The following is a 69877-nucleotide window of genomic DNA, read 5'->3' as shown; positions in this document are numbered from 1 at the left end:
ATAAACTGGTTACCATGATGGAAAAAAAGTGTGATACTTCAATGGCTATTTCCATTATAGCCCCTCCATGTAACTATGCAGAGGGGAAAATAACTGTGTACAAAGAATCACCCAGGAGCCCAGGTGAAAGTGCCACCACCTTAGCAGAAAGTGTCCTACAGAAAGGAGAGAAGAGTTCTCTCTTCAACTGCACCTTGTTTGAGATTGGGAAAAACAAATATTGCTTCGAGTTTTTCATGTCTTCAAGTGGCACTCCAAGTCACTCCACTCCCCGAGCCAAACAGTGCGTGGAGATCCGGAGAGAAATAGGTGAGTAATTGTGTTGTCTTTGCAAGGTCACACTTGAGTACAATGGTATATCAATTTTGATATCCAATTAAGGTTGATTTTGTTTGTTACTTAAAAAATTACAACTATGGAGTAAAAAATTACTCTATAGAGTAATTTTTATACATTGCTTTAATAAACTTGTTGTAATTGTTTTGGCTACTCAACTGTGTAGGGGCTTATTTTTTTCCACCGTCTGTCATTTTTATTTGGACCGGTATCTGTATTTTGGGGTAGATGGAACTCTTTGCTTACTTTTTATGAAATTTTTATTTACCTGGTATATGAGGTGACCACTTTATGGTACCCTAACAGTGTCATCCTGCTGGTAGCCCTAATACCATGCCTGCTATGCTGCCCAGGGCATCCATGATGATTGCCATATATCTGCAGGTATCCAGCATTTTATTGGCTAAATTACAGGTCCCAATATTTTGTAGCTTATGAGCCACTAAGTACTGAACCAAGTCCACCGCACAAATAATTCCACAGGGAATATTACAATATACTCCTACAACACCACACGCCTGCCCAGGCTACTACCAGATATCCTACCAAAAAAGAGGGCTATAACACTCATATAATTCAAAAATCCAATGTTTATTTATGTAATAAAAAAAAACTATATAGATTAAAATTATGCACAGAACAAAGTAAAAAATTCTTCACACAGGATACATCACAGCCACATAGTTATATTTACAGGAGGATATATATACACGAGGCAGGCAAAAAAATCACAAACCCCAGTGGGTATCAACATCTAAAAGACCATAATGTCTATTGCACTTGTAGATACACAGTGTGACAGGTAATATCGCTAGCCATTACTCTGGTATCCTTGCTTATGTTTTGTATTTCGGGCACTTGCACTTTGGATTCTAGGATATAGAGGAGGTAGTTTTTGCACTTTAACTGGGGGCAGTGCAATAGACATTATGGTGTTTTAGACGTTGATACCCACTGGGGTTTGTGATTTTTTGCCTGCCTCGTGTATATATATCCTCCTGTAAATATAACTATGTGGCTGTGATGTATCCTGTGTGAAGAATTTTTTACTTTGTTCTGTGCATAATTTTAATCTATATATTTTTTTTAATTACATAAATAAACATTGGATTTTTGAATTATATGAGTGTTATAGCCCTCTTTTTTGGTAGGATATCAGGGAATATTACAAGTAAAACACACTTACAGGAGAAGATGTTATACAAATCCCAATATACACTTTTTACAGGAAATTAACATAAAGTGCTTTTTTCCCTACATTTACTACTACATCAAGGCTTCTTTTCCTGGATAAAATGGTGATGTCATGACCCGACTCCCAGAGCTGTGCAGGCTTTGGCTGCTGGAGAGGATGATGGCAGGGGGACACTGATGGACACAGGACACTGGAGGGACACTGAGCATCCCTCTGCCATCATCCTCTCCAGCAGCCACAGCCAGCACAGCTATGGGAGTTGGGTCGTGACATCACCCTGTTATCCAGGAAGTGACATTACCAGGTTATCCAGGAAATGACATCACCATGTTATCCAGGTAGTGACATCACCATGTTATCCAGGAAGTGACATCACCATGTTATCCAGGAAGTGAAGCCTTGATTCAGTAGTAAGTGCAGGGAAAAAAGCATTTCCCATAATAAGTGTATATTGGTAATTTGTATAACTTTTGGGGGGCAATACAATACTTTATTAAAAATTTTCGCCGGAGTTCTCCTTTAAATATATGGTTTTCAGTAAAGTTTTTACTCTAGTGTAAACTTCTGTTGTTTGGGAAACCTGGTATAAGTTTATGTAAAAACTTTGCATCCAAGTATCACTTAATAAACTGACTGACTTTCTATATGTCTGTGAATCTTTGTTCTTTTTTCTTTTTAAATCAGAAACTTGGAGCATGTGGCAGTCATGGAGCTCCTGCAGTGTCACTTGTGGAGACGGCCACAGAGAACGGTACAGAAGTTGCCTTTCATCATCACCTGTAAATGCTCAGTGCAATGGAAAAACCAAGGAGACGTCCCCCTGTTCTCTAGAGGACTGCTTAAGTATGTCAGATGTTCTCTACTTCATTTTGATTTTTAATAGGTGATATGTTGAATATGGGTGCAACTAGAATCTCCCACTTCTCAGTTGGGGGTCTCAGTTAGGATCACACTGCTGAGTCCCCCACCAATCAGAAAAACCAGCCAGGTGCAGCACACACTAGCCAATTTCACTTTCCATCCAGCAGCTCCAGTATAAAGGCCCTATTACACCAAGTGATTATCAGCTGTATTTGGCTGATTTTCGGTTGTTACAGCTGATAATCTCTTGGTGGAATAGCTAGTGCTCGATCCTTGTTTTCAACATGTTGAAAAAAATGTCAATGATAACAGACCGCTGCTCCCCATGTCCACCCTGCTCTTATCTGCTCGCTGTTGGCGCACGTAATAGCACCAGCAGGGAACAGGGAGCAAGCGAGCACTAATCTGGGAGGTCGGCGCTCACTTGCTCTTCCAGATCGGCCTGTTTAATAGGGCCTATAAGTCTATGGGGCCAAGGGACAATTAAAGAGAAATGATTGACAGTGGGGAAGTGAAGTACACTGCTCCCCGCTCCTCTTGATCGGTGGGGGTCTTGGTAGTAAAACCCTGACCAATCAAAACTTTTGACATGACCTTGTGATGTTTTTAAAAATAACAGGTATGCTTATATTAAAGCTTGCTATACACATAAGATAGACACATTTTTGGCCAAAACTTTATCGCTCTTGACCGTATAAACATAATCAACCACCAATATTTGCCATCAGGACACCCCCATGTGCATTAGTGTCAGCAAATCCTACCAATCACATCTCATAATATAGTGTGTATACACATCTTACATATTTTGTACATTGAACAGTTGTGTGCAGGAATATCTTATACACAATAAATATTTTTTGGTGGATTTATAACGATTTATATTGGTCTACTTACAAGTTTCACATCTACACTATGTTTGTGAATAAAAAATACAATCTTGCTTATATAACACATTCTGCATTGTGTCTGATGTGTTGTCTTTTCCCTTTTTTGATACAGCTGTGAAACCTTCAAGCAAATCCACCACAAATACCAAAGACAACCTAAAAGCAAGTAATACAGTCACCATCACTGGTATTTCTCTTTGTCTCTTTATCATATTCGTCACCATTGTGATCACCGTATGGAGAAGGTTGACCAAGGTGGGCAAGTGTACATCAACATCCAGACACGGCTCTTCCCATTCGGCCAGCTGCCGTAAAAACTCTGATGAGGAGAACATCTACCAAGTGAGAGAGAGCTTCTCAGATGCAGGAGATGGCCCGCAAGAGAGTATGGAGGAAGAGGTCCATATACCATTAAACTCCTGGCAAAGTCCACGTGTGAATGAGGAGCAAACAGCAGAGAATGACGGCCCACAAGCAAATAGTCACAAGTTAATACCACCCATTTTCAGCTATCGTCTAGCACAACAACAGCTGAAAGAAATGAAACAAAAAGGTCTCAAAGAGACCACAAAAGTTTATCATGTCTCCCAGAACCCAATGGCAGATACTGCAGTAGATGTTTCACTGGCTCCTCCTTTGGTTCCGGAAAACTTAGAAGAAACTGCAGCCAATAAGTTCAGGATACAGTCTCCATTCTTAGAAACAAAGAACAGTCATGTCCGAAATGTCAATGAGAGGCGTAGCTCAAGGTCTCTTTTTCAACCAACACACGGGCCAAGTCAAACACTGCCAAAAATTTCCCATGTTAAGAACAGTGATGCGAAAGGAAAGTATGACAGAAGCCATCAAAAAAATAACTTTCGACGAACTTCTAGTTTTCATGAAACCAAACACAATAAACCTTATAGAGAAAGGAGTATGACATCCCTATCTCCAAGACATGCAATCATATATAACTCGAGGACCAAGATGTGGGAGAATTCTACAGTTGAGAAACATAACCATAAACTAACAAGATTTGAGAAGAGTCCACAAAATCTTACTAGAGGTATGTCTTTCCCTCTCGATGAACAGTCACCAAAAAGTCAATATCTACAACCCGGGGAAAGACCTGATTTACTATGTAGCCGCTTTACTGCTGGTAAATCCAAACCAGAACAAAACCGAACAAGAAAAGGTCCTTCACCGGTGGAGAAGTCATGGAAACGGGGTCAGGATGTCTCCCCTTCCCTAAAGGACAATAACCATCAACGCGGCCATGCCCACAGTCCACCACATTACCGCAGAGAGAAATGTCAGAGCTTTCCATGGGGCGCTGATGATTCCTTCTATGATAATTCCACATTTGGACTCACAGAAGCTGAGCAACAGATGCTTGACTTACCCGGGTATTTTGCCTCTAATGAAGAGGACGAGACAAGTACTCTAAGCGTTGAAAGACTGGTCCTATGATTGTACTCTCATAGCTTAGATATCTGTGTATATTTTGCACATTGACAGGGTTGTTGTATGTCACATTGAACTGTGGTGAACGTAATAAGAATATGAATACAACACATTCAAACGTAATAAATGTTTTTGAATTAATAACTGCACAAACAGTATTCTTCAAAAATCCTTTAGGCTGGGTTCAGATTGCCTTTTTAAATGGTTACTTTGAGCGCACACAAAAACACAGTGAACCCCGTTTTTGTAATCGCTAAAAAAAATAATAAAAAAAAACATCCGTTTTGATACTTTTTTTTTTTTTTTATAATGGTAGCCAGAGGAGGAAAAATGGATCCAAATGGATTGCACACATTTGCATCCATTTTTGTATAAATTTTTTTAATCTTTTTTTTTTTCCATAAAACGTGTACGATAAACAAACTGTAAAAACACAGTGTGAACCCAGCCTTAAAGTTTCTCTGCCATAAAAACATGTCCAAGTTTTGACCAGGTCGAGACCCTCACTGATCACTAGGATAAGCAGGGTGAAGTGCTCTGTTAAAGGGGTTATCCAGTGCTACAAAAACATGGCCACTTTCTTCCAGAGACACCACCACTTCTGTCTCCAGTGATATGTAGGAAAGAAAGCAGCGAGGTGCACTCACCATTTTGCAGTTGTGTAGCTTTTATTTAGGATTAAAGTTCAATCCATGCGGGTAATGTGGACGCCAACACCCTCCACTTCTGTCTCCAGCTTGGGCGGTGTTTTGCTGCTCATTTCCATTGAAGTAAATGGAGCTTAATTGCAAACCACACCTGAACTGGAGACTAGAGTCGTGTTGTCTCTGGAAGAAAGTGGCCATGTTTTTGGTGCACTGGATAACTCCTTTAAGCAATTCTCTCCCTCCTCACTGCAGGAATAGACTTTCTATAGCGTCTCCTGCAGGGAGGGGACAGCCAGGGAGACAAGTTCTTAACTGAGCTCTTCTCCTTGCTTGTTTTGGATTCGCTAGAGATTCTATCTGTCTGTCTGTCTGTCTATCTATCTATCTATCTATCTATCTATCTATCTATCTATCTATCTATCTATCTATCTATCATGGCAGGGGCACTTTAATTTATCCACAGGGAACTGGGGTGCAAGTGTTAATCTTTCCTGCAGTGCCACCACTGGACATATTAAGTATTGCGCTATGTTGCACTGTAATCAATCAGATGCATGGACATGCTATAAGTTCTTCCAAGCAGGATTTCTCACAATTTTATTAGATGAAGATCCTAAATTCTCTTCTGTTAATGTTAAACCAAACAACCCTTTGTCGTGTGATCTAATAAGCAAATCTCCTGAAAACAAACATTTTTAAGCTTCTTTTTTATTTTGCTAGTTTTGATTATTTATCAGTAAATATATTTATTGGTACAATGACTCTTATTAGGAACAGTCTTTTCAGTGCATTTTATGTTATTATTATTTTTTGTTTTAGAATAACTTGTTCTAGTTACCATCAAGTGGTAACTAAACATAAATCAATGACAGTGACGTCAATGTAAGTCCTGTGCAATGTGTTACAGGATGTGAATATATGTACAGGTCCTTGTAGCGGTGGGTATTTTGTATATCTCAGAAGATATGGAGTGAAATATGGGAGGCAGTAAGATCATCTAAGAGCACCGCATGATATTAGCGATCATTCCCAGGATTCGAAAACTGGCAGTTACTTTTCAAAAAGGGTTAGGTTAGATTAGAACAAAGTATCTATGTTCCATCAAAAACAGTGCCACTCTTGTCCACAGGCTATGTCCAGTATTGCAGCCAAGCCTCATTTAAGTGAGTGCTGCAATACTAACACAACCCATGAACAAGAGTGACACTATTTTCTAATCTCATACCCCCTAACCCATAACCCCTCTAAACACTAAGACAGGGCTAGGTAACCTTGGCTCTCCAGCTATTACAAAACTACAACTCCCATTATGCCTGGACAGCCAAAGCGCTAAAGCTTTGGCTGTCCAGGCATGATGGGAGTTGTAGTTTTGCGACAGCCGGGGAGCCAAGGTTACCTAACCCTGCACTATATACACATATAAGTTTTTTCCCGACTTTGGTTACATTGATTTATATAATATAGACTTTATATCATGGAGTGACTCGAATAGTCTTACCCAGCATATTTTTTTACATATTCTTTTAAATGTCAAGGAGAAATTTATACATTCATCCCATCCCCACTCCCAGCATTGAGAAATGATGGCCGTCTGATCTTCATGGTAGTGAACTTTAGAGAGTACCAGAGCCCATGCCAGGTGGACCACACAATGCCATTGTCATATTGTCCTGTGTAATTGCCATTTTTATAATACAATCCATTTAAGTTTCCTGTATGACACCTGAAAAGATAAGATATGTATGATTATTTCACAAACATATGCGGTTAGTATGGCTATCTATTGGTAACACCATAACTAGAGGTGAAGCATAAAACAAGATATTTTTTACTTTTTTCCATGCCCATTTTTTAGCATTAATTTTAGAGGCACCCTAACCCCTTCCTTGTTGTGTCTGGCTCAAGGATCCTAGGCCTTGCATCCTCGGCAAATCGGTCATGCGTATGAGGAGGACGGGAGATAGAACTGTCAGCTGAATGATTGTTCGCCAACAGTTATTGAAGGTGTATGGCCACCTTGCAGCGATCTCAACCCAGGCAGCTCCATTATAAGTCTATGAGGTCACTGGATGGAGAGGAGTGACAGTACGGAAGTAACCACACTCCTCTCCCCGCTTGTTCTTATTGTCATGGGTCACTTTGAAAGTATGTCTGTGCTGGTACACTTTAAGGGTAGCTTCACACATACCGTATCACAGCAGATTTGACTAAATGAATGAACACATCATTAAATCCGCACTGCAAAATCTGCTGTAGATCCGCAGCAGGTTTGATGGTTCAGATTTGATGCGGTGTTCATTCATTTAGTCAAATCTGCTGCGGGTCCGCAGCAGAAAATCAGCTGTGATACGGTACATGTAAAGCTACCCTAAGGGGGAGATTTATCAAACTGGTGTAAAGTAGAATTGTCTTAGTTGCCCCTAGCAACCAATCAGATTCCACCTTTTAGTTTTCAAAGAATCTATGAGAAATGAAAAGTGGAATCTGATTGGTTGCTAGGGGCAACTAAGACAATTCTACTTTACACCATGTTTGAAAAATCTCCCCCTAAATGTTAACTCTTATACACAATAGAGGAGCAGCGCAGATACCGGCCCCCTTGAAAACCCAATGTACCCCTTATGATTTTACACTTCCTATAGTCTCTTAGGATATGGTCACACACTGCAGCAACCACATGAGTATGAAATCCTACCCACATGTGATTAACAGTGCCGGGACAATCTTGCCTAAACATTGTGGTATTACTGTCAAAATCGTACAACCATTGGCCACTGCAGCGGGCTCTGTTTCATTCACATGTGGCATCTGCAATGTGAGACCAACCCATAGAAAGGAAAGGGATTAAAGTCACAATTTGTGGTACTCTAGGGCAGTGGAAAAGTTATTTTTGCATACCAGGGGTCCAGTACAGAGAGGAGATAGAGAGAACTGTGCAGCTGTAACTGTATAGCCTCACAGGTGTCTGTATGACCAGGAGTACTCTGTCCCTCTGTCTGATCATTTAAGGGAGAGTCAGCAAATTCAATGAGGGGAGCCTATGGGCATAGGAGCCCAGTTACCAAGTCTATCTATCTCCTATCTATCTATCTATCTATCTATCTATCTATCTATCTATCTATCTATCTATCTATCTATCTATCTATCTATCTCTTTAATGGTAATAAAAACTAATCTGATAGGTGTTACATCTACCTGTTAAACCACCAGCCACATTTATTCTCCTTTGCACAGTTGCCCTTGATGTATCTGTCATTGTCATTGTCCGCTGTGCTGAAAGGCATCCCCTTGAGTGACGCGGACCACTGTTCTGCAAAGTTATTTCCTCCATCCAGAGCGTCTCCAGCATTGCCAGAGTAGAAGCCCAGCCACAGCTTGTACTTGTCCTGTAGAACAGCGCAGAGTACGTATGGAACAAACAGCATGAGTAAAAGGGTAATTGAGGCCCAACACTATGGCTAGCATTATAACATGGCATCCTATTATATTATGGCTAGCATTACATCATGGCATACTATTGCACTATGGCTAGCATTATATCATGGCATCCAATTACCCTATGGCTAGCATCATCACACAGCATCCTTTTACACTATGGCTAGCATTATGACATGGCATCCTATTATATTATGGCTAGCATTACATCATGGCATACTATTGCACTATGGCTAGCATCATTACACGGCATCCTTTTACACTATGGCTAGCATTACATCATGGCATCCTTTTACACTATGGCTAGCATTATAACATGGTATCCTATTACACTATGGCTAGCATTATAACATGGTATCCTATTACACTATGGCTAGCATTATAACATGGTATCCTATTATACTATGGCTAGCATTATGATATGGCTTCCCATTAAATTATGGCTAGCATTTTAACATGGTGTCCTATTACACGATTGCTAGCATTATAACATGGCGTCCTATTACACGATAGCTAGCATTATAACTTGGCGTCCTATTACACTATAGCTCGCATTATAACATGGCGTCCTATTACACTATAGCTAGCATTATAACATGGCGTCCTATTACACGATAGCTAGCATTATAACTTTGCGTCCTATTACACTATAGCTCGCATTATAACATGGCGTCCTATTACACGATAGCTGGCATTATAACATTGCGTCCTATTACACGATAGCTAGCATTATAACTTGGCGTCCTATTACACTATAGCTCGCATTATAACATGGCGTCCTATTACACTATAGCTAGCATTATAACATGGCGTCCTATTACACTATAGCTAGCATTATAACATGGCGTCCTATTACACTATAGCTCGCATTATAACATGGCGTCCTATTACACTATAGCTAGCATTATAACATGGCGTCCTATTACACGATAGCTAGCATTATAACATGGTGTCCTATTACACGATTGCTAGCATTATAACATGGCGTCCTATTACACGATAGCTAGCATTATAACTTGGCGTCCTATTACACTATAGCTCGCATTATAACATGGCGTCCTATTACACTATAGCTAGCATTATAACATGGCGTCCTATTACACTATTGCTAGCATTATAACATGGCGTCCTATTACACTATAGCTCGCATTATAACATGGCGTCCTATTACACTATAGCTAGCATTATAACATGGCGTCCTATTACACGATAGCTAGCATTATAACATGGTGTCCTATTACACGATTGCTAGCATTATAACATGGCGTCCTATTACACGATAGCTAGCATTATAACTTGGCGTCCTATTACACTATAGCTCGCATTATAACATGGTGTCCTATTACACTATAGCTCGCATTATAACATGGCGTCCTATTACACTATAGCTAGCATTTTAACATGGTGTCCTATTACACTATAGCTCGCATTATAACATGACGTTCTATTACCACCTGAATATTGCTAATCTATATGATTATGATGGAAAAGTAGTCTGAAATTTAGAGCACACAGCCTGTGTCTAAAAAATCCTGTCTAACCCAAGTAAATGACTAAATTACCTTAATTCAGGTCGTATTACTGCAGAATAGTATCTGCACAATGTTGCCCAAGCACATTTTTGTAATCACTTACTATTAGATATACCAACAGTGTCAGACTGGGGTGCCTTGGGCTCCTCTCCATCTATACAGATTATGCCACATCTACATGTAATAACATATTATTATCATTATCCACTGGACAGATTAGAAATAAAAATCTTCATTCCCCAAATTACAGTAATATAAGTTTGGAGCATGACTAGACTTTTCTAACTTTTCCATATCAACTATTGGTTTGCTTACCCAGTTTTGGCACACTGTCACCTGTAAGTCATGCTTCTTCCCGCTCTCCCTCTGATATATACCCTTAGTTGAGCGAGATGTTGCTCCCAAACTGGAAAATGTATGGCCCATCTAACCACAAGATCACGGCACAAGAACATTTTTAAACCCCCGGTCTCTTCTTACCTCTTCGTTGGTAATTCTGAAGGTGTCATAGATTGCATATCTTGTATTGCCATTCCAATCCATGAGATCTATCTTTAGAGACATCTCTCCTGCACATTGATAGACATAGCGGATAGTCAGACACTCACTAATCATCAGCCACATAGTCCAGTGGCTAAAGGATTATCTTCACAATAATGTCAGTTGTTGGTAGATGAAATACCTATAGTATACCAGACCAGGCTCTCATATAGGTATTTATAACTATATTTCTTTTTACATTGTGTGAGGATCAAAAAACATTCAGCATGGATAATATACAATAATAGAGGGGGACACTTACGGCTGTTCAGGAGGTGATAAATGTGATCATTGCCCAACCAGTGTTCATCATTTGTCTTCTTAAAGAGGCCAAAGCCTTCCTTATACTCCTTCCAATTCCTATATGTCAGTAGGAGACATAGATCACATAATTTAGTAAGTATGGCTTCTATAAGTGAACCACATAGTGACCATTTTTTGATACATTTATACATTATTATTTACAGTCACAGCTATTGATGGTATGTGCATGTACAGTTGAAAGTAGTGCCCACTCACCTGGGTATCCAAGGCAGGTGTCCTGGATTTTCTGGTCAACAAGTGAATGCCAAAAGGAAAAATACAGTGGGCAGATTGGTTAGATATGGGACCCCCAGATGGGCACTCAAACAGCCTACATTATGAACAGTCATTGCTGGCAGGTCAAGTGTCAGGGTCATTTGGTCCCTGACCGGGCCTCCTTGTCCGCCAAGCATCATAGCAATATGTGGCCTGCTCCTATAGTAGGCATGCTATGTAGATACATTATACATACATATAGGCTGTAGTCCAACATTTGTGATTTTGCCACAAATTTTAATTTACACAATTGGAACCCAAATTGTTGGTGTAGCCAGGGTTGTTAGATGCCCTGTGAGCATCCAAAATCATGTTTTGCCAGATTCTACACATAAAGCACAATCTAACGTGATCACATAAAATACAAAGCCGTCATAAATGCAGCATTTACCATAGAAATGACTTTTCACCTGTTAAAACTAACTTTCCCATTGCTGCGACGCTGGATTACCGTCCATCCTCCGCCATCAGACATGTCACAGTACACCGTGAATGGCTCGGTCTGGGGGGATGGCTGTACACGATAGTAGCCGCTTTGCTTCTTACCGCTTTCAAAGACTGCTGAGCAATCTGTAGAAATGTTAACCATATGGTCAGTAATACCATAATGCCTTGTCATATGATGCAAGCAAGGACAAAAAGACATTACATTAATATAGTACAGTTTTTCATTAGACTGAGCCACAATAGGAGAACAAAAATTTGCAAGAAAGTACCATTTGTCCAAACATTGGAATCCAACGTTGATCCCTAGATGATCAATGGAGGTCTGACAAATCAGGCAAATTAACTAATCGCTACAAAGCTAAATCAATGCCCGATTTGCAGCGGATCGGAATTCGTCAGATTCGCTTTGCTCATCTCTAATATTGATCTATACACAAAGTTGTATATTGCTCCAAATGAATGCAAATGCACCTCTGGGTCTGAGCATGTACAATTGGACAATATATAGCTATATACACACCTTCATCATGAACAATGAGATTCCCACTAGTGGGAGGAATTTGGACATTTTTGAAACTTTTAGCCAAGTTGCTTTGGTAATATTTGCTCTTGACGTTGTGATAGTTGTTCTCCCTGAGATCCTTCAGCTGCAGTCTTCCCAGCTCCAGCAGGTTTTCCAAGACTTGGATCCGGTGGAGAAGTTTTGCATTGTCCATACGGCAGATATCTAAGTCCTAAGTCCAAAGAAAGAGAAGTGATAAAACAGTAAAATATGTATTAAAAACATGTCAGTTCTCCTACCATGCCTGTCCTAAGGTTCTGTGTTGCTTTCTTCTGGTATTCCTCTTAGAATGTATGAAATGCAGAATACAGTAGGTTGAATGTCAGTAGGTTATTGACCTCTGGAGGGTGGTGCGGCGGCCCAGAGGAATCGCTGCAGGGGGCAGAGCTGGTGAGATGGCTAGACACAGCTTCACAATATGTTATGACTGACAGCGAGGGACTGAGAAAAAATGTTTTAGCAATAAAGTCACAGTCGCTTGTAGACTAACAGATAAAGTGATGTCTGGAGTGAATACTGGAGAAAAAGAGGTAGTATATGTGAAGTCCCTGAATCAGTCTATACTCCCATGTAGACCGATTTATGTAAATGCATAAGCAACTGCCCCTAATATTTCCCTCAACTCTAAACTTCTACCAGAGGTAATAAACCTTATCGCTCCAGCAACAGCCCTAGACTAGAAGTGACAAGCAAGCACTTTATGACCCAGAAAAACAAAACAAAGCAAAACAGTCAAACTTGCAACCAGACAAACTAAGAGTGCAGCAAGTTTCAAATATAAATCTCAGAATAACACAGACAGGACTGAGGGATCACCCAAGGAACTAGAAACAAACTTTTCCAAACTTTTGGAAAGACTAACATGGCATATGCTGCAATCTGTAGAGAGGGCACAGACCATGAATGAGGCTTATTAATAAAACTCCACCCCAAATGATCCATATTCAAGGAATTACTTTTACCTGATCTATTCCTCTGGATCAGGTTATAACATATTTGCATACAATCTGCCTCAAACAGATAAATTTTCCTACAATTTTAAGGTAAAGGGGCTGCTTGGTTACATATATAGTTACATAGTTACATAGTTAATACGGTTGAAAAAAGACACATGTCCATCAAGTTCAACCAAGGAGGGGTTACAATCTGCTCCATATGGACAAATTAGAAAACCAAACTACAAAATAAGTGATCTGTTTGTATAGCTCAGTATTTTCAGGGCCACATATGGTCCACAATTTCAGGCAGTGTAGGACCCATTCATTTCTATATCCCCATGCACACACATAATTGTGGATCTGTTGCCTGGCAAACCCTGGCCAGGCTCCTCCCAGTGGACACCTTGTACAGCACTTTTTTTGTAGATCCGTAAATATGGGTGACATACAGATGTCATGTTGATGCAATTCGGAAATTTTGCAACTCCAGATTTCTGGTTTTGTAGTGTGCAAGCACATTAAAGGAGAAGTCCGGCCATCTGGAAAAATGGGCAGCCGGCAGGGAGGAATGTAATACTGAGTTCTAACTTACCTCTCCCCGTGCCCGCGAGGAGCGACGCGACCGGCTTCGGGACCCCCCACCGGAAGGCATTCCCCCCCCCAGTTGTGATGATGTCACGACTCGTGGGAAATTGCCTATCTCGGCTGATGGACAGCCTGCTCAGCCAGTCAGTGACTGGAGTACCCAATGACTGCCTGGCTGAGCAGCCAGTGTATCAGCGGGTTGTGACGTGTGCAGCAAACGGAGATCCCGGGGCCTGGAGGTGGTCCCAGAGCGGTAAGGGGAGTTAATACTCTTTGTTACTTTACTCCGTGCCCCTGCCATTTAAAAAAAAAAAAAAAAAGCCGGACTTCACCTTTAAGGACTTATTTATGACTGTCCATATTGTGAATACTCACAAGAATCACACAAAAAGTCTAACACACACCAATGTCTCAGAGACAGTGGCAAATCTGTGATTTTTGTATGTAATAAAGTGTTGCAAAATTGTTGCTTTCCTTTAATTTCCTCTTTTTTTAAATGACTGTATCAGTGAAGATCAAATATTAATACGTCAACATGTAAAAAGATTTTTTTAAAATCAGATGCGTCTAAACCTATATTTGCAGTTAGGCATGTGAAATTAGAGCCCAGTCCACTAGATGTCACTTTGTCTCCAGACTTTATTTGTTGCTGTAGCTGATTTCTTGCCTAAGCATTTCATGCACAGCGTTAGGCTGTGTTCAGACGTGGCAGGATTTGTGGCAATTTATAGTACAATATATGTGGATGGGAGTTTTAAAATCTGATTCACACATCATGGGAAAAATCTTTATAATGTGTAATTTCCTGGTGGAAAAAGATGACATTAGCATTGTCAATCCCAGCCTTGTGTTTTTAGGTTTTTGTTGCCCCATATTCCTCACAGTGTAAACACTATATTAGCTGTGCAGAGTGCGGCTGTGACAGACTCCCTTATGACAACTCTCTGTAATATCCTCGGATATGCTGCAGTTTCAGAGAAAGCATAGCTGAAAGGGAATCTGGCATCATTTGTTTGAGTCTGAAACCACAGGTTTTTGGGGTTGTCCCCTGTGTCTTCTCTCCACCCCCCTGACCTCGATTGATAAATCTCTTTCTCTGCCTGGGTATAGGGAAGATTCTATCAATCAATCAGGACAAAGTTTTAGGGGACCACCCCAATGACTTGTGGTTATCCAGGCACACAGCGCTGGTCTATTCCGGAGTACTGGAGGCGGGCAAGTGGGGCCTCAATGTGACAAAACCCCCTCCCCTCTGGGACACGGCTCTATTAGAATGAATGGAGCTGCATTACAGAAAGAAGGGGAGATCGTCACACTGGGGTGCTCGGGAATAGATCGGTGTTGTGCGCAGGAACCGTCGGCAGTTTAAAAAAAAAGCTGCGACACCAACATCCCTGCTCTGGCACCGATCCATTCATGTAAAAAAATAAAGCGGTGTACCTAGTGGAACATTCGCTTTGAGGCAGCATGAAAGTGGTAATAGGTTCCCTTTAAAACTTTATGGGAATCAGGCTTCGAGTCATCTCAGTGGCACCAGGAGACATTGCTACTATATGGGGGACATAGGGAAAATTATTACTACAGGTAGTAACAGGACTATTATTACTATGGGGGCACAGGGGGTATTATAAAATGGAAAAGAGAAAGGGAACAACTTAAAGAGGTACTCCGGGCTGGGGTTATTTTTATTGTATGGCCGGGGAAGGGGTGGAAATAGAGGCCGCCGGTCACTTACCTCCCCGGTTCCAGCGCCGGGTCCTGGATCGTGCCACCCCGTTATCCCGTCCCGCTTCCTGGTCTGAGCCGCAGCTCAGACCAGGAAGCGACAGCCAGGCGGGAGAACGGAGTGCGGCGCGATCCGGGACACAACGCTATTTCCAACCCTTCCCCGGCAATACAATAAAAATAATCCCAGCCCGGAGTACCCCTTTAAATCAAAGAAGATGAGTCTTGGAAAGTAACTGTAATCAATTATACAGGCTGCAGCGCTCCTATGTAACACTGGTATATGCTGTTCTATGGACACTGTGTGTAAGTTGTTTTATAGTCATGTTGGTCTCTGAAATTTTTTAAATAAATCAGGGATTTCTGAAGTCCTCCAGTTTGGCGGAACAAGCAACCATTGTGTACTCCACCATGGCTTCTGTTTTTCACTTCTCTACATATGTGTCTACATAGGAATCACTGTGGCATATTCCAAGGTCAATTGACATCTGGATTTTGCTGGATTAATTCCTTTCTTCTTGGCAAACACGGTCATAGTTGAACAGGCCAATAAAACGTGACAGGGCCCCGCCATGATGTCAGTGTTGTTTGCAGAGGCTTGTCTTATTATGGCGTGCTGCATTACAAACATCCATGGTCATAGTATTGACATATGTCTGTCGGGACAGGGAGCATATGGCTCTTTATCTTCAGTGCTTGTACTATAGTTTACCAAAGGATCAAATAGATAGAAAATCAAAGAATGAATGAAAATTCCCCTTACCTTGAGCCTTGGTGAACATAGACCATAGTGTGGGAGGAGGAGAACAAAAACTAGCCACATTGTCGGCATATTCTATTAAGAGACAGCTGGAGGTTCTGTGTGGTCCCTGGTAAAGGACAATGTAAGAGTGATAAGAAGGTGATAAGAAGTTCATGTACAATAGGGATTTAGGTAAATAGTTGATTCTGATTAAGTATCATAAAAAGCTCATATCAGTATCCAATCTAATAAAGTGGTCATATTGCTAGCATTAGCCATCAGGTTATGACGTCTGGGACCCCCACTGCTCCTAAGAATGAAGAGGACACAGCAATGATTCAACAGTAAAAACAAAATACAATTATTATGGGGGCATACTATGGTAATCTATTTCCAATGGTAATAAATTTTCTGCTGATTATTTCTATATCTAGACTGGAAAATATATGTCAAAGGCAGAGATGGTCTCCGAATAACTTCTAATTTAATCAGCAGACAGATACTCTATATATTATGGTGCTATACCGATCACTAAAATAGTCCCGCTTTGTAACATCCTATCTGTATATACTTGTGCCACTGTATCTTGCTGTATCAGTGATCATAGTGCTGCATAGTGTGATGTAATGCCTGGCTATAAACTGTAATGCTGGATCCTGTTGCAGGAGACAAGTTTTGCTGCCATGATATAGATACATGTAATGGCGTCAATTCATAAACCCTACTGTGCCTGCAGTTTTACATAATCCCATAGTGGGCTAATGATCATGTCTATGGCCACCAGTGTATATAAAACTAATACAAATTCAAATAAATCCTGGAAAAAGTACATTGAAATCTGGTAAATTCTTACCATAGGATAAACAGTTTCAAACTTGTAAGCCTACAGGGACTATCACACCCTGTAAAAGGAGAAATGTGTGGACTGGGTCCCATATATTACACATCTGTAATAGGAGAATAACTGGGACACAACAGTTACGGACTAAAACAGGGACTACAGATAAACATGACCACACTGTATACAGATAAAACTTAAGGGGCCACTTACCTTGTGTATTCTAAGATCCTGCAGCGTAAGAACCTAGAAAATGGATAAAATCCATAAAAACAGCAACGCTTGCAACACATCAGTGCTAATAGCAGCCAGATTGCATCAGTATGCGCTCACATGGTTTCTATTACAGGGAATCTGGAGCCAGAGGACTGAACCGTAGAAACAATCTTCCAAGGAATTTTATATACTGAATGACTACATTTCCTGATATCATTTATCACATACTCGTGAATGAGAGTATTATTGCTGCCATGACAGGAAATGACAGGATACAAGGTGGTGAGGGTATCTAGTTATATAGAACATCTGTATGATCTCGGACAATGGTGTAACATACTCCAACATGACCCCTTATCTTCACGAATAACCGTGCAATTCTGATAACGAAATGAGGGGTTTCAGTGACAAAAAACTGAGCGCTACCTTATTGCCTTATGCTCTATTGGAGGAAAGAAATTGAAAATATAGCTCCCCCCCCCCCCCCCCCCCCACACAAAAACTTTAAAGTGTGTGAAACCATCTCAGCATTTACCTTGGATAAGTTTTGCATAGAGCATCTGTGGTGTCCAACCACAGGTGTTACAGTTAGATGCACTACTCGCAAAAGTCTGTACTTATTGTACTATTGTGGTGATGAAAGCAGTACTAAGTTTTGCCACTAGATGTCACTGTATTATGTATGTGTATTTGGAAGCCGCATAGCTGAAGGATGTAAAGGGTTATTGTTTCTTCATGTGTCACCTGAATCTGTAGACCAGTAGGAGTCTTGTTTTCTTCTGTCCTATCCACCTCTCTCCTTATTTCTTGTGTTGCACTCTTCACCCACTCACAGCGCACCTTACATGCTGGGAGGAAGTAAGTCACGCGGGAGACAGGAAGAGTAGCTCAGCCTTAGTCAGAACCCCGCATGGTAAGGACGCAAGACAGTACACCTCTAACAACTTTCCTATAAGTAACGCTACACAGCACTATGCACTGTTAAACCCCTCTTAGGAGAGAACAAGCCAGAGACAACCCCAAACCATGCAGAGGATAAGGAGACGTAACAGAGCAGGACAGTATCCACGAAAGCCAAAGAGCTAGGAACTGATCTACATAGAGCAAAGTTGCAGTAAGGTGGTGTGAAGACTAATTTAAAGTCAATACACGGGCACAGGTGTTCTTCTTCTTCTAAGTATTCTACCACCTCCTCCAACATCCCGGCAGAGCACAGTACTACATGGGTTGAGACTCTCACAGCATCCTCCTCTCTGCCACTCTGCTTCTTTGTATCACTCAGCACACTACTCAGTCAACACGTCTATATCCTACACTTCACTCCTACTAGAGATCAGATTGCTGTATTGTCAAGTATTTATTCGGAACTATTGTCAAGTGTGTGATCCAGTGCTTTATCCAGAGAAACCTCATACCATTGACTCTGTATTACCGGCTGCACATTTGCAATTTAGTAAACCAGCCTTATTTACGTGAAAGTGACTCTGTGATTTTTCCACTAAACACCGACACAGCACACAATGCAACCTTGGGACACTTCCCCTTTCTGTGCGTGGCGGTTCCTATAATCTCGGAGGGTCACTACATCGCTCTGGTCATCCGTGAACACTCTAATCCAAGGGACCCAGTAGCATCAGCAGGACACCGGCAGGACACCGACCACAGGGGAAAAGGGTACAACCGGCCTTATAAAATAAAAGCAGGCGTGCAATCACACCTTTGTGCCTCCACTCCGCCACTGGTGTCACAAGTTAACATTCCGAGGTCTGTCTGTATCTCGACCAACCACCTCTGGAGTGGTGTCACACTACAACACCTAGCAAGTGACCAGCCGCTCCTCCGATATAACACCACACCGGGGGCTCACCACACATCCATTGTCATTCAATACCCATTTGCATAAAGTGTCTCCATACAGTACTATAATACTGTAAGTGATGTAAGTAGCACCTACATGAATAGCGTCATATAGCATCCAAACAATTTGTTCATACAGTGTCCAGATACATTAAACTAATCATGAATTGTTCAGGTTTAGCAAACTGTGTAAAGTAGACACTGTGTTTTCATGGCAAGACACTGGAGGACATCTGTTCATCTAAATGATTGGATGACACCTATTCCCCTAAATGATTGGCTGACATCTATTCCTCTAAATGATTAACTGACATCTATTCCTCTAAATGATTGGCTGACATCTATTCCTCTAAATGATTGGCTGACATCTATTCCTCTAAATGATTAACTGACATCTATTCCTCTAAATGATTGGCTGACATCTATTCCTCTAAATCCCCCCCTATTCATGCATGCTCAGTTCAGCCAAGAGTGCATGTTTTTTAGTGCAAATAAGCCAGACTCCTCTCCCAGCGGCTTTGTATCTCAAATTGAACACACCCAAAATTTAAAGGGTTTTTTTCCAATCACAAAGTTATCCCCAATCGCAGAGGATAGGAAGTAACTATTTGTGGGCAGTCCTTCAATCTCAAGAACACAGACCCGAGGTAGAATGGAATGGAGGGTCACGCATGTGCACTGCTGTTCCATTCATTCTCTAGGACTCACTTGCTACTTGGTCCCTGCAAAGGGTCCCAGCAGTCAGACCCCGTGCAATCAGGTAGTTGTTCCCTACCCTGTGGATAGAGGATAACTCTGCAGATTACAAAAATCCCTTTAATGAACCCAACAATAGATATCAAGGAGAATGGAGAGACCACTCTATATTCCCAGACCCCCATATGCATTGGACATTTGACAGATCTGTTAGGTTTTTGCCAAATTTCATGATTCACTTTAATGCTGCCTGAACTTCTCATCATCTGGGTTGTCCCCAGTGGCTTCTGTCCTCCCTTCCAGCCTTCAGTACTGTTGTCAATTCATTGCAATTCCCAAAGCATTACTGTCCTTTCAAAAACTTTTGACATGTTTAAAGTTTTCATCAGTGGGATCCTGGGTGTTCAGACCAATTGACCGAGAGAAGCGAGCAACTAAGCCCTTGTCTCTTCAGCTCACTGCCGAGGAACAGTAAGTCTATAGAGTCTGTCTCAACTGGTGTCAGAAAGTTGTACAGATTTGTAAATTACTTCTATTTACATTTCTCAAGCCTCCCAGTCCTTATCAGCTTCTGTATGCTCTGCAGAAAGTGGTGTATTCGTTCCAGTGTGACACAGTGCTCTCTGCTGCCACCTCTGTGTCAGGAACCGTCAAATTCCCATAGAAAGCCTCTGCTGCTCTGGACAGTTCCTGACATGGACAGAGTTGGCAGCAGAGAGCACTGTGTCAGACTGGAAAGAATACACCACTTCATGCAGGACATACAGCAGCTGATAAGTACTGGAAGACTTGAGATTTTTTTAAACAGAAGTGTTTTACAAATCTATACAGTGTTCTGAAACCAGCTGATTTAAAAACATTTTTTTTTTCCTCTGGAATCCCCCTTAAGGCTATGTTCACACTACAGAACAGACCGGCCGTTCCGTGACCCCGGCCGGGTCACGGAACGGCCAGTCTGTGCCCGGATCATCGCGGCCGGTACTTAAGTACCTGCCGGATGATCCGTCCGGCTGCGGAGCTCTGATGCGGGCGCATCAGCGTGCGCCCGCATCAGAGCTTCCCATAGCACACAGTGAAGCAAGCGGCCGGAGCCGCTCGCTACACTGTGTGAACTGATAGGGCTGCACTGTGTGAACTGATAGGGCTTCCCGCAGCAGAAAACTGACCTGTCAGTTTTTTACGGCGCTGCATGGGATCCCGGCCGGAGTGTATAAGATGTGTGTACGCTCCTGCCGGGATCCCTTTGCACATAAGGCTTTGTTTCTGCAGCGAGAACTACGGCCGCAGTTTTATGTAGTGTGAACATAGCCTTAGGGTGCGTTCACACATACAGGATCTGCAGCAGATTTGAATCTGCAGAAGATCTGCAGCAGATTTCATGGTCCAGATTGGATTTGCCTTGAATCTGCAACATCAAATCTGCTGCAGATCCTTTACGTGTTAACGCACCCTTATGTAGTGTTTAAAGGGGAACATCCTGACAGGAGTCTAATAGTCGCATGACATAAATTCCTCAGACTGCCAGGGCTTGGAATATGGAATATTACTGCACTATAAAATGCGGGTCAAAGGTCACATTAAAAATGATAATAATCTCAGTAGCTACTATGTAGCAGCTAAAAAGTCAGGGACAAGAGTAGAGACAAAGTAACACAAGACAGAGTCAGCAGAAGTCAGCAGAGGAAGTGGAAAGTGCTGGGTCTGCACTCACAGAGGAGAGAAGGGGGGCAGAGGAAGAGGAGGACAGCGGGAGAGCTGGGGAAGACAGCAGAAATGCTGAGGAAGACATGAGGACAACATCCCCAGGGTCACTGAGAGGGGAAGCAAGGGTGAGGGGCAGTAAGAAGAGAAGGGATTGAGAAGCAGCAGCACTGAGGTGAGTAGAGACTTGTACTAATGTTATTGTTTTCCACACTCCCTTCTTCTTCTCCTCCTCCTCCTCCTCTTCTTCCCAGTCCCTAAGTCCTTCCTCCTGAATCAAGTTCATTCAAGAAATGTGAGGAGGTGACATGAATCTGGAGAGATCTGAGTGCAGCCGTCCTGTCACTTCATAGATGATCGGTGTACAGGAGAGGAGCTGCTGGATGAGGTAAGATACCATACACACATTATATACCGCCATAGAGATTCCATCACACTCAACTGTTATAGGGAGGTACTTGGCAATGACTTCTATGGAAGGGGCCAGAAACAGGATGGGGGGTTTCTTCAGATTTCATCATGGAAAACACTAGACACCCTGGCAGATGTGCTGTAAGAGGCAGGTTGATCCACTTTATACAGCATATGACGTCCTCTTCCGTCGCTTACGCTTAACTTTGCCACATGCAGAATTTAATATACAAAGCCCGTACCGTAAGACGTATAGGATGCAGCTTACATGCATAAATATTCTCAGTGTATATATATATATATATATATATATATATATATATATATATATATATATATATATCATATAGAATCCAGTACCCATTAGCAGACACCATCTGTATGTACACACAAGGCATAAAGGATCCAGCTTATATGTATACACTTCTTTAGTATGTATGTATATTACATATAGAATCCAATACTCATAAGCAGACACCATGTGTATGTACACACAAGGCATATAGTCTCCAGCTTTCATGTATACACTTCTTCAGTATGTATAAACATCACTTACAGACTTACATATATCACTTATAGACATACATACCGCTTATATTCACATCCAGTGCCCATAAGCAGACACTAGCAAAGGCAAATAGGATGCAGTGCACATGTAAGCACATCCCCAGTATGGAAAAACATCACATTTACAACCAATGTAGACACATCCTCAGTATGTACACATATGTCATGTACAGAATGCATTGTACATGTATACATGCCATCAGTATGTAGACACATCACAAGTAGACCAACGCACATGTATACATCGGATTGGTCTGCACAAGTAGAAACCAGTGAAATATATAATCCAGTGTATTTTGTCATATATATAAGCTTCTTTCATATATATGTATATATATATATATATATATATATATATATATATATATATATCTCTATATATATATATACACACACACCTTCAGTAATGTAGACACATCACATGTGAAACCAACGCACATGTGTATTATGATTTGTACTATGATCAGTTTGTACACACAGCATATGTAAAACCAAATGTACATATATACGGATTCTCACATGTTCCTATGTCGCACATAGAATCTAGTGCATGAATATACAAATCCTCACTAGTCAGGCACCTCATTTTGGCTATGTTTCCACAATGTAAAAATAAGGGCAAATAACAGCCGTTATTAATGATCATGTTGCAACAACGGACGTTATTTGCAATTATTTTTTACATTGTGGGAATGTAGCCTTATACAGTAGAATCCAACACATACTGTATATATTTCCTAAGCTTTGCTTTGATCCCTATTTCATATGTAGAATCCAGTGCACATTTATACACATTCTCACTCAGTATATTCACATGTCACATCTAGAATCCTGCAGCGCACATACAGTACATATAGCACATTTATACTCACACATTTTATGAATAGAATCCAATGTACATATATAAACATTCTTAGTATCTGCATAGATGTCACATATAGAATCCAGTAAATACATGTGGTAATTCCATGTACATTTATGCACATCCTCAGTATGTACATACACATGAGTTATTGAATCTATGACACATATCTACATACTGTGTGTGTGTGTGTGTACACATTCTATATAGAATTATACACACTGTATACACTACACACATTGTACACACAAGACATATACACGTATACTGTACACATAGACATCACTTATAGAATCCACTGCCCACAAGCAGACACCATCACACTATCTGTATCTTTTTTCCACTATTATGTTATTTATTCCAGAAATATTTTTGTGAACAGAAGTAGCCCCATCTATATCTGACCTATAATCTTATATTATAGATCCATGTCGAGGATGTTTATGTCACTCTTAGGGTGGTATTACACGAAGCGATTTTTTTCAATTAACGATTAACGATAAACGATCTCCAACGATCGCAATAGCGGTTGCCTAATAATCGTTCGTTTTACTACACGGAAAGATTATCGGTTATATTGGAGCAACAAAATTCAAGAACACTCCCCTTTCAATTTGCGAATGAACAGGGAACGGCTAACGACATCTTATTCAAACGAACGATGTGCGAACGATGTGTAAAAGACAAACGATAAAAATAGATTCAAAACCTATTAAACGACCAGCGACCAATCGTTCGTCGTTTAATCGTTGTCTACTATTACACTTAAAGATAATCGTTCAAATACGACCGATTGAACGATTATTCGAACGATAATCGCTTCGTGTAATACCACCCTTACTACACATAGTATAGCGCTGTTACAATAACACTAGTAGACTGCTTGTAGTTTTATGTCACTGCCTGCTGAATACGTCCATTGTCACACAAGGGACACAGAATGTAACTCTCTATGTTATTCACTTTTATTACATGCGGTGATACTTGCTGAAGTGATTGTTTTCAATCAGTAATTATAAATGTAAGAGCAATAACAACATATGTGTGACTCATCAATATAGTCTAAACCCATGACTTGTGGCAAATGTCGCCTGTAAATTAGATTTATTTTTAGTCAACACTATTGGAAGTAATGGACTCTCTTTACCATCATATTAAAAAAGATCATTGTGTGTAGTCATCATGAAAGTCTCATCTTCTTGAAGTGTAGTTTAAAATCCAAGACTTGCAAATGAATAAATCCCAATTTGTAATGATTACCGACCACTACACCCCACACAGAAACTATATATACTGTACATATATATATATATATATATTTATATACACACATACATACATACATATATATATACACACATACAGTACATACATATATACACATATACATGTATACACATGCGTATGTATTTATTTATATATATATACACACACACACACAAACACATACATATATACACATATACATATATATGTATACAAACACACACAGATATTATATACATACACACACACACACACACATATATATATATATATATATATATAATATATATATACACACACATATATACTCACATAAACATCACAAATCACATGCATCTGTTGTCTATTACTAGTGTTACTAGTCTATACGTGGGCCTTGGGTATCAGTTGTGTCATTCATGATATCAGATGAGAGACGTCTTTATCACAGCTCCTGACTTTATCACAATGTGGGACCCATAAATACTTTACTAAAGAGCAAGTGGCCATGTGTCATAGTTGTAGAAACTCAATAAGGAAACAAAGTCATATTATAGTAGATGTTAAAGTAAATTTGTGGAAGCTTTTAGAGACTTCATGATGCATTAGCCCCATTATCTTTTATAATATAATACCTTGGTATATAGATGATTTATTATTTCTACAGTAATATGTACAGTATTTCAGGCTAATAGGCGCAGTGCACTATGGGCATAATTTATTCTTATGGAGTTGACACTTGTATCTGTGTATCCACCAGGAGATCCCCCCCCCCCCACACACACACACAGGTAGTCCATAGTCCTAGTTGCTTCATTTGTGTTAGGAAGGCATAGCAATAGCTGGACACTCATGGTGTGGTGCTGTTTCTGAAAGAAGGCCGCCATGTTTTTCCACTCCTGTACAATCCAGCGAAAATCTTTTTTCTTTCAAACCAACTGGTTTCATAAAGTTATATAGATTTTTAATTTACTTCTATTTGACAATCTCAAGTCTTCTCATACTTATCAGCTGCTGTATGTCATGCAGGAAATGTTGTTTTCTTTCCATTCTGACACAGTGCTCTCTGCTGCCATCTTTGTCTGTGTCAGGAACTGTCCAGAGCAGGAAAGGTTTTCTATGAGGATTTGCAACTGATCTGGACCAAACAGGGATGGCAGCAGGGAGCAGATGTGTCAGACTGAAAAGAAAACAACATTTCCTGCAGGACATACAGCAGCTGATAAGTATGGAAAGTCTTGAGATTTTTTAAACAGAAGTACATTACAATCTATGTAACTTTCTGAAACCAGTTGATTGAAAGAAAAAACATTTTGCTATATAATCCCTTTAAGGAAGGTGATACCTCTGGTGGCCATTGACAATAGTAATATGTATATAACCAGGGATACTGCACTGTGTGTGGTCACAAGTATCAGTTTAGTGCAATTGTACATCTACATAGACAAGCAGAGAGATAACATTGAGTTTATTGTTTGTTTGCCATTGTGCTTGGCTGGGGCTATTCACTCAATGACATCTCTATACTAAAGGATAGGAAATGGATACTAGACAACACAACGTCACTGCTATTGATACTAGACATTTCATTGTCTACTGTATAACCAACAGGATTGCCACTTTTTTCATCCTAAATAGGTGTCAGACAGACACTGCCCAAAGGGCCTTTGGGATGATTATTGAATGAGCATTCGCTTGGTTTGGCATTATTCAGCCAAAAAAAAATAAAAATGAGTGGACTAGTTTTTATCAGTTCTTGAAACATTGTCTGGCTTAACAGGTAAAGGGGCTATCCCTCAGAATTTGATTTTAAAAATTAGAAAAAACACAGCAACTTTCTTGCAGGAACAGCACCACCCCTGTCTTCAGGTTGTGTGTGGTATTACAATTCAGCTCCATTCATTTCATTGGAACTGAGTTGTAAAACCTCACACCCAAACTGAGGACAGGTGTGGTGCTGTTTCTGGCAGAAAGTGGCTATGTTTTGACAATTTTTGCACCACCATTGGCCCTGCCCTCTCCCGTTAAACCTCACCTACTTTTCTTACTACTTCTGAAAAGCAGCAAGAGGAATAAAAACACTGGTGTAAATGGATTGAAAACTTTCCCCCACAGTGTTGTTCTGCTTCCAGTCAGTAATATACTAATTATTGTATTTATTATATAATAACCTCCCGCAATGTCATGACCCGGCTGACGGATTCCCTGCATAGCCAGTCAGTGACTGGGGTGGGACACTACTGCAGTAACTGATTGGCTGAGCGGGCTAAATCCCACCCATTTGTGACATTTCCGCCTGGTCGGACATACCTGGAACCCAGGAGAAGATGACACCCTCAGGGGTATGGGAGGTTACAACGTGAGCATGGGGACAGGTAGGCTTAGTGCCTTTTTTATTTCCCCCCCAACCTTTGCCCATAATGATTTTTGGCTCCTCTGCCGGACTTCACATTCACACATAAATATATTTTCAAGGATAAAATTTGTGATCAGCCTTTTTTCTCTCTACAACCCAAATCTGTATTGTGCTGTGTATTTTGCGGATCAGCCCAAAAAAAGAAATGAAAAAAAAAAAAAGGGGGGGGGGGGGGTTTGGGGGGGTTAAATGGTGATGTCACAGAATTACGGTACGCAACTGTGGATGGCTTTGTGAAGTGCTTAGGTGTTCTCCAAAAAATGCAGAGGCTTCCATAAACTTCTTTTGCAAAGCAATAGGCTATAAATTTGTCCGTGCGCACGACAACTTCCCGGAACGGGTGAATGCAGCCTTAGGGCCCTATAACACAGAGCGATTATCGCTCTGTGTAATAGAGACAACGATCAGTCGATGACAACGATCATCGGCTGATCGTTGATTTAGGTTTGGACCTAAAATTGGTGGCCGCCGACCGTGCATCGCTACGTGTAATAGCAATGCCCCGCAGTGGATGAAGATTTGCAAACAGTATACATTACCCATACATGCTCCAGGGCTCCTCTTGCAATCTGCTTCTTACCGGGTTCCGTGCGCTGCTGTTTCAGAGTGGCCTGTCTGAGCTGACAGGCCGCTCAGCCAATCACTGGCTGGGACCGCCATGGCCAGTGATTGGCTGAGCGGCCTGTCAGCTCAGACAGGCCACTCTGAAACAGCAGCGCACGGGACCCGGGAAGAAGCAGACCCCAAGAGGAGCCCTGAAGCATGGACAGGTAATGTATACTGTTTAAGCAAGGGCTGCAGGGACATCTGTAACAATATCCGTGCAGCCCTTGTTAAACAATTACCGGGCCGTGTAATAGGCTTAGCAAACATTATGATCGGGCCCCCATCGGCCCGTGTAATAGTACCCTTCGTGTCTGGGTGCAGCCAGTGATGCAGCTTCATCATTACCTGGAACAGGTGTAATAATACTCCTACTAGTAGAGGGACGCTATGTTCATTGTATGTACACACCAGTACGGGAGTCACTTGTGACCTAGAACTGCAGAGATGATTGTTGTTTTATGCAACACAGATTACATGATAAGGAAGATTTGAATCAACATAACAATATCACTTTACAACCTCTCAGGACTATACAAGATTCAGGAAAATATTATCAAGCGTGCCATGTAATGCTTACATATGAAGATTATGTATAAGTAAGTGAAGCTTCACATATCTGAAGGTTACATGTACTCAGGCAGCATGAACTGGTGGGGTAAGTATCCGGGGCTGTAGCGGAGGGTCGGGCGGCCTTCACCCCGGCACAGGGGGTGACAGGTTCCCTTTAATTTGTTTAGCTCACAATAGCCTATAGTTACAAGTACTCACACAGTACTGTATTATGCAATACTATGTATTAGTGTAGTGGAAGTACTACTGCTATGGTGTTTGTGTTGATCAGGCCAATGTGTATACAACCATTTTTATCATTGAAAGGCTTTGCATTTTTTTACTCTTGCTTTCTGTTTATTAGGGTGCAATTTTTTTTCTATGAGAATTTTTTTTTTATTTTTTTATTTTGCTTAGTTTAACTTCTCCAGCCTCCATTGTTTGCATTATGAAGAAGGTGATGCTTAAATACCTCATGACCAAGTCTCTAGTCTACACGTACTGCTCAGATTCTATATGAGACATCACACATGAGAAGGTATCACATTCTAATGATTGTTCTGGCTTTTCCTCTTAGCTCCATCATTCATTGACAAGATGTCGGCTGTAACATTTGCTCCGAGGGCAGAGGTTGTTGAAGTCAATGGGTGAGTGATCAACTCAGATTATTTTTAAACACTTCATATACTAAGTATTAACCTGAGTAGAGGGACTATACAAGGTAAAGACTTGGCTTTACTTCCTGTAGCTTGCTTTAGTTGACAATTTACAAGTTTAGGCTATGTTCACACAACGTAAGACACTGGCCGTTCTGTGACCCGATCGAGTCACAGAATGGCCAGTGTCACTGAAGATCATCCCGGCCGGTACTGCGGTACTCCGGTCTTAGCGCCACTGGGTTCTGATGCGGGCGCATCCGTGCGCGCCCACATCAGAATTTCCCACTGTAAACAATGGAGCGTAAGGCCAAACATATATAACATAACATATATTTTCGTATTAATTACGAGCATTGTTGCAATCGGCAACAGCGGGCGTAGTTTTATGAAAATATACCTTGTGTGAACATAGCCTTATTCTGGATAACAAAATATCACCTGTGCGGATTTACTATGGAGTTACACGTATGCCATGCAGTGCTGTATGGTGACTCCTTTTAGAGTCTTATTATGGAGATAGTAGTAGTGTGCACTAATGAAATGTGGAGAATATTGAAAAACTAGTTTTTTTTGTCTTTGCTGTGAACAAGTTATATTAGAGTAGCTCCTATGGCAATCTTTACTAGTAAACTATTAAACAGATGATGTTCTGTTACCTTAAGGGTTTGTCTAAAATTTTTACTACAGCTTCTTATTGTGCGTAAATAAACAGTAAGCTATACTCGCCTGTAGAGCTCAGTGAGGCTACAGTAAGATCTGTTGATCCTAAATCGACCATCGGTTTATTTCGTCTTGTAAAAGTTGTATCACTTTGTTCCAAGTGTTCAGCTTCCCTGCAGGATTCCAGAAGGACCATCAGAGAAGCAATTGTTTGAAAAATGCCCTAGGTCCCCTTTAAAAATAGTGTACTGCCTAGATTTCTTTATACTGATCAGAGCCAGGTACTTAAGTATGTTCCGTTTTTCTATTTTATGATTATGTTATTTGTTTTAGTTTATTTTTGTATATTGTTATGCAAGCTGACATCTTGCCTTTTTTAACAGCATTTAGACATATGCTTTGCAGCAAACCCCATGGACTGTCTGTGTTATCTATATACTAGTGTCACTGTGCTCTTGATCTGAACAGAACAGGAATAGAGATGAGCGAACCGGGTTCGGGTTCCAGTCGATCCGAACCCGAACGTTCGGAATTTGATTAGCTGGGGCTGCTGAACTTGGATAAAGCTCTAAGGTTGTCTGGAAAACACGGATACAGCCAATTACTATATCCATGTTTTCCACATAGCCTTAGGGCTTTATCCAACTTCAGCAGCCACCGCTAATCAAATTCCGAAAGTTCGGGTTCGGATCGACTCGAGCATGCTAGAGGTTCGCTCAAGCTTTATTTTTGGCTTAGTGGCCAACTTGGAAACTGCAGGATTTCAGGATTATTTTAAATAAAATATAAATAATAAAATGGAAAATTTTAAAAAATCTTAAATATATGTTTTACATAAAAACTTGGTTTGAACAATAGCTCATTTTCTGATATCTGATAATTATTAAGTATTCATTGAGTCTCTTTGCAGTGTAAGTGCCTATTCTATAGCATTATACTGTTTAAGTAGTCACGTGGACCTCCCAGCTCTCTATTTGCACATTTATACAGTCACTAAGTAGCCCCGCCCATTTGACTACTTAGCCCAGAATGCGCAGAAGATTACATGAATTATTGACAAGTTATACTGAAGCTTTTCCCACAAGATGATGTATAATTCTGCCTCCTGCTCTAGATTCTGATGTCTGCAGATTCATCGGCATTTTCCATGTGGCCGGTTCACTAGTGTATTATACAGAGGAAAGCAATGTCCTTATATTTATCTTCCACAAGTGGTTCTCAGCAGCAAAGATAGAAGACGGTATAAACAGAACAGATAAACAAAGTGGAGGGACTGTGGTGAAAATGCTATAATACGTCTTATAGCATGTATTTATTAATATGTACATTAAACACAAACATGAAAGACAGGTTTTATACTTAGATGATTATAGGTAAAGATATAGGGGGTACGGGGTAAAGGTACGAGATGGGTTACCCCTAGTTTAACCCTGCCTATTGCTGAAGTGGGACCCCCTGGTTTAGGCGTCCCCAAACAACAGGAGGGACTGACCCTGTGCTAGGGTTGTGTAGGTCTTTCCCGTCACAGATGTCAGTTGTCACTAGTGACAACTGACATCTGTGACGGGAAAGACCTACACAACCCTAGCACAGGGTCAGTCCCTCCTGTTGTTTGGGGACGCCTAAACCAGGGGGTCCCACTTCAGCAATAGGCAGGGTTAAACTAGGGGTAACCCATCTCGTACCTTTACCCCGTACCCCCTATATCTTTACCTATAATCATCTAAGTATAAAACCTGTCTTTCATGTTTGTGTTTAATGTACATATTAATAAATACATGCTATAAGACGTATTATAGCATTTTCACCACAGTCCCTCCACTTTGTTTATTTATTCTTAAAAAGCCTAGGACTGTGGGAACTCTCTACCTAAGTTTAATCATTAGGTTCCCCGACCCAACTGCTAAGCTCTTTCATAAACAGAACAGACACTGATATCTTAGACAAATAGTATTGGCTGCTTCGCTATTGACTATAAATACTGATCTGTGTTGATATTCCTTATTGCTTTCTTTGTATTTTGACCCATAGATTTGTGTTAGCAGTGTCAAAGGTCATAGTCTGCAGTTAAAGTAAAGGGGGAAAAAATTATGGAATCACCCTGTAATTTGCATTTCTAAAACAAATACCTGCATAATTTTAAAAATGCTCAAACTTTGGTCTGGTGCCATTTAATGAAACCTATAAAGATGATGCCTGATAAAATCAGTTTATAATACAAGGTTACATGTCAGGTAAGGATCCGGGGAGATATCGATCATCACCTCAACAGCCAATGTACATGTTCACATGTTGCACAACCGTTGGACACTTTTCTCTTTCCAGTAGTCATTTTTCTGGATGATAACACAATTTGCCAAAAAGCAAAGAATATGGAGGATATGAAGTCAATGCCATGGCAAACAACCTTACAAATTATAGTGGGCATGAATGTAAGCTTTCCTCTTGGTCACTTATTAGGAACTTCAAGAAGTTTGAACATTAAGATTTCTCAACTAAGCAAACCTAATATGGAATGAATCACCAGATACCTGCTGACATAGAACTCATATAGTAAATGACTCACAGGCTGGCTGTGACTGCCACTGGCTCAGTCCTCGTCATTCTTAACTCATGTAATAATAGACTTATTATGGGAACACCGACTTGCATTTGTTCCAGGTAAGGTTTAATGATACATGTCAGTCTAATGATGTATACTACCACAGATACACAATATTATATGGATCTAGTAGGGTTGGTCATTTGGCACAACTCATCTGAATGTAACGTAATGGAAACTAAATGACTGATTTAGCTCTACGACATGTTTGTATTGTGACCTTAACCGTTCATTTATTAACAGCTCTTAAATACAAGTTGTTCCTTACGATTCAAAAGTCATAGTTAATGGCTCCAATGAATTGCAAACAGGGAAGAGATTTAGCATGAGGTTCACAGAACATCCTTATCCACAGGGTGGAAGTGTATGTGTCATCAGATAATGCTGCACAATATTTCAGGGGCAGAGCTGCTCCCCTCTGCCTTGATATATAGGGCCACACTCCTTAAAGGGGTTATCCAGCAAAAATCTTTTTCTGGTTTCGCAAAGTTATATAGATTTGTAATTTACTTCTATTTAAAAGTCTCAAGTCTTCCTGTATTTATCAGCTGCTGTATGTCCTTCAGGAAATGTTGCTTTCTTTTCAATCTGTCACACTGCTCTCTACTGGCATCTCTGGCTGAGATAGGAACTGTACAGAGCAGCAGCTAATCCCCATAGAAAACCTCTCCTGCTCTGGACAGTTCCTGTCTCGGCCAGAGATGTCAGCAGAGAGCACTATGCCAGACTGAAAAGAAAACAAAATTTCCTGCAGGGCATACAGCAGCTAATAAGTATGGAAAGACTTGAGATTTTTAAATAGAAGTAAATTGCAAACCTATATAACTTTATGAAACCAGTTGATTTCAAAGACATAGATTTTCGCTGGATAACCCCTTTAACAGTGCAATTGCAACACTAAGAGGGCAAAGCTATTTGGATATCACAGCATTAATAGAAATGTTAGGGATTTATTAATGATGAAACAATAGGACAAAAATATTCCAAACATCTTGATTTATTTAGTATCAAATATGAGCTCCGTATGAAGAAATACATGATTACAAGCCTTGGCATCAATGAGATGACTGATAGCACTGGCTGTCTAAGGAAGGAGCCATTGCTGCTGGTGGCTTCCTTTGCCATTGCCGACCAATGGTGTCCCAGATGTGCTTGCTGGGAGATGAGCCCGGAGGTGCTCCAGGTCATGGTAGATTGTTTAAGCCGTACTGGCTGCTTGAGTGGTATGAGCAACACTTTGGAGATATGGCTGTACCATTGGTTCCCTGACCAAATCACTGTAACGCCAAGCTCTTAGGGTATGTTCACACTGAGTAAAACAGGTGGAAAGTTCCACCACGGAATCTCACCGGCCTCAGTGTCCCATAGCCCGGCTATGGGAGAGCGCACGCTCCTCTGCTGCCAGGGCTCTCCGCTCAAAGAAGTGACATGTCACTTCCATAAGCGGAGAGCGGCGGCAGCGGAGGACATAAGCCTTCCTCCTGATGACGCCCTTGTGTGGGTGAAACTAGTTGAGGGGCTATGCTGCTATATCTTGAATATCACCCCGCTATTTCTTTTTGAGTTAGTCAGTGTTATACTTACCCACTTTTAGTTAGTCAGTAGTCTGCAGCTACTATGTGCTAACCCCCACGTTGCGGTATACATATTATGACATAAAGAAATAGTGGCGTGTGTTTTTAAAGTGACCACTATATTGACCAGTGTTTTTAAGAAGCCAATAAAAGTTATATTTCACAAAAAATTCTTTTTGGGAACCCACCCAGGTGTGTTTTGGCCCTTCCTGATTTGTGTAATGTTTGTGTCCACCTGACTGGGTATCCCCTTTGGCACTATTAGGGTGCCGGAAACTGGAATGGAGGTCTGGCCTCTTCAGCGATGAGTTCTGCTTTTGTAGTTTGTAGTGATCGCCAGAGACTGGTCTGGAGACCACAAGGGCAACATCGTGGAGAGGCCATCATGAGGGAACATCATACTTTTCCTACTACCAGGATAAGATAGGGCATGACATAATTTACAGCAACCCCTCTAGTCTTCATTCCAGGTACAATAACTATTCAGCTGGTATATCATGATATAGCACTAATGTCCTAAGGTGGCCATACACCTTTAAAGGGGTTGTCCGGCGATAAAAAATTATTCACAGAATAACACACATTACAAAGTTATACAACTTTGTAATGTATGTTATGTCTGTGAATGGCCCCCTTCCCCGTGTTTCCCCCGACCCACACTAGACCCGGAAGTGTGGTGCATTATACTCACCGCATCTCGTGTCGTCCACGGTCTCCGATCCTCAGCAGTGACGTCTTCTTCGGGAGGCCGGCGGATCTTCCCGAGTGCCGGCCGCCCTCTGCAGCGTCATCCGAAGCTCAGCCGCGATTGGCTGAGCATAACTGTGCTCAGCCAATCGCGGCTGAGCAGCTGATGACGTGGCCGCGTCATCAGCCGCGATTGGCTGAGCACAGTTATGCTCAGCCAATCGCGGCTGAGCTTCGGATGACGCTGCAGAGGGCGGCCGGCACTCGGGAAGATCCGCCGGCCTCCCGAAGAAGACGTCACTGCTGAGGATCGGAGACCGTGGTCAGCACGTGACGGGTAATGTATAGCGCACCACACTTCCGGGTACACGGGTGGGGGTGGTGGGACACGGGGAAGGGGGCCATTCACAGACATAACATACATTACAAAGTTGTATAACTTTGTAATGTGTGTTATTCTGTGAATAATTTTTTATCGCCGGACAACCCCTTTAATAACTATTCAACTATTCAATGAATAGCAGATGCACAAAACTGACATATTAGTTTTTTGTACGGCCGCTAGCTATACTATGTGTATACACTCTGGTCGGGATTCCCTCTAAGTGCAGTGCACGTAAGTTGTGTATTAATCACGGCCATTGCTGCACAGTGGTAACAATGACCATGATTAATTTTTAACTTACATTTTGTGAACATAGCCTTAAGGTATATAGGGACCTTAGAGGTAAAGCTGTAACTTCTGAGACCCTCACCTCTATTAAGAGCCTGGCCTCTGACTCCTGTTTAGGGAACCAAATGATAATAAAGTAGAAACCTGGAGAATCCTCTCCATTGTATGGCAGCCAGAAGAAAGCATGGCATACAGCACATGGTCAGCTTTTAACACTCTTGTTTAGTATGATTGAATGGGGTCATAGGACCACCGCTCTCCAGTTGAGCAGCATTACCTTTTTGTTGTGTCAGTGACATACTATAAGGGAATACCCCATTAAGCTATATGGAAAGACAAAACCATAGAGGAAGAATATGTTTCTGTCACACTTCCTAAATAATAATATACTCTTGAGGAAATAGAATAATGATAATAATAATAAGCATTGTTGTTTCTGTTATTATTATTACTACAACTTCTATTATTGCGACTAATAATGGTTTTGTTCTTCATGTTATAACAGGTTTAAAAAAACAGAAGAAAACGTTCAGATCGATGACGGGAAGAATGAAACAGAGGAGCCGGCAACATGTAGCAAGTAGGTGTTGACTGACGGCAGAATGGCTTCACTGCACAATATACATTATATATTATATAGTTCCATGTATTATTATAAGAGGTCCCATGTAACACAATCCTAGCAAATGATACATGTGACAGACTGAATGAGACACATATCCATTTCAGAGTGATTTAGGTAAAGTCATCAGTATATTTATATGGATGGCAGTGTATGAAGGATGGGTGATGAATGCTGTTTGCTTTAGAAGATGGCAAACAATATGGCCTGGGTGATCGGTAGTCACGTTTGCATCAGGTGAGAAATAAAATCCTTTGCTCCATGTGTCTCTGTTTCAATGGATATACAGTATTATATTCTGTTGGCTAAAAATATATGTTTTTATGTTATATATTGGTCACAAAGTGTTTGTTCTATATTGTTATATATTGCAGTATACATCTTTACTTCATTCTACCTTGTCTTGATTTTCAGCAAGCTGAGAAAATTCATCGCTCCTCTTGTCACATCATTTGGCTTCAGGTAAGATTTTTCAGAGCTATCTGGAATGTATTTAGGCTATGTTCATTCAACGTACTATTTTTGAAAAGAACGGACGCTGTTTTTAATGAAAAAAGCTGCTGTTCTTTTCAGCCCAGATGGCATTGCATTGAAATCAATGCAATGCCCCCCCTGTTCCAGGCACACGCCACACCGACAACGGCCGTTGTTTGGTGCAGCCATGCAAAGGAATGATCATATCAATTCCACGCACAGCGGCCGTTATTAATCTTCCATGCACATATGGATGCAATCTGTTCATCCGTGGTGTGTATGGAAATTAATGCTCAATGGGCCATATGGAAACAAATGTTCCTGCAGCATTTCTGACGGCTCTGACAGCTGCAGGAACATACAAACATCGGCCAGTGTTCGGACAGTATAACAATGGCCATTACTAAGCAACAGCCATTGTTATACTGTGTGCGAACATAGCCTTAAAGTGATTTCCAATGTTTATTTCAATAAAATAAATAACATTTTCTGTGAGATCCTGGCAAGCCCTTTTCAGTAAAAGAATAGCCCAACTATAACTTATCTGGGATCTCAGTGAAAATACTCCATTTCACACATTGACTAATGTCCCTTGAAGTGTTCCCAGTCACTTTAAAAAATGCTCAGCCAATCCCAGGCCACTGTGGTAGACCTGTCTCACTTAGCAACTGTCTGAATGGGCATTTCCTGCAGAGTCGGCACATTAGCAGCAGAGAGTAGTGGGGACTGGGCACTGTCTGAGAGGCAGCAGAAAGTGAGTATGTATTTTTTAATTTCTAATGCACCCCAGAGCTGGAATACCCTTTAACCCTTTCAGGGCCTGATGTTAGTAATAATAGAAAATGAACAGCACTAGGTCATAAGAGGTCTGTGTTTTAAACCGGTATAGAAATTGTGTAAACAGGTGTCCTGTTCATGGCATTTGCCTATTATTTTTTTAGGTTTAGGTGAGTTTTATCTGAACAGTTATAAAAAGACAAGCAGAACAGCTCACTACACATCCGCCATAAATTCTATCATAACATCTACACCACTGAGTTCAGTGCGGACAAATACCAAGAGGGAGTCTGTCCTTATTCTGTGTTCGGCTTCAGCCGCACTAGACAACATTTTGCCGGCAAGGGGAAACATTTATGTGTACAAAACAGATGAAATGTAGACTTAGGTGGAGCAGGGATTTCCGTGACAGCAGATTTAATAGACAGTGAACCTGCTGCCAATATTGATGTTTTGAAAGTAGTGACTTGAAAATCAGATTACTATGACTAAGACTAAATTTTGCCGGAATGATCTTGCAGGCTAGAACAGACCTCAGGGTAGTTACTGGCAGCAGATTATATGTTAGACTTATTCTAGCTAGACAAGCCTTCCTTGCCACCAACCTGTAAGGGCTTTTTACATGACCCAAACCAGACAATTATTGCCCCATGTAAAAGATTCAGTGATTCGTTGGTGAATGAGCAATCACTTGTTCTTCAGCTGTTAGCTGGGATGATGCAGCCCAATCATTCAGCATCATTAAAGACACAATCATTAAACACTTATGCAAGAGCGCTTATTTGTTAGATAGGTTTAGGTATCAGGCACGGGTCTGGCCCTTTTACATAGGCCCATTATTGGTAATGAGTGTTTCTAGGAAGGCTCATTTACCGTATAATCGGGCCGTGCACAAGAGCCAGCGATCAGCTGTTGAAGGAGCAAACACTTCCTTATCGGCTGATTAAATTTTTTTGTGCGGCAATATGCGCTATTGGCTACACATGTTCTTGCCTAAACAGGGGATGTGCGGGTGATAAAAATGAATTCAAATGGTTGCATGAACGATCCAGCTATCGTTCGTTCAGACAGGACGCATTTTTAGTTGCGCCTTAAAGGAGAAGTCCACAGTAAGCCAAAAAGTTTTCGGGCTGGGAGTAAGGGAACTGAAAAAAGAGGTCATATTCACCTGTCCAGGTGCTCGATCCTGGACCCCGACGGCTGTCTTCTTAGGTCCCTGCCGACAACGTCACAACGTGGTTGACAGATGCCCCGCTCAGCCAGTCAGTTGCAGTCACTGATTGGCTGAGCTGGTTAAATCGCATATACAGATCAGAAGGATTCCACCAGTTCTTCTGCTCTGAGGTCTACTTAATCTTTTTTATTATTTCAGGGTGTTTGGGGTGCTCCTTATCTTTGTGGACTTTGTCTTCGTTATTGTGGATCTCTCTGTTGTGGACAAGAGTAAAGAGACAGCGGCTATCATATCCGGCATTTCCTTATCTATTTCCTTCTTCTTCCTGATAGATGTCCTGCTGCACATTTTTGTGGAAGGGTATGTGACCATCACACATAATATTGGTATATAGTGCTGAATCTAAAGAGCACATGCTGACTTAGATCATTGAAAACGCTGATATGCCAACTTCACAGGAAGCATTGTACTGAGTACATTGTGATCATTCAGTTAAGGTATAAAAAAAACAAACAATCAATGAACAGCTACCATACAAAACTGACATGTCAGTTTTTCGTGCGGCCACTAGGAATCCCGGCTGGAGTGTATACTATGTGCATACACTCTGGACAGGATTCCATTGACTCTTAATGCAATGTATATTTTGAATTAATCACGGCCGGTGTTGCAATTTGCAACAACGGCTGTGATTAATTCAAAATATACGTTGTGTGAACAAAGTCTTAAACAAGTAAGTACAGATACCCCCAGCTCCCTACGTTATCTGTATATACACTCAGTCCACATTGCTCTCTTCTGTATATATTAGACTGGATTCACAGTTAACCCGATACATTACTTTGGGATCCTATCAAAAAGAGATGCTTAATGGCGCCATACTGACGGCGTACAGACTGACTGCATGCCTCTTCACTCTGCCACTACTCCCTGCCTTGACTGATTGATGTACAGTGCTGGAAACCTAATACATCAATCATGCAGTGCAGGGAGGGGTGGGGGAGGGAAGAAGTGTGCATGCTGTGGCTCAACAAAGACTGCTAGACACATATGCTCTGAGCATGACAGAGCTACAGAGCGATCCGAGGAATGAGCGAGTTGTGCAGTCCTTTGCCCATTCTGTGTCAGTGTGAAGAGATGTGCCCTATAGACTTCTATTATGGGTCTATAGGGCACATATAGGGATTTTCGGTCGTCATTTGAACACTCTAACCGATCAAAACTTTTTACATGTTTCTCTGATATTTTTGTGACAGTCCCTCTTTAAACTAAATGGGCCCACTGTCAGTATACTTCTTTAGACAATTGACTGGAGGCTGATGTATACCTAAGACGTATCAAGTGTGAATCCAGCCTTATATTGTTTCTATAATATATATATGGACAAAGGGGAGATTTATCAAACATGGTGTAAAGTGAAACTGTCTCAGTTGCCCCTAGCAACCAATCAGATTCCACTGTTCATTCCTCACAGACTCTTTGGAAAATGAAAGGTGGAATCTGATTGGTTGCTAGGGGCAACTGAGCCAGTTTCACTTTACACCATGTTTGATAAATCTCCCCCTATATAGAGCCTAATAGCAAACATATACAAGTGTCCTTTTCATGTGTTTCCAGGTTTATTTCATGATGCTGGTTTACAGGTTTACTGAAAATTGTAGCTTTACAATGAAAATCAATGAGAGTACACATTATTTAAAGGGGTAGTGCGGCGCTAAACAATTATTCACAAAATAACACACATTACAAAGTTATGCAACTTTGTAATGTATGTTATGTATGTGAATGGCCCCCTTCCCTGTGCCCCCCCCCCCCCACGCTAGACCCGGAAGTGTGGTGCATTATACTCACTGCATCTCGTGTCGACCCCCGTCCGCCATCTTGTGACAATGACGTAGTCTTCAGGAGGCCGGCCGAACCGCTCCATCCGTCTCTCATGCCGTCCCCCCTCTGCCGCGTCATCAGCTGCTCATCTGCGATCGGCTGAGCATACCTGTGCTCAGCCAATCGCGGCTGAGCACAGTTATATCGCGGAAGAGGGGGGCCGACATGAGGGACAGATGGAGCGGTTCGGCCAGCCTCCCGAAGACTACGTCATTGTCCCAAGATGGCGGACGGGGGTCGACACGAGATGCGGTGAGTATAATGCACCAAACTGCGCCGACATGAGGCACGGATGGAGCGGTTCGGCCGGCCTCCCGAAGACTACGTCATTGTCCCAAGATGGCGGACGGGGGTCGACACGAGATGCGGTGAGTATAATGCACCAAACTTCTGGGTCCAGCGTGGGTGGGGGGAAACACGGGGAAGGGGGCCATTCACTAACATAACACACATTACAGAGTTGTATAACTTTGTAATGTGTGTTATTTTGTGAATATTTGTTTAGCGCTACCCCTTTAAATACAGTCTTGTATGAAAAAAACTTAAGAGAATAAATACCACAAATAACTCTGTAGTAAGCATGCCTGTATATACATAGATGATGATAAATTCTGACCTGGTAGAATTTCTCTTAAAATATTAAAAAGAAAAAAATTGAAGGTCGGACAGTAGTGTTTATCATCGGAGCAGTGTTATAAGATCACTATGAATTATTTAGCTGATGACCCGCGGTGACTTTTTCCATTTCCTCATATTTCCTCATTGTGCCCGGCACTCTGTGATCATGTATCTGGTTGTCACTTATTGTCCGGAGCTCTTCTCTCTCCAGACCTTTTCAGGTTCTCATTGTTATGAACAAGCCAAGTGCTGATGTGATCAAACTCATTAGCGTGTTTGTTGTTCCTTATACTTGTCTTACAGATTTCGGAAGTACTTTAGTTCTAAGCTGAACATCTTTGACGCTGCCATTGTTGTGGTCACTCTCGTAGTCACGCTGATATACGCCTTCACGGATTTCAGTGGTGCTACCAACATTCCAAGGTATAATGTTATCTTCCAAGGCATAGTATGGTCTTATGGCATAATGTATTCCTAATTTTACAGGATACAAAGCACAGTTACGCCTGCAGCTATGTTTTTTTTTACTGTAGTCAACCCATCTTATCTTTTTAGTGGACTACTTGATTCATGTTCTTCCACATGATAATATCTGATTGAGAAATAATACAAATGGATCTCGGATGTTTGAGAAACCTGTCTGAATCACAACATGAAATCTGCTTTCTAAGGTTGGGTTCACACTGCGTTTTTGCAAACAGCTTTTTTTTCATCCATTTTATGCAAAAACTGGATGAAAATACGGATGCATTTGTGTGTATCCATTTTGATCCGTTTGTGCACTGGCTTCATTATAAAAAAAAAAGATCAGAAATGGATCAAGACAGATTTGCTTTTTAGCTTACACAAAAATGTGTCCAACCAACGTTTTTGTGTATGCTAAAAAAAAAAACACGGATGTGTTTTGCTCCTTTTTTATATTGAAAGTCAATGGAAAAAATGGATCAAACGGATGCACACAAATACATCCGTTTTTCATCCAGTTTTTGCATAAATCGGATGAGAAAAACGGACTGCAAAAACACAGTGTGAACCCAGCCTAAGCAAAAATCTGATATAAAAGTCTTTACCCTACAGATATCAATGGCTCATCCAAAGCAGTCTGAATGGAAAAACATAAGAAATACATCTATTAACTATTCAAAAATACTGTTTCCTTCTAGACTGGTGAACTTCTTCCGAGCTTTGAGGATAATTATTCTGGTTAGAATATTTCGTCTGGCTTCTCAGAAAAGGCAACTGGAAAAGGTCACACGGAGAATGGTGAGTTTCATCATAAGTGGACTCCTAGTAAATCCTCTAATCCAAGAACAGGTCACATATACCAGCCTAATAACTATATAAAAGTTACATCTACTATAGCCATAGAGGATGGATAAGCCTCCCCTTGTACCTTCTGAAAAAATAATTTTAAGCTTATGAGTTGAGTTGAATGACATCTATCTATGGCATCAGCTGCTTGGTTGGACATTTATTCTAGTTACCTGCCCATAGATCAACCACCAGGAATCAGGTCATGGACCGCAAGAGTAAAAATTAGTTCTTTTGTAGGTTTCTGAAAACAAAAGAAGATATCAGAAGGATGGATTTGACCTGGACCTCACTTATGTCACCGGTGGGTGTCACAAACTTTAGACCATGTAGTATTGTACATAGCTATTATGGTATAAAAACACTGTACGGTTCCCAGTACTTAACACTAATGAAGTCTCCTGCCAATATTTTTATTGATAACAATTGATTTACTAATAAATATAAGGTTAGAATTAGGATTAGGGAGGAGTAAGGTTAGGCAATCACATCTCAGCTTTCATTTTACCATATTAATAAAAGATGAGCTGTGGTTGCCTAACCCTAATCCTCCATAACCCCTAATAAGAAAGCAGGGGATAATATATATATATATATATATATATATGCGTGTGTGTGTATATATATATATATATATATATATATATATACGTTACAAAGTTACAACGTTTTAGCTCTTTACCTCGAGCCTATGCTTGAAAAAGGCTTGAGGTAAAGAGCTGAAACGTTGTAACTTTTATGCAAACTGGCACAATAAAGTAAGAGCACTTTTGCATTGGAGATGCTGTCCTTCACTTGCTTTGTTTATATATATATATATATATATATATATATACTGTGTATATATATATATATATACACACACACACATATATATATATATATATATATAGCACTAGTCAGGGCCGCCATCAGGAATTTCGGGGCCCCATACAACCAAAGTGTCTGGGCCCCCCACATTAATAAAAAAAAAAAAATTGTGTGTTCGACCCACGCCTTGCTGGGAGGTATAATTTGGTTCAGATCAATTCTAGAGAACTGGCTCATATTCCCCATTTTCCCCAGTGGCTTAAAATGTAACCTCTGTTATACAGTTATAAAATTGTAGAAACTAAATGTGAACAAGGTGCAATTCAAATAGACACCTACTTGTATAGCTGCCTCTTGTGCTCTGTATGCAGTGCATTATATTCACCCTTGCAACGTACAATTTATAGCGTGTCTACAAGCCCAGCGGGGCTCATTATGATGGAGACTAAAACTTATACAAGAGTGGGGTAGGGGTTCCCCTGTATTCAGAATGCTGTTGAGTGCTAGGCAATGCCCCGTTTGGGGTTATTGAATTTCGAGGGTCTGGGGGGCTGTTTGATTTGTATATGTTCACCAATATCCCCTCCCCGGTATGCTCACTAACATAGAATATGTTGATAAGGCTAATATAATGAGGCTGTTCCATGTTAGTGAGCATATACAAATCATCCCGCCCCCCAGGCAGACTAGTTTAGCTCACCCAAGCCAGTGATAGCGAATACATGGCGGTGAGAACGCTTTCTAGGAGATCCTGTTTGTGCAGCAGAGGTGTCTTTATCCTGCTCTGCATAGACCCTCGAAATTCAATAATCCCAGATGGGGCATTGCCGAGCACTCAACAGCATTCTGAATACAGGGGAACCCCTACCCCACTCTTGTATAAGTTGTAGTCTCCATCATAATGAGCCCCGCTGGGCTTGTAGACACGCTATAAATTGTACGTTGCAAGGGTGAATATAATGCACTGCATACAGAGCACAAGAGACAGCTATACAAGTAAGTGTCTCTTTGAATTGCACCTTGTTCACCTTTAGGTTCTACAATTTTATAACTGTATAACAGAGGTTACATTTTAAGCCACTGGGGAAAATGGGATATATGAGCCAGTTCTCTAGAACTGATCTCACACACAGACACCAGCACACATGTATACAGACACCAGCACACATGTATACAGACACCAGCACACATGTATACAGACATACAGACACCAGCACACCAGGGCACGATGAAGTTTGAACTTCTGCAACCTGGAGAAATCACCTGATATCACCTGCAGTCCTATGTAACACCACATAACACAGTGGTATCTCTGAGTACAGATAATGTAGTAGATTTCACCTGCAGTCCTATGTAACAGCACAGATAACACAGTGATATCTCAGAGTATAGATCATGTAGTAGATGTCACCTGCAGTCCTATGTAACAGCACAGATAACACAGTGATATCCCTCTGAGTACAGATAATGTAGATGTCACCTGCAGTCCTATGTAACACCACAGATAACACAGTGATATCTCTGAGTACAGATAATGTAGTAGCTGTCACCTGCAGTCCTATGTAACACCACAGATAACACAGCGATATCGCTGAGTACAGATAATGTAGTAGTCACCTGCAGTCCTATGTAACACAACAGATAACACAGTGATATCTCTGAGTACAGATAATGTAGTAGCTGTCACCTCGGGGCGCCCCTACTAAATGATGTTCTACAAAATAAGAAAAGTGTCATACAGTGACTCACAGGTGATGTCTTCTTTGATCTGAGGCGTCACTTTCCCTTTTCCTCTCCATCCGGCCCAGACCTCCATGATGATTCCTTCCAGATATGTTTCATCCCCTTAGAACCTGCGAGACAAACAATTTAGGCTCCGCACATTTCTAGCAACTTCCTTTCCTTTCTCCCCCCTGTAGGCTCCCATAGTAACTGCGCTGTGTGGGATGCCCCCTGTATGTAGGATTCCCTGCTGTGCCCCCATGAGCTAATAATGCCCCTAGAGGTACCCCCATGAGCTAATAATGCCCCCAGAGGTGCCCCCATGAGCTAATAATGCCCCTAGAGGTGCCCCCATGAGCTAATAATGCCCCTAGAGGTGGCTTCCATGAACTAATAATGCCCCCAGAGGTACCCCCATGCACTAATAATGCCCCCAGAGATGCCCCCATGAACTAATAATGCCCCCAGAGGTGCCCCCATATACTAATAATGCCCCCAGAGGTGTCCCCATATACTAATAATGCCCCCAGAGGTGCCCCCATATACTAATAATGCCCCCAGAGGTGTCCCCATATACTAATAATGCCCCCAGAGGTGCCCCCATATACTAATAATGCCCCCAGAGGTGCTCCCATATACTAATAATGCCCCCAGAGATGCCCCCATGAGTTAATAATGCCCCCAGAGGTACCCCAATATACTAATAATGCCCCCAGAGGTTCCCCCCATGAGCTAATAATGCCCCCAGAGGTGCCCCCATACACTACTAATGCCCCCAGAGGTGCCCCCATACACTACTAATGCCCCCATACACTAATAATGCCCCCAGAGGTGCCCCCTATACACTAATAATGCCCCCAGAGGTGCCCCCATATACTAATAATGCCCCCAGAGGTGCCCCCATATACTAATAATGCCCCCAGAGGTGCCCCCATATACTAATAATGCCCCCAGAGGTGCCCCCATATACTAATGCCCCCAGAGGTGCCCCCATACACTAATAATGCCCCCAGAGGTGCCCCCATATACTAATAATGTCCCCAGAGGTGCCCCCATATACTAATACTGCCCCCAGAGGTGCCCCCATATACTAATAATGCCCCCAGAGGTGCCCCCATACACTAATAATGCCCCCAGAGGTGCCCCCATACACTAATAATGCCCCCAGAGGTGCCCCCCATATACTAATACTGCCCCCAGAGGTGCCCCCATACACTAATAATGCCCCCAGAGGTGCCCCCATACACTAATAATGCCCCCAGAGGTGCCCCCCATATACTAATACTGCCCCCAGAGGTGCCCCCATATACTAATAATGCCCCCAGAGGTGCCCCCATACACTAATAATGCCCCCAGAGGTGCCCCCATATACTAATAATGCCCCCAGAGGTGCCCCCATATACTAATAATGCCCCCAGAGGTGCCGCCATACACTAATAATGCCCCCCGAGGTGCCCCCATATACTAATACTGCCCCCAGAGGTGCCCCCATATACTAATAATGCCCCCAGAGGTGCCCCCATATACTAATAATGCCCCCAGAGGTGCCCCCATATACTAATAATGCCCCCAGAGGTGCCCCCATATACTAATACTGCCCCCAGAGGTGCCCCCATACACTAATAATGCCCCCAGAGGTGCCCCCATATACTAATAATGCCCCCAGAGGTGCCCCCATATACTAATACTGCCCCCAGAGGTGCCCCCATACACTAATAATGCCCCCAGAGGTGCCCCCATACACTAATAATGCCCCCCGAGGTGCCCCCATACACTAATACTGCCCCCAGAGGTGCCCCCCATACACTAATAATGCCCCCAGAGGTGCCCCATACACTAATAATGCCCCCAGAGGTGCCCCCCATGAGCTAATAATGCCCCCAGAGGTGCCCCCATATACTAATACTGCCCCCAGAGGTGCCCCCATACACTAATAATGCCCCCAGAGGTGCCCCCCATGAGCTAATAATACCCCCAGAGGTGCCCCCATATACTAATACTGCCCCCAGAGGTGCCCCCATACACTAATAATGCCCCCGAGGTGCCCCCATACACTAATAATGCCCCCCGAGGTGCCCCCATACACTAATACTGCCCCCAGAGGTGCCCCCCATACACTAATATTGCCCCCAGAGGTGCCCCTAAAAAAACAAACATCCTACTCACCTAATCCGCGCTGTGCAGGCAGCAGCTCTCCTCCTCCTCTTCTGGCTCCATCTTGCGAGCCGCAGGGACGGGACTTCCGGCAGGCGTGATGACGTCACATGATCACGCCTGCCGGAGAGGTCACGTCCCGGCCTCCCATAGGCTGCTGGTATGAAGTGCCGGCAGCCTATGGGAGAGAATACAGGAGGAGGACGCTGACAGGTCCTTCTCCTGTATTCTGATCGCTTCAATGTTCCGCCCGCTCAATGTGCGGGCGGAACATCAAAGCGATCAATGCATCCGGAGAAGCTGCGCGGCCGCAGCTTCTCAGGATGCTCAGAAACAGGTGGCAAGGGGGGCCGTGCAAGGGGGGCCCCCCCCGTGTCTCTTAGGGTCCGGGCCCCATACGGCAGTACCACTTGTACTGCCCTATCGGCGGCCCTGGCACTAGTATACAAATATCTATAGTAGACGAGTCTTATCTAAAATTATAAATTAAAGCCAGGTAGTGGGTATTTCTGCCTCTGCACTCCCTATAGCTATAGCCCTAAATATATATTTCATTATAAGCTCATTACATAAGCTCAAAAGTCATCAAGACAATGGTGGCTTTTCCCCACCCCACAGACCTTGACTGATAGATCTCTCATGTACCCAAACAGGAAGTAATCTATCAATCAGGTGTGCGTGTGTGTGGGGGGAACATGGGGGACTGTCCAAATGGCTTGCACTTCAGGCAGTATTAAAATAATGACAGGTTCCCTTTAAGAATTGAACCTGGATAGAAATGCTTGGGAAATTAAGCACTTTATCAAGTATTACAAAGATAAACTATCTCAATGAGTCAATCTCTTATACCCAGACATTATTATGAGCACTTCCTCATAAAGGCAGTCATGTGCATTGAACTGGCATGGAGGGTATATAAGATATATGATAAGCTGGATGCACACATATCCCTAGTTGCTCGCATGGATAAAAAGAATGATTTTAGAATGCTAACCTGGCTCCCTGATTTGCTGGGCCTGAGCCCAAATAAGCATCTGTGGAACCACCATGATCATTGCACTCCCTCCAGCAGATGTAGGATGCACTGCCGCACCTTATTGGCCACTCCCAGCCCATTCAGCTGCTATCCGTGTGTCACATGACCATTACTCTGGCTGTAAGCTGGTGGTTATAATAATTAGAACTCCATTGTGTAGTTATATCATTCTACGTGGATAATAAGGTCTATCCATTATTATGCATCTTATCATTGATTTTACAGACAGGATAATTGCTATGTCCTTCCCATCATCTGGAAAACAGTCCTTCTATCGGAATCCTATAAAGGTGAGGCAATATTTTAATTATTTATATTATATATAATAATAATAATAATAATATAATAGGTGGATAAAGAAAATGATGCCTTTTTCTTTGCTGATGGACATTTGCAGAGTTATAAAATTGCACTTTTCATTGGATCCTGAAGTGCCACAGATGGCATGTATGTCAATTAGTCAAGGAAGGGAGAGGTGTGGGAGGGAGGAGGTGTGCATGCTGGGGCTGAGCATCAGCATTTGTGGCACTTAAGCTTCTAAGGAAAATTTTATAGCTCTGCAAATGTCCATCAGCAAAGAGAAAGCATCATTTGTTTTATCTCCCTATCACCTATCTGCCTGAGTCTGCAGCTCTGTACATGGTTCCTGACATATTCCCTTAAATTACATAATTGTCCTCTGAGTTGTCTGTTATTAATGTGTGTTATATAAATATTACTTATACACCTCTCTATCTTCTGTCTACTTTTCTAGGATAATTTCCTATCCCTCCACTTTCCTGTTTGATGTCTTTCTTTTCTGGTAAATTGTCTTCTTTCCTTTCACTTCAATTTTTTTATAGTTTATTTTTATGTGTTCGCTCTGAAATTTAAGTCTGAATATAACATTACTTTTTAGGATGTTGCAAGATTTTTGGATTCCAAACATAAAGACCACTACAAGATCTACAACCTGTGCAGTAAGTAGTGGTTAATAATACAAGTCTAGGTCCATATACAAATACGTCATTATATAATACATACATTTTATTTACCCTTGTTTCACACGTAGTAATAGTGCGGCCGTATGTACGGATGTAATAGTGCGCCCGTATATTTGAGGGTTCGTGTGTATGCTGTGAAGTATAGGATATGCGGCTGCACAGTGCACACTATGTATGAATCTACGGCCCTATCGTAAACGGACCCGTAAAAAATGAACAAGACCATTATTTGCGGCTGAATATGCGGCCGAGGATTGACAGGCGGTCCGTACAAAGTACTTCAAAAATAGCCGGGAATGATGCCGAATGCCGATGCCTCTAATAGTTACTATATTAAATTAATCAAAGACATTTTATTTGTAATCAAGACACTTTCGTTGATCAATAATTTATTTCTAACGAATCCATCATTTTGCAATTAAATATACTGTTAAAAAAAATAGATATATAAATAAATGTATATTTATCTATATATTTATTTTTTGACATTATATTTAATTGCACAATGATGGATTCGTTAGAATTAAATTATTGACAAACGAAACTGAATTTATTTCCAAGAAAATGTGTTTTATTCATTAAATATTAATTAGTACAGGAAGCACTATAAGCCGGTAATTCATATTCCCGGTAATAGAGCTTTCTGTACTAATCATCACTTTACTTTAATGAAAACATCAAATGTTTCTTCTAATTATGTTATGACAATAACATTATTAGAAGAAACATTTAGAATTATATGTGCGCTCAGCTGATTGGCTGTTCGGCTGAGCGCACATATAATGAGCCGGTCCGCAGTACAGTGACTTCATTGTGCTGCGGACCAGCGAAGAGGACACATCGGGGTGAGTATAGAGCTCTCCACACCCCCTCCCCGGCACTGCACCCCTCCCAGCAAGGAAGGGGGGGTCAGTTAACCCCTTCCTTGCTGGGATGGGTGCAGTCTGACATCAGTCTGGCCCCCCGGGGGTTAAGGGGGATGCAGTACATCCTCCCTTAACCCCTTGGGGGTCAGACTGTAAGCAGCGATCTGTAAAGATGCTGCATACTGTAAGGAGCACAACACCGCTCACAATGATGGGTGTTGTGCTCCTGTTTGTGTGTTTTGTGTGTTTCTCCCTTTTTGTTTTCAGATATCGGTATCCTGGGGATTACGTCGGATTCCATGGACTACGTCGATGACCAGCGGTTGTTCTTTGAATTTTTTTTTAATAAAATGGTCAATGAGGGTTGTGGGGGTGTTTTTATTTGAATAAAAAAATTTGTAAACTTGTGTCTTGTCTTTATTTCTTTACTTTATAGACTTAGTAGTGGAAGCCGTCTAATAGACGGAATCCATTACTAAGTCGGGGCCTAGTGTTAGCCGGTATAAAATGGCTAACACTAACCCCCCATTATTACCCCAGTACCCAATGCCACCAGGGGTACTGGGAAGAGCCGGGTGCCAGTGGTCCCGGAGCGTCAATATTGGCGCTCCTGGACCGGGCGGCAGCAGGCTGGTAATATTTAGGCTGGGGAGGGCCTAAACCAATGGCTCTTCCCACCCTGGTGTTACCAGGCTGCTGTCGTTTGGTTTTTAACCCGGCTGGTTATAAAAATAGGGGGGACCCTATGCGTTTTTTTTTAATTATTTATTTATTTAAAAAAAAAACGCATAGGGTCCCCCCTATTTTTATAACCAGCCGGGTTAAAAACCAAACGACAGCAGCCTGGTAACACCAGGGTGGGAAGAGCCATTGGTTTAGGCCCTCCCCAGCCTAAATCTTACCAGCCTGCTGCCGCCCGGTCCAGGAGCGCCAATATTGACGCTCCGGGACCACTGGCACCCGGCTCTTCCCAGTACCCCTGGTGGCATTGGGTACTGGGGTAATAATGGGGGGTTAGTGTTAGCCATTTTATACCGGCTAACACTAGGCCCCGACTTAGTAATGGATTCCGTCTATTAGACGGCTTCCACTACTAAGTCTATAAAGTAAAGAAATAAAGACAAGACACAAGTTTACAAATTTTTTTATTCAAATAAAAACACCCCCACACCCCTCATTGACCATTTTATTAAAAAAATTCAAAGAACAACCGCTGGTCATCGACGTAGTCCATGGAATCCGACGTAATCCCCAGGATACCGATATCTGAAAAACAAAAAGGGAGAAACACACAAAACACACAAACAGGAGCACAACACCCATCATTGTGAGCGGTGTTGTGCTCCTTACAGTATGCAGCATCTTTACAGATCGCTGCTTACAGTCTGACCCCCAAGGGGTTAAGGGAGGATGTACTGCATCCCCCTTAACCCCCGGGGGGCCAGACTGATGTCAGACTGCACCCATCCCAGCAAGGAAGGGGTTAAGTGACCCCCCTTCCTTGCTGGGAGGGGTGCAGTGCCGGGGAGGGGGTGGGGAGAGCTCTATACTCACCCCGATGTGTCCTCTTCGCTGGTCCGCAGCACAATGAAGTGACTGTACTGCGGACCGGCTCTTTATATGTGCGCTCAGCCGATCAGCCAATCAGCTGAGCGCACATATAATTCTAAATGTTTCTTCTAATAATGTTATTGTCATAACATAATTAGAAGAAACATTTGATGTTTTCATTAAAGTAAAGTGATGATTAGTACAGAATGCTCTATTGCCGGCATATGAATTACCGGCTTATAGAGCTTCCTGTACTAATTAATATTTAATGAATAAAACACATTTTCGTTTAAATAAATACAGTTTCTTTGTTCAATAATTTAATTCTAACGAATCCATCATTGTGCAATTAAATATACTGTCAAAAAATAAATATATATATAAATATACATTTATTTATATATATATTTATTTTAACAGTATATTTAATTGCAAAATGATGGAATCGTTTACATTTAATTATTGAACAATAAAAGGGACTTTATTAGACAGAAAATGTGTTTTATTAATTCAATATATTAACCATGAGAGACATCGGCTATAGTGCAGAGGATCGCAAACCCCGGTAATAGCGAGTCATGTAAACTGTGTTCCCTGCTTTCCCAGATGCATCCAGAGGTGTTTCCATCACTTTCTTAACATTTTATTTGTTATTTTTAGTTGAACCAGATTTCCAAGTAAATGACCGTATGTTTTGAGCCGCATGTCTATTTTTTCCCACGGCCGTAGTTTCACCCGCACATTTACAGCCGCATAAAAAATACAGCCGCACAGTTACAGCGTGTGAAACCAGCCTTAAAGTGTACCTGTCGTTATAACTTTCAAAATCTAAATCAACAGTGGATGTGAGAGAAAGCAAGTTTGCAATATACATTCATTTTTTGTTCTTATCATTCTGTAAAACAAAGCTGTACTTACCAGAAATCCCGGTCCAGTCTCCTGAAGGCAGATTTTCTGACTTGTGCTGGTTGGAAAAAAAACAGACTAAACAGGAATTCCGGCCAGTACAGAGAGTCACAGCTCAATGTGTCCATCAGTCACATGACTGCCTTCTCTCTGTGATCGCCCAGATGGCCTGGGATACACAGGACTTCCTGTTTTCTAACTGTTTCCTGTTTTCTTTAAGAAAAAAAAAGTCAGAAAACAGGAAAATAATGAATGTAAATTGCAAACTTGTTTTATATCACATCTACTGTAGATTTAGATTTTGAAAGTTATACTGACAGTGACACTTTAAACTAGACCAACATTAATAGGAATTTAGCTTGTTTACTAGAAGCAGTCCTATTCACTGGTCACCTCCACCATGTTGATAGCGTCTCAGTAAGTAATGGACACTAGCACAAAATAGTGACCCCCTAGTATAGCTGAATGGGGGTGATGATTCCGGCCTTTTTTTTTTTTTGTTTATTGTGACCACTGAGAAATGTCACCACTGAATATTCGGCAGTGGTCGGGAATGGAAATTTTTCATGCCGTTTATTTGGTTTATGGGCCAAAATCGGCACTGAAAGTCCGTCCATTGTTAAAATGAAAAAAAAAAGAAAAAAAAAAGGACCGCATGAAAAACTGCACATATGATTTCAACCTTAATGTGTGATTTGCAGTTTTTAGTTCATGTTGTCTTTCCTCCAGGTGAAAAGGGCTACGATCCAGAGTTCTTCCATTATAGAGTGGAACGATTCTTCATAGATGATCACAATGTGCCGGCTCTAGCGTAAGTGTTATAAGTCTTTGGTAAGGATGTAGGCAGGGCTCTGTGATGTACCCGGAGTGAGGCGGCTAATTATATGGGGTTGTGGGGGGGGGGGGGCAGTGGCGGTGATGCATACCAAAGAGGCGCTGAGGTCCTATGGCACCAGACCTCAGGGTCCTTGAGAACATACCCTTAGGTGTTCTATACAAATGACCTTTCTTTCATATTTAGGGACATGTTGAAGTTCACAACCAGTGTGCGTACTTGGATGGCACAGGATCCAAAGAATGTTATAGCCATTCACTGCAAAGGAGGGAAAGGTAAGCAGCACTATTATCGGTACTATGAGCACTGTACGTTCAGTGGTTTTCCACTGTTTATCCCTTATTTTCTGCAGTCGCCTCTGACCCCATAGACAGTGAATGAATGAATGCTGACCTTGCATGTGTTGCCCGCTTCCATTTTACTGCCATTCTACAGATCTGTGGGGGTCCCTGCAGTTAGATCCCCAACAATCAGCATGTTATTCCCTATCATGTGGATAGGGAATAACATGCTAAAATGGTAATACCCCTTTAGATGTTATTGCATTTATGTAACGTTGCATTTTGTATTACAGGTAGGACTGGTACCATGGTCTGCACATATCTTGTTGACTCAGACCAGTTTGAGAGTGCAAAGGTATGTATATTCTCCATACTGAATACTAACACACGCTGCATTGTTCTAGGTGCACATTGTGCCAGGTATCATGATTAAATGATGGTGGATAGTGTCATTTTACATTGTGCAGGGCAGAAACACTAACATTTACATTACATGTTACATGGACTGCATATAGGGAGGACAATTCATAGTTTACAGGAAGTGGTTAGTATCTACAATGGATGTGTCTTGAATAACATGTTTCGCTTTCGTTTAGGAAAGTCTGGATTATTTTGGAGAACGTAGGACGGATACATCTGTCAGCACTAAATTTCAAGGTGTGGAAACACCATCCCAGGTGAGGATTTTGATACCTGTCATTTTATAGGAGTAATATTTAGATAGGATGATAGGATTTATAGGATGATAGTTAGATGTATATAGAGTGCATAGACACAATATTGGGCCGCAAACTATTCAGCATCCACATTGATCAGCTACTCGGCATCAAACTACACAGGGAACATTCTGTGTTGCCGTTGCGGTCCTGTAGCTACCAATAGCACTATGGAAGTGCATCCATGGTTGTCCACAATGCACGGACCTGTTCATAGAAGAAAAGTGATCCATACAGACGTGTAAACAGGGCCATTGAAATGAATGGGTCTGCAATTGTGAACAGATTTTGCGGAATTGTAAAGCCAGCCTTAACCTTCATAAATTATTTTCTTTTTTTTAGTTTTTAATGTGATTTGACTTTTCCTTTTCCCATAAGCGGACCAGCTGGTAAAGTAGAATTCAGTGCTTCTATGTATGAGCTTTATCATCTGACATATTTTTGCTCTCTGGTTTTTCAGAGTAGATACGTATGTTACTATGAAATTCTGAAGAACAAGTACAATTTACAGATGCCACCGGAGCGACCCCTCCGGATCCGAAGCATCAGAATCCACTCCATTCAAGGTAACTGTTGAGTATTGGGCAAATGATGACAACATGACAATTGGCTTCCTACTTGGTTCTGATTAAGTCATAGTTGATGAAGCCTCCAGTGCTTCATGCCAGCGCGGTGACTTGGAATAGATCAGGCCGCGGTTCAAAAAAAAAAGAACTGCGGCACCAGTATCCCAGCGCTGATCTATTCATGTAAAAAATTTAAAGCGATATTCCTGATGGTACACTTTAAAGAGGATTGATTGACCCCTAAATGCTGGTCTGGCAGATGGGAAACCGAGTTAACAACTGCTATGGCTAAGCGAAGGTGCTGTTGCTTTTATGCTTTGCTACAAATTAAATGTAGTAAAACATTGGTGCAATTAAAAGGGTATTCCCATCATCTAAAATTATCCCCTATACAAAGGATAGGAGATAACAAGCTGATCATGGGGTCTGACCACTGGCACCTCCACCAATTACAAATAAGCAAGGAAATTGTCACTCCAAATATTAGAATGCACCGCCAATGCTCCATTCATCCTCTATGGGGCTTCTGAATCTATCAGCTGCAATTCACGTTCCAAACTGCTGACACTGTTAGGTCTAGGAGACACATGGTACCTTTCATATATCCAGTTGTGCTTGTTCTGGAAGTATAAACGGAAATATGAAAGGTATCATGTGTCTCTTCATCCTCACAGATATCTAACAGTGTCACCAGTTTGGACCGTGAATTGCAGCCAAGAGATTCCCTTTAAGTTTTATACTTCCCTTCAAGCTTTTTTGTGCCATTGTTAATTACCAAAATAAATATCATATGCTTTTATACTAAGCTACAGAAATCATGGTGCTGCATTTCTATTGTAGGAGTAGGAAAAAGCAATGGAAGTGATATCAAGGTCCAGATAATAGTTAAAAAAGAAGTGGTATTCCAGTGCGTCTGTGAGACTCAAGAAAAATGCAAGGTGTGTATGAAAGAGAGTCTTAATAATAAAAAATATAATAATATATAATATTATGATATATTTTAATATATAATATTCTATAATTATATTATATAATAATAAAATGGACTTTGGGGAACAGGGAGTGATGGTAGATTAGAGAGTAGTGAAATACTATGGTGGAAAGCAGTGATATTGAGACCACAGGTCATACAGTAGGCAGCAGTGATAGTGGAATAAAGAGAGGTGTCAGCCCATATAGTAGAGAGCAGTAATATTGAGATAAAGAGAGGGGATACCCACATGATAGGGGACAACTAAGAGATCGTGAGGGGTACAACCTCCGTTCTCCTGCGGTTCTCTATGTCAAGCCCCGGCTTCTTTGTTCGGAATAGAGCCGTGGGTATGGCACGTGACCAGTGTCTCTATTCATTCCTATTGAGCCACCAGAAAGAGCAGAGTAGGCTGACATAGTGCTTACTCTGCTCTTTCCAGCGGTTTAATTAATTCCTATAGAGCTGCCAGAAAGAGCTGAGTAAGCCAGAAGAGTGCTCTATCTGGTGGCTCCATAGGAATGAATAGAGCCGTGGGTCACGTGCCCTCCCTGTGGTTCTATTCATAACAAAGGAGCCGGGGCTCGATACGGAGCCCCCGCAATCTCTTACTTGTTCCTTATCTTGTGGATAGGGGACAAGTTAATTTTCCTTGTACAACGTCTTTAAAGCGAATGTACCATCAGGTACGTAGCAGCAGTGGACCTCATGGCACATACCGTAGCAGTGATAGTAGGGTAAAGAGAGGTGACAGCCCATAAAGTCGAGAACAGTGATAGAAGAATAAAGAGAGGTTATAGGGCATAGAGTAGAAAACAGTGACAGGAGGATAAAGAGAGGTGACAGGCCATAGAGCAGAAAACAGTGATGGTAGGATAAAGAAAGGTGACAAGCCATAGAGTAGAAAACAGTGATGGTAGGATAAAGAAAGGTGACAAGCCATAGAGTAGAAAACAGTGATAGTAGGATAAAGAGAGGTTATAGGCCATAGAGTAGAAAACAGTGATAGTAGGATAAAGAGAGGTTATAGGCCATAGAGTAGAAAACAGTGATGGTAGGATAAAGAAAGGTGACAAGCCATAGAGTAGAAAACAGTGATAGTAGGATAAAGAGAGGTTATAGGCCATAGAGTAGAAAACAGTGATAGTAGGATAAAGAGAGGTGACAGGCCATACAGTAGAGAGCCATGACATTCTACACTATAGAGTAGAAAGGCTTTGATTCGGTGACTGGACAGATCATTCAGCTGTTTCTTCTATGATTGTGTGTTTTATCTTAGCTGTTTTTTGATGCTGGAAACAATTCAGCAGTGATCAGCTTGGATGGATGTCCTGTCATATCTGGAGACGTTAAAGTCAGATTTGAATCCAGTGCTGTAAGTATATGCACATATATATCTTATCTTACAGTATATATACACATATCACTGACATGGACTAGCGGCATACTATGATATCACGGTCCCTGCAGTCCAGTGTGACTAGCTGATTCACACAAGGCTTGCTTTGTGGAATTGAATCACTCTATCTATGCAACTTTAAAGTGTCATTGTTGTTTTTTTTCTCCAGAAATCAATAGTACAGTCGATTTTAAATAAATGTCTGATCTATGGAAAGAGGAGGGGGGGAGGGAGATTAGTAAGCACCAGAGAGCAGAGAACAAAGGATTACACAGCGGGACCTGTGTGAAAACCCTATTCAGAGGTCAGAGAGGTCAGTGCTGTTTTCAGAGGACATAGCCCAGTGATGTAGCTGTAAATTAACTCTTTGTTGTCCTGTTTTGGTGCCTTATCTCCCTTCACCCCTCCCCTCTCCATAGAGAACCATGTAGACAGGGGGGAGAGCTTCAAACTGCTTTCTCATGATAAAAATGCATTTTTTTTGGCTAATAAACCCAATTACAAAGTTTCTTAAAATCGCCTGTACTATTGATTTCTGCAATAAAAATAAAAACATAAAACGACAAGTATACAAGAGCTGGATAGAAAAGTGACTTCTTGTGCACACCGCAGTTGTTATGTGAATCGGCTAGTCACACTGGGGAGGAGAGGGGATTGGAACCCACATCTTATTATGGAAACATAGTTATCTGGTAAAAGTGGGGACAAAAAACAGCACAGAATAATGGGGGCAGTAGTGGATTATATCAGGTCCGATTCAGGCGGTGGCCTGGGGCCCTGAGCTCCTGGGGGGCCCATGGCCCCCAAAACAGACTTATACTTTCAGTGGTGTATTATCTCCAGGCTACAGTTCTGCCATGATTTGCATAACAATCGCTGCTTTTTACCACAATTTTGCAGAAATCAGGGAAAAACTGCAACTAGGAGACAATGCAATAACGTTAGAAAAAATACTGAAGGACCTTATCATGTGATGTCACCACAGGTCCTTAACAGGCTGCATTATGGAGGAAAAAGACTGAAGCTAGTGCTGCCATAGTTACAGTGGGTTGGAGGAGCCCAAACTTAATGAACAGCCCGGGGCCCATGGTAAAGTTAATCCGCCCCTGAATGGCTGGTATATAGGTGGGACACTCACTTTAAGCCTCTGCTACTTGACTTTGAGAGCTTTGACTTTTGGGAAAAAAATGTGGATACAAAACATTAGTGTATGTGTGGTCTATCCCTGCTCTTATATACACAACAAAAGACAGATTCTTAGTTTAGGTTATAAATTCCTTTTTTTGCAGATAATAATTACACAGATTTGATAATATTTACACATTTAATATTTCACAAATATTTAGAAACAGCCTGCAGGTTTACACGCAGAGAAATACCATGTAGAGGGGCAGGTACATATTCACATCCTCGGAGACTGGGAACTCCACCTGTCATAACGCAATGGTAAAAGCTTAGTTTGAATCTGTTTGTTAAAGGGATTTCCCAGACAAAACTGGAAAACCCCTTTAAGGGCTGCATCTATTATGCTATATGGATGTTGTGAGATTCAGTACCAAATGCCATTGCAAAATTAAAATATGACATTAGCTGCATGACATATGCATCATAAGGGGGGGGGGAGGTGCAGCAGGGGGGGGGGGGGGAGTCCACCATGATCTCTAAGTTATGCCCTATGCCGTAGATAATGTGAACATGGCATAATTTGTCAAGATGGGAAAACCCCTTTAAGCATGACTTGTAGGTTATCAGTTTTGAGGTTAGTTGCTGCTTTATACTTTTGCAGTTTATTATACCTTCACAATGTGTTTTCTTTAGGGTCTGCCGAAGGGCTATGATGACTGCCCATTTTACTTCTGGTTCAATACTTCATTTGTAGAAAATAACAGGTAATAATAATAATTTTAATAATTTTTATTTATATAGCGCCAACAGATTCTGCAGCACTTTACAATTCAGGGGTACATACATAGAGAAAAAATAGACATTACAGAGAGAAACATGTAATTATCCATACATGAGGAGTGAGGTCCCTGCTCGCATGCATGAGCTTACACACTATCAGGTAAGGACCAATATTGCGGAAACTGGAACATTTTAGGAAGCCTGGTTATACAGTATATATACACTGTAAATACATCTAATGGCGGCTATAAGGAAAATCATCTGATTCATCAGCAGACAGTGCACTCTGGTCAAAGGAGGAGCTTTCTATTGTAATATATTATTACGGACAAGCTCGGCTAACCTCTGCATTACAGATGTGCTTTCACAACCTGGATAATGCTGTGTAATATGGTCTATGATGCTTAAAGGGTACCTCCTGTCATTTAAACTTCTGACATGTCATCACAACATGTCAGAGGTTTGTATCAGAGGGCAAAGGGGCAGATGTGCTCAGCAGCGTGCGCTCTGTCCCTTCATCTCCATCTCACCACTAAAGTATCAGAAGCCAGAACTATAATGGAGTCTATGGAACTTCCAGTAGACACAAAGTTCCATAGACTCCATTATAATTCCATCCATTGCAGTGAGAATAGAGATGAAGGAGCAGAGCGTGCGCTGCTGAGCATGTCTGCCCCTAGCGATCGGCGGGGGTCTAAGCACCTGGACCCCCATTGATACAAATGTCACTACAAATGTTACAATTTTTTGGGGGACATTATCATGGAGGCGGCTATATTATCTGAGTATCTGCTGTGCTGTGTTAACAGCATTTAGAGATGTACTTTACAGCAGTCACATGGACCACAGAAAACAATAGAGATTGTGAATGTGAATTGTGACAGGTGGGATCTTTTGCTGTTTACATAGTTAAATATTACATAGAAATGCAGCACCATGTTATGTTTCATTGTAGTGCTGCCTGCCAATGGTAATGAGGGGAACGCTGAAAAATGTCAGTGTACCACAACGCTTGCTGAGGGAATTATATCCAACCCGACTTGAGTGTTTGTAGTCTCCGAACAGAAATTCCTACATTCTTGGGGCTTTAAAGGAATTGTCCAGGCTTAAAAAAACATGGCAGCTTTCTTCCAGAAACAGCACCACTCTGCTCAGTTTGGGTGTGAGTTTTGCAGCTCAGTTCTATTGAAGTGAATGGAGGTGAATTGTAATACCACTCACAACCTGAGGACAGGGGTGGTGCTGTTTTATCAAGAAAAGTAGCTGATGTGCTTTTTCTACTCCTGGATAATCCCTTTAAGTAAATTATATGGACTAGTATTTCATGCTATTATTTTTTCCGTTATGCTTAATTTTTTGTATTTTTTTAAGGCTTTATCTTTCTAAAAATGAATTGGACAATCCTCACAAAGAGAAATCTGGAAAACTCTACAGTGACAACTTTGCGGTAGAACTAAACTTTGAATCTTGACAGACTGTTAACGTTTTCAGCGCCTCTCAAGCATCTGCCCCTCACTGTGATATGTACAGAAGTATCTGAACTGGATGAATGTGCCATAATGTTTTACTTTATTTTGTAATATTATAAACTTTTTATACATCTGTTAATATGTATATATTACAACTGTTATATAGATTTATGCATGAGTGCTATGTTGTCTTTGAGTAGTGAACTTGTTAGAGAAGAAGTCAAGGTGAAGATATTTATGATGATCAGTCACATGTCACTATATAATTATTTCTTTTCAGTTCGGACCGTGAAGTTTGGTGCAAATTTTGAAGACATTTGAAGGGTTATCCAGTGCTTTCATCCAGCAACACTCTTGTCCTTTGTTTGGGTGTAGGTTTTGTAGCTTAGTTTCATTGTAATACCACACACAACCTGAGGACAGGGGTGGTGCTGTTTTTGCAAGAAAGTAGCTGTTTTTACTAATTCTGGATAACCCATTTAAAATTTCTCATTTTTGCATCCGCTGAGTTTTGGCTCCATGTTTTTGTACAGTGTCAACCTTGCCTAAAGGCATGTTCACACGTATAAAATCTGTGCTGATCCATGAAAAATGTCACCACTAACAGGGTTTTGTATTTAAATAAATAAAAAAAAATCTGCAGTTGACCTCAATGGGAAATTCCACACCATGCTCAAATAAATAAATATGTGATTTTAAAACAATGCTATTTTTTCAGTGCAGAAAAAGTGACATGACATTTCTGTATGTTTCTGTGTGGATTTTCCCATTGAAATCAAAGGGAGCCTTAAAATCTGCATCAACAATCATCTGTAAATCCACATCAAAATCCATATGGATTTTGTATGATGTTTGTGTTTCGTTTATCTGTTGCTGTTTTTTGTGAAAATTTACAGGATATGGCTATGTTCGCACATAGTATTTCGATCCATATCCATAATCCGAACAAAATTGCTGCAGACAAAATTACTGACAAGCTCTAGTACGGATCGCAATTGCGGCACACATTATCCCATAGAAGTCTATGGGAGCGTCCGTAATTTTTGCTGATCCATAATTTTTACGAAAGGAACATTGGCAAACCCGTAAAAAAATACACGAGTTATCATTTTAAACCATTCCCACTTGTTTTATTGTCACCTTTCTCTTCTTTGCTGATCTAAAAAAAAATACAGATGTTATATGGAAGCAAATTTTTTTTTCGGACTGCAGTTGCGGATGATTGCAGACCTCATATATGGTCTTAAAGGGGTTATCCAGCGCTACAAAAACATGGCCACTTTCTTTCAGAGACAGCCCCACTCTTGTCTCCAGCTTGGGCGGGGTTTTGCTGCTCAGTTCCATTGAAGTGAATGGAGCTTAAAGGGGTTATCCAGCGCTACAAAAACATGGCCACTTTTCCCCCTACTGTTGTCTCCAGTTCAGGTGTGGTTTGCAATTAAGCTCCATTTACTTCAATGGAACTGAGTTTCAAAACACCACCCAAACTGGAGACAACAGTAGGGGGAAAGTGGCCATGTTTTTGTAGCGCTGGATAACCCCTTTAATTGCATACTGGAGACAAGAGTCGTTTAAACATTACCATAGCCATAGTCTTACTTTCTCTGTTTGGCAAGGTTGTGCTAAGAGGCAACACTGATGCGCCATGGACTATATCAACACTAGGAAAGATACACCTATGAAGATCAGGTACTATCTAAACTGTTCCTGGAAACGTTCTGTTTGTATTTGATTTTCACCGATTGTCTAAAGTGTAATCTGTTTTGGCTCGAAAGGAAAAGGTTCCTGTAACCAAGGTCAGGATCTGTGTCTTCACAATACGACAAGTGTTTTCTATTCTAAAAAGATGATTCTAGTTAAAACATTCTTACATGACAAGTTCTTAAGAAAAGCTTTGTTTGATGCATTTTTTGGGCCAATCTGAGGTTGAACCTTCCTTCAGGCGGTTTTTCTTGTTTATTCATAAATGAAAACCAACTCAGTGTAAAAGGCATGAAATTATTTGTCATGTTGTGAAGGTAACGGAGCATTGAGCTGTCAGTAATCTAAGCTTTCTATAAGACATCATGGTATATGGCAGTGTACACAGGGAAATAAAAAATGGAATGGAAAACAGAACTGCCTCAAACTAAATTTAACCGAAATCTGGAATTTTTAAGCAAACTCAACTTTACTCTGAAACTCAAAATGATGATTTCAGTGAAATTTGCTTCCTTTTTCAGTTATCCGGGACCAACTAGAGATCTCAGACATTTAGGGTCTGTTCACACGTGCAGCGAGAACAGCTACGAGTCAAGGTCCTGGCAGGTCCCAGTACTACATACTCGCAGTGGTCTTTCATGTAATGCAGCCGCCCCCTTAACCCCTCCTGCTCCCGCCCGGCTCCGCTGTCTGTATATACTGTACATTACCTCTCCTTGCTGCATGGGATCCCGGCGTCCTGCTCTCCCGCCCAGCCAATCAGTGTGTTGCCCAGCCGCAGCCACTGATTGGCTGGGCGGGAGAGCAGGACGCCGGGACCCGTGCAGGAGAGAGGTAATGTACTGTATATACAGACAGCGGAGCCGAGCGGGAGGAGAAGGGGTTAAGGGGGCGGCTGCATTACATACTCGCAGCGGTCTTTCAGACCGCTGTGAGTATGTGGTACTGGGACCTGCCAGGACCTTGACTCGTAGCTGATCTCGCTGCAAAACTCGCAGCAGGATTTCAGCTGCGAGTCTGTACGTGTGAACAGTGTAAAGTGACACTGGCTCAGTTGCCCCTAGCAACCAATCAGATTCCACTTTTAATTCCTCACAGATCTTTTGATAAATGAAAGGTGGAATATGATTGGTTGCTAGGGGCAACTGAGCCAGTTTCACCATGTTACAGAGGGATGGTCAGTGTCCCTCCAGTGCCCTGTGTCCCTCAGTGTCCCCCTGCCATCATCCTCTCCAGCAGCCACAGCCCTCACAGCTCTGGGAGTCGGGTCGTGACATCACCATGTTATCCAGGAAGTGAAGCCTTGATGCAGTAGTAAGTGCAGGAAAAAAAGCACTTTATGTGCATTTCCCATAATAAGTGTATATTGAGGATTTGTATAACTTAAATAAAAATTTTCGCCGGACTCCTCCTTTAAGGGGCTACGTATCAGGGTGGTTTGGTGATCTCCCCACTGGGAGGCACCTCCTTGGCAATAGGCTTCACTCCCCTGGAGGGATATCTGGCTATTCCTGTGTTTTGAGACTCGTAACTGAGACTCCACGGACCCTTCTTTTGCATGTCTTACTTACTAACTGACAGCCAATTTAAATAGGGACCACCCACTGGACTCCTAAGTCCAGAATAAGCAGGGATTTAGATCAATAAATAAATAAAGTTATACTTAACATTTTCCACAAAAATATATATCGATCCTATTAGCTATTATCCTTCTCTTGCTCTATAATATAGAGCAGGAGAAGCTAAGCGCAGTCCTCTCCTGGCTATGTGTCACATGATCAGTCGGACTTATAATGGAGCTCTATGCAGCCCGACTTATAAGTCCAAATGATCACGTGACACAGAGCCGGGAGAGGACCACGCTTAACGCAGTCTTCCCACCACTCTGTCTCAGATCTGGACCGAGACTCAGATCAAGACTTTTTACATGTCTCTATGACATGTCAAAAGTTTTGTGAAACGACAGTGACACTTTATCAATCAGGATGTTATATATTAACACCATGTATTGAATTGCCATCAATGTTGTATATAGAGGAGCGAGGGCCGCATAACACAGACCAAAAGAGATTCATATTTAGGTTATTCAGGACAGAATAGCATTTTTTGCTTGGATAGGGCAATACGGGTTCTTATCAACCAATACCAACCAAGGCTGGCACTGGCCCCATAGCAGCTGCGTGGCCTTGCTCCTGGTACCTGTGGCTATGTATGTTCTGCTCTCTTAGCTAGTGTTTGTGTAGCCAGTGATATTCACTCTACTTTTTACAGTACACAAATATAGTGAAGAACTAAATGTTCTCCCAGAATATGACTTGATTGTGAGTGACTTTTAGCAATAGGATGGAAAAAGCACAAGTGCAGAGACTAGAAGGATCTGGTTTGCATATATATACGAGCACTGAGCAAACACTGTAATCAGTCATTGGTTGCTGTATCTGAAATGTTCTAGTTGCTTCTTGCTAATAAAATTACAGCGAGCTGAAAACAGGACAGTGTGTTCTCCCGGGCTGAAAAACCTGTATTTATATCTGGGTGGCACGTTACCGGCAGACGCCAAAGAACAGATGTAACTTTTGCAGGTAATGAAGATGACTACTTGCGTCCCATTTATATTGGCTTTAACTGCCTGGAGCTACTGCAGCTCCTGGGCCCAAAAAATAGTTTATGTTCACTAAATGCAAATTTAGGCCTAAAAATCATTGATATTTTAATGGCTATAACTCAACATGGGTGCTATATATTTGAATATTTATTAATGGATAGATCTTAAAGGACCCCTAAACGCTATGCATCGTTAGCTTGTCTCCTGAATGCAAAATGAAGCGACTTTCTAAATAGTCATCATCACAAATTTCCTACCATTTAACTGCCAGTCAGATAAATTCATCAAACTTTCTGCTCCTCTCAGTGTTAGAGGTACAGTAGCGGCAGGAAGGGAGAGGGGATTACATACCAGCTCATACTGGGCACAGGGGTTAGAGAATTGATGGAGGACAGCCCATAAAGGCCAAAAGCTTCTCGGCCTTTTGGCTAAGATCAAGTGTAGTATCTGTTCTTATGGGAACAGAGACCCACACAGATGGAATATTGGCTGAGGGGTTGGCTGAAGAGAGGGCAGCCTCCCCAAAATACTATGCACGTCTGGATCGAGGTCAGAAGGGTTCCGAGGGGGTTGAGAGTCGAGGAGTGGTGACCCCAGGGTGCCGGAACTCACTGGGGGTGGCATTCCACTGAAAGATGGCACTGTGCACGCACTTCACATTTACACCCCTTGAGCACAGACCTCTAGTTTTCTGGCTTCTGGCTATGTGAGAACTGCAAGTAATTATTATAGATCCGGACAGATGTCCGGGCTGTATTTCACGGCTCACATCTAATTTATTTATTTTTTTGTCACTGTGGGTTCACTTTTTTGGGTTGCGGTCGCCCTTTTGGGGGCTTTACCCGAGGTCTGTGTGGCCATCTGTGTTCCTTGCCTCCCTGCACCACCGGTTCTCCTTCGGGAGTTACCACCTTTATTTTATTGGAATGGTGAACGGTGAGCGTCTGGGTGTGTTCCGTAGACGTTTCTGGTCTTCTCTTGGCTTCGGCTGAGAGAAGACATCTGTCCTGGATAGTAAGTACAAAACTAGAAAAATGCTTTCCAAAAGGTGCCTGTAGCCTTAATACCTGCAGATTCAACTTGGACTGATACCATCTCCATATGTGTCCCTTCCTATAAACTTTTGGAAATGAAGATATGTGAGATAGCAATAGTATTGGTCATGAATGTGCTGTGACTAATTCCCCTGAAGAACACTACAGTCACCTTCTTCGTAACAATAGATTGCACTAAAGTTCTCAACAAATGGACAGAAAGACTTAAAGGGGTTTCTCATGAACTCATGAAGTGCAGCTCCAGCAAACTACTGCAGTTCCGGCATCACATTTAAGGGGTTGGCCACTTTATAGTAAAATAGTGCAGTGTACAATATTAGTAACTATACTCATAGCCCTTACTGACAGCAACTCCCTGTGTACCTCATAAGAACATGCTCCTCCATGTCGGCCATCTTTTGGACAGAATCACCACAGGGCAGGACAGCACAGCCTGGAGGAGGGGAGTCTGATTTTAGCTCTATGAGGTACACAGGGAGATGCTGTCAGTGCAAGGAGTACACTTAAGGCCCTATTACTCCAAGCGATTATCGTCCGTATTTGTCCAATGCACGATGTCGGCTGATCCTTGTCTTTCAACATGTTAAAACTACAAAGATAACGACGGTCAGTTGGCCGCTGCACCATGTTATAGGAGCAGCAGCAGACTTTCTCCTACGGGCCCCTCCCACAACTCCTCCTCTCTTACCTGCTCAATATCGTCATGTGTAATAGCTCCAGCATGGAGCGAGGAACAAGGAGCAAGCGAGCACTGATCTGACAGGTCGGTGCATCTAATAGGACCTTTACTAATACTGTACACTAAAAATTTTACTATAAAATGTCCAATTCCTTTAAGATTCAATTTTCCTTCCAGGGTGCTGAGTGTGTTATTCAATTCCGAATCTTCTGAATCATTGAGGTCACCCATAGGACTGTCAGGGCCAAAAATGTTGCAAAGCGAGCAGACACTTGTGCTAATTCCTTGAAGGAGGCATTGAAAATAACAACTATTTCATCTTCTTTAGATAATTATTTTGCAAACAATGATGAATAAAAAAATATAGTAAATATTACGCAAGAAGGATCAGGCTTACGGCCGCTGACTTGCACACGGCTGTTGATCAAACAGTACTATACAAACCATACACATAACTGCCGGCCAAACAACCATTCAGCCCATACTTATATGTAGTTACCAGAATTACCCAGTTTTGCACTGGTCTATTTCATTAAACAGTTTGTTATTTGTGGTTAAATCTTTGATTCCTACTAAAAGGAAAATAACATATACAATAAAGTATAGTGTTTATTACAAATACACAAGGAAGTCGGTCAAAGAAAACAATTATGGTGACTGGAAAAGACCAAGGGGACCAACAGGTCATATGCCAGCTGTACAGCGAGCCCTCTGAATATCCGCATAGGGATTATATTATATAGGGATTATATTACACTGTGATATAGCCTGTAACACGTAATGGGCTTTACTTCTATCCTCTGAAAATAAACTATGTAAAAGTCCTCCGCCATATGTAAATTATACTTATCTAGGCAGAGGGGCGGTCCTCAACCCTGAAGTAGTCATGTCTGGCGCAAAAAAATCCTCTGTAATCAGGACCTTGCAGGACCTTTACAAAGTTTATTATTTAACACTCATAACGATTACTTACATGTTGTGAAACAGTGGTACGGGCTATAATACAGTGTATGTATAGCTTTAGACACAATTTGGCAACGATTGGTTCCCTTTTATAATGTGACAGACAGACCCTGCACCTCTGATAATGTGACTGCAGCCTGTGAGACAGACTGTTCACGCCTAATAAACTGACTGCACTCTGCTAGGCAGACTGTACGCCTCTAATTATTAAACTGCAGCCTGTGAGAAAGACCCCATACATTTTAATATTTTGATTGCAGCCTGTGAAACAGATTGCATATCTCTATCCTCTGATAATGTGATTACAGCCTGTGAGACAGTGACCTCTAAGGCTATGTTCACACAAGGTAAATTTTCAATTAATCATGGCTGTTGTTGCAATTTGCAACGACAGCCGTGGTTAATTAAAAATTTACATTGCACTGAAGTTAATGGAATCCCAGCCAGAGTGTATACACATAGTATTATACGCTCTGGATTCCTAGTGGCCCCAGGAAATACTGACATATCCGGCCGCACTTTCCATTGTGTGCAATGGTGAATTGGGATGTGGGCACATTCCCGAATGTGCCTGCATCCAAATTCAACAGAAATGATGTTCATCACTTCACTGGCACCGGCTATTCTGTGGCACAGTCAAGTCACAGAACGACCAGTGTTATACTGTGTGACTGCAGCCTCTGAGACAGACCATGTACCTCTAATAATGTGACTACAGCCTGTGAGACAAACCCTGTACCTCTACTAATGTGACTACAGCCTGTGAGACAGACCATGTACCTCTAATAATGTGACTACAGCCTGTGAGACAAACCCTGTACCTCTACTAATGTGACTACAGCCTGTGAGACAAACCCTGTACCTCTACTAATGTGACCGCAGCCTGTGAGACAGACCATGTACCTCTAATAATGTGACTACAGCCTGTGAGACAAACCCTGTACCTCTACTAATGTGACTACAGCCTGTGAGACAGACCCTGTACCTCTTCTAATGTGACTACAGCCTGTGAGACAGACCCTGTACCTCTTCTAATGTGACCGCAGCCTGTGAGACAGACTCTGCGCCTCTAATAATGTCAATAAATAAAAATTAGCGTAGAGTATATTAGATAGTTATACTCAATATATATAGTATATAGAAAAGATACAAACAAACATAATTCCTGGGGTCATGTTTATTGTAACGGTTCTCAAACAGCAAAGGATAAATCTCTGCTATTAAAGTGCATAGTAAACAATACAAAAATACATTTTAAACAATGCTAGAAAATAAAATATTTTGGAAATCTTTATATTGGAGTGTGTATAGTGTTACTGTTTGCCAGTGCAACCCCAGAGAAACTCCTAGGCTATGAAAACCCTTGCATTCACTCAATGATGAAATCCATATAAATCAGTCAACTGCATTGACATTACTATATAGTATATCGTATCACTATAGTTCAAAGCCCATCAACTGTATGCAAAAACTCTGAACTTTAGAAATCTGTTTCTTTAAAAATGGAAGGGGTACTCCAGAGGAAAAAAAAGGATTCATATCAACTGGTATCAGAGAATTATACAGGTTTGTAAATGACTTCAATTTAAAAATCTCAAGTCTTCCAGTACTTATCAGCTGCTGTACATCCTGCAGGACATGTTGGATTCTTCCCAGTCTGACACTGTGCTCTCTGCTGCCACCTCTGTCTGGAACTCTCCAGAACAGGAAAGCATTTTATGGAGATTTACTTTTGCTCTGGACTTATCAGCAACTTATAAGTACTGGAAAGCTTAAGTTTTTTTTTTTTTTTTATAAATAGGAGTATATTAAAAATCTGCACAGCTTTTTGACACCAGCTGATTTCCCACTGTAATTTTTTATTAATCTTTCAGACCTTCCGATGAGTCACTTTTCAGGCGCCCTGTTAGTTAAGCAATAACTTGAGTATTCTCATGCGCTTGCTTGGAAACCATTGTGTAGCAGGAAGTACAAAAGCATCAGACTAAACATGATTAGCAGTAAAAAGTAATGTATTTCTTCCATCGTCATAAAATACAAGAACACCTACCGGACAGGACAGTCCTGTATGTTTTATTGTGTTCTCTGATGATGGAAGAAAGACATCTTTTTTATTTTTCTAATCAGTTTCTATTTTCCCATTCTACATTTGTAATATGTTATTATAGGGATAACCAACCTGACAAAGCTGTTTTAACTTTAAAAGATATGCTTTACAGCAAGCCCCATGGACACTAGGCTGGAGCTGACACTTTTCACTAGAATAGGAGAGATTTTTTTGGGCATGCTTTGTGACCTTTGCAGAGGCTATTCGCTTGGGAGGGGGAGGCTGAGCTCTGAGTTTCTTCTATTGTCAATGATGTCTATCTACTGGCATCACCTTCCACTGTAATCCTGTCTGTGATGATAAGGAGGACATTGGTGGAAAGTGGTCTGTACAGAACAGGAAGTCTCAGTTTTAGGCCTGGTCATCAGAATAAGAACTGCAGGATTTTAGGATTTTTTTTCGGCATAGAATGGAAAATTTGAAAAAAACATTAACAGTTCTTTAAAATATGTTTAAAAT

The 69877-nt window shown here is 41.5% G+C and overlaps 3 protein-coding genes and 1 pseudogene across 7 annotated transcripts in view; 3 read left to right on the top strand and 1 right to left on the bottom strand.

The window, feature by feature from the left end:
* THSD1 (thrombospondin type 1 domain containing 1) overlaps nt 1-4881 on the top strand; it is an 11588-nt gene extending 6707 nt beyond the window's left edge. The window contains exons 3-5 of the mRNA XM_069969964.1: nt 1-309; nt 2216-2374; nt 3395-4881. The exon at nt 1-309 is cut by the window's left edge and continues 660 nt beyond it. Of these exons, the coding sequence (XP_069826065.1) occupies nt 1-309; nt 2216-2374; nt 3395-4734 (1808 nt within the window). The 3' untranslated portion in view covers nt 4735-4881. The remainder of the gene's footprint in view (nt 310-2215; nt 2375-3394) is intronic.
* A 1874-nt stretch (nt 4882-6755) lies between these two features.
* LOC138793503 (fibrinogen-like protein 1) lies at nt 6756-17674 on the bottom strand. 3 transcript variants are annotated; one of them, XM_069972105.1, is made up of 8 exons: nt 17512-17674; nt 16482-16587; nt 12429-12642; nt 11872-12031; nt 11145-11242; nt 10823-10911; nt 8571-8761; nt 6756-7098 (listed from the first exon to the last, which is right to left on the bottom strand). In XM_069972105.1, exons 2-8 carry the CDS (start codon nt 16548-16550, stop codon nt 6918-6920), a joined length of 1002 nt encoding a protein of 333 aa, XP_069828206.1. In that variant the 5' UTR covers nt 16551-16587; nt 17512-17674; the 3' UTR covers nt 6756-6917. The 3 variants fall into 3 exon arrangements, with proteins under 3 accessions (XP_069828206.1, XP_069828207.1, XP_069828208.1); XM_069972106.1 differs by lacking the exon at nt 17512-17674 and adding an exon at nt 17314-17337; XM_069972107.1 differs by lacking the exon at nt 16482-16587.
* Nucleotides 17675-21703: 4029 nt separating this feature from the next.
* Nucleotides 21704-61423, top strand: LOC138792479 (phosphatidylinositol 3,4,5-trisphosphate 3-phosphatase TPTE2-like). Of its 3 annotated transcripts, none has more exons than XM_069969962.1 (19): nt 21704-21943; nt 29002-29071; nt 35785-35859; nt 36316-36363; nt 38525-38686; nt 41132-41251; nt 41992-42091; nt 42380-42443; nt 48087-48151; nt 48760-48820; nt 52897-52978; nt 53189-53277; nt 53577-53638; nt 53880-53960; nt 54460-54565; nt 55406-55503; nt 56815-56910; nt 58753-58823; nt 60211-61423. In XM_069969962.1, exons 2-19 carry the CDS (start codon nt 29022-29024, stop codon nt 60308-60310), a joined length of 1530 nt encoding a protein of 509 aa, XP_069826063.1. In that variant the 5' UTR covers nt 21704-21943; nt 29002-29021; the 3' UTR covers nt 60311-61423. The 3 variants fall into 3 exon arrangements, with proteins under 3 accessions (XP_069826063.1, XP_069826064.1, XP_069826062.1); XM_069969963.1 differs by lacking the exon at nt 21704-21943 and adding an exon at nt 21995-22156; XM_069969961.1 differs by lacking the exon at nt 21704-21943 and adding an exon at nt 25990-26079.
* Nucleotides 61424-65022: 3599 nt separating this feature from the next.
* On the top strand, nt 65023-65135 carry LOC138794303 (U2 spliceosomal RNA; annotated as a pseudogene).
* Nucleotides 65136-69877: the final 4742 nt, after the last annotated feature.

The sequence above is a fragment of the Dendropsophus ebraccatus genome, chromosome 5 (assembly GCF_027789765.1).
Source record: "Dendropsophus ebraccatus isolate aDenEbr1 chromosome 5, aDenEbr1.pat, whole genome shotgun sequence".
Lineage (NCBI taxonomy): Eukaryota > Metazoa > Chordata > Amphibia > Anura > Hylidae > Dendropsophus > Dendropsophus ebraccatus.
This window is presented reverse-complemented; position numbering and strand designations above follow the sequence as displayed.

What these genes read in the sequence shown, in the direction of transcription:
- LOC138793503 (XM_069972105.1), bottom strand. Translation starts at nt 16,550, where the DNA reads ATGCCGACAATGTGGCTAGTTTTTGTTCTCCTCCTCCCACACTATGGT. An exon ending in TTATCACCTCCTGAACAGCC is followed by an intron (nt 10,912 to 11,144) that starts GTAAGTGTCCCC and finishes ATCAATGTGCAG; the next exon opens with GAGAGATGTCTCTAAAGATA. An exon ending in TGTGGCTGGTGGTTTAACAG is followed by an intron (nt 7,099 to 8,570) that starts GTAGATGTAACA and finishes TTATCTTTTCAG; the next exon opens with GTGTCATACAGGAAACTTAA.
- LOC138792479 (XM_069969961.1), top strand. Translation starts at nt 26,007, where the DNA reads ATGGCAGCAGGGAGCAGATGTGTCAGACTGAAAAGAAAACAACATTTC. An exon ending in GTCACATCATTTGGCTTCAG is followed by an intron (nt 36,364 to 38,524) that starts GTAAGATTTTTC and finishes TTATTATTTCAG; the next exon opens with GGTGTTTGGGGTGCTCCTTA. An exon ending in TCACTGCAAAGGAGGGAAAG is followed by an intron (nt 53,278 to 53,576) that starts GTAAGCAGCACT and finishes TTTGTATTACAG; the next exon opens with GTAGGACTGGTACCATGGTC.